General features: G+C 54.0%; 1 protein-coding gene across 1 annotated transcript; it reads right to left on the bottom strand.

Annotated features, from left to right (window-relative positions):
- Nucleotides 1-5949: 5949 nt before the first annotated feature.
- ADAMTS14 (ADAM metallopeptidase with thrombospondin type 1 motif 14) lies at nt 5950-42426 on the bottom strand. The gene is made up of 22 exons (XM_075154155.1): nt 42354-42426; nt 41561-41982; nt 34638-34794; nt 33193-33389; nt 25740-25823; nt 22819-22975; nt 17759-17864; nt 17474-17617; nt 15392-15524; nt 15151-15264; nt 13692-13840; nt 13294-13469; nt 12124-12257; nt 11786-11909; nt 11562-11645; nt 11239-11402; nt 9858-10023; nt 8389-8521; nt 8052-8259; nt 7561-7687; nt 7018-7128; nt 5950-6756 (listed from the first exon to the last, which is right to left on the bottom strand). Exons 1-22 carry the CDS (start codon nt 42424-42426, stop codon nt 6386-6388), a joined length of 3534 nt encoding a protein of 1177 aa, XP_075010256.1. The 3' UTR covers nt 5950-6385.
- Nucleotides 42427-56434: the final 14008 nt, after the last annotated feature.

Genomic DNA, 56434 nt, shown 5'->3' with positions numbered 1-56434 from the left:
TGCCCTGAGCCTGCCGGAGACGTCAACCCCAGCCGGTTCTCCAGCGTGGATCTCTCCTACATCACCCAGGGAGAAAGAGCCCTGCAGCGAGCGCTGAGCATCCTGCAGCAGCACACCAGCTGGCAGGCAGAAACGATGCTGGTAAAGCCCGGCCGCCTCTTGCTTTTACTGCTTCATGCCAGAAAAGCTCTCGGGAGGAGAAATGAGTCTGGGGAGGGGAGATTTGCTTCTCTTCTTCTTCCTCCTTCTCCGTGGGTGCAGGAGAAGTGCCATGCAAAAGCATGCACGGCAAAGAGGGTTTCCATGCAAGCACGTTCGCAAGCAAATCTGCAAAGTAAATAGACGGCAAGAAAAAGCTTGGAAGGGGAAAACTCAGATAATCGTGTTCCTGGGGAAAACCAGGAGCATTTCTGCAGAAAAACCCAACAGCTTGCGACTTTGTTATTATTTACGGTGATTGTTCATTAAGCTCTTTGCTGAATTGTTTCATTAGCTAGAAAGGAGCTTAAAATAAAAAAAAAAAGCAATCGGAGTGGCATGATTTAGATAGAATAGCTTTCTTAACCAAACAGTGATTAAAAAGAGGACTGGGAGGATTTATTAGCAAGGCATTTCAGCACGTAGCCAGTGCCTCTCGGGGTGTTTTTGGGCGAGGGGTTGATACAGGCTCTCTCCTCCCCTGGGCTGGCCAAGGTGGTCCTGGCCGTGCCGGTGGCACGGCTGCACCGGGAGCTGTTCGAGAAGATCGAGCAAATGCCCCAGTGGAACCCCACCCTCAGCTGGGTGAAGGTAAGGCGGGGAGGGATGTACCAGGCGGCGAGGGATGCCATGGCGGGCGGACGGTCCGAGACTTTGCATCGCCAGGGTCGCTAGCATCCAAAAAATCACATTTATCGAGGGTTTTAAGATCACGGAAGGATTAAAGCTAATTCTGCACTCCTGCAAGAGCAGGGTATCACCCCAGGGAGCGAAGATGTGCTTTACTGGCGTGACATTGAGAGGTGTGGCGTTTCCAAGCTCTCTTTTCCGCACGGTGCCCGTTCGCAGAGGTTTATCCGCGCTGGGGGACTCTGACGTTGCTCAGACTTTAATGTCAGGGGAGGAGCTGTTCAGGGGAATCAGCCAGCTCAAAAAAAGAGGCCAAATCCAATATACCACGCTGCGGGGGGCACCCCCAGGAAGCGTAAGTGTTGTCTCAGGCTCCTTTGGAGTATTTGCCTTCTTTCTCAGCTCCTAAATCACAGCATATCCCTAAGCAAGCCTCAGAAAGCCTCCCCCAGCCCACCCGGGCTGGCTCAGGTGCTACCCAGCCTCTGCTGATTTATGGCTACCACTTCCCTGTCCCTTCAGAAAAAGAAATAACGTAGAGAGAATCCCGTCCCAGATAAAAAAGGCTACAAAAATCACCTGCTTTCCCCCTTAATCGCCTGCGGGGGATTGGGATTTAATTATCCCCAGGTGCCAGCCCCAAGCCCCCGCCTTGCTACTGCTTCTGCTCATGCTGCCACCCCACGCTGCTGTCCCCAAGGTGGCTTAACGTCCCCTGGGCAGGAATAAGGGGGTGGCAGGGATGTCCCCTTGCATTAGGGGTGCATCAGGCACAGGCCCCCCTCCAAAGTGACCGTCACGGGGTAGCGTGTCCCTGCGGGGGGACACCACCGCTGCAGCCACGAACGTTTGCATGGCAAGGGAGGTCCGCCAAGAGCTACCTCCCTGCTGCGTTTGCTCTGGGATCTCCTTACCCCTGGTCTTTTCCCCCTTGGGGGGGGGGGGACCGTAACTGCCCGCTCCCTTGCCCACCGCAGGGCCGAGTCCCGGCTGAGCCCCCGCTGGCAGGGGGACCCCGGCCGTACCCGCTTCCCCTGGCTCCTCAGCATGGACCTGAAGGCAAGTGCCACCGTGTTCCTCGGGGTGGGACGGCAAGGGCTGCGCATCCTGGCGTGCAAATGCCCCTTCCGCCCCGGGATGGGCACCCCGACTCTCTTTAGAATCACAGAACCATTAAGGTTGGAAAAAAACTCTAAGATCATCGAGTCCAACCGTCCACCCAACACCCCCATGCCCACTACACCATGTCCCTAAGGGCCTCATCTACACGTCTTTCAAATACTTCCAGGGATGGGGACTCCACCACTTCCCTGGGCAGCCTTTGACCCAGCGGGACCAAATTCGGGGTGTTTTCTTTCCCCAAGGGCTGGATCCCCACATCTGTCATTAACCGCGTCCTGCCGCAGTCCCAAGCAGACTTCACCAGGCACCTCCGCCGGCACCTCCCTGCCGCCGCCTGCCCCCGAGCTGCGGGAGCACGAGGGACACGACACCCGCTCCCGTCCCCGGCCGAGGGGCCGAGGCGGTGCACCCCGAGCGTAGAGGACACCCAGCACCCTGCTTCTGCTTCTTGCAGCGAAGCATCTGCAAGCCGGGGTGACGGAGGCGGCACCGAGCCTTGCATTAGGGGATGCCTAAAAACACCTTGCCCGAACCTCGCCCATGAGCAGCCATGTTAGGCATCCTACCACGTTAGGCTGCTGGCGTTCGGCATCGCTCCTCCCCGCCGCGCACAGGGGAAGGGGGCGGCTGCGAGACGCACCCCGACGTTGGGCATCGCTGCCCGCGGTGCCGCTTGTTCTGCGGCTTCAGCCCTGCCCTGGTTTCATCGCTTTTTATTTATTACCTGCCCGTGGCATCGGTTGTCAGTGCAAGCTCAGGGCTCTTTTTGGCCTGAAGCGGTAACGCATCTTTATTTATTTTGGAATGGCTACGCTGTATATTTTTGTGGGTGTATATATGTATATAGATGCAGGTTTTTTTCTCCTGCCACGTCAACAGTAGCAGGCACAGCTGGAGCAGGCGTATGGCACTAAAGCCGTGTCCCGGGGGGTCAAAAATGTGCTTTTCACCATCAGTGGACTCGGGGTTCTGCACCGTGGCGAGGCAAGTGAGAAAGCAGCTAATGGAGACAGGGTCGGACTCAGCCCCGCGCCCCGAAACGCAGCATCGTGCCCTTGGCACCACGCATCCAGGGGAACTTGTCACTGCAGCCCTGCAGCACGATAAAACCCCGGTGGGTTTTGCCCTGGGAGGATCCCCAGGAGCTCCCCAGCTACCCCACGGCCCTTTGCAGCAGCAGGGGTGGCCGGTCCAGCGATCCCGGCATTATCCCGCACGCTGGGAACAAGCGCGTTGTGCCATAAAGCCGGAAAGAAGCCTTGCAGGAGCGAAGCCGAGCAGCGGGGCGGCATGAAATGTTATTACAGCCATCGCAGGGTGCTTGTAATTTATACGTCTGCGGGTTTTGCTGGGTCTTCATCTTATTTAAGAGGAGGGGGAGGAAAAAAATCATCTCAAAACAGCTATATGTGAAACTCTGGCTGATAAAGAGGAGTGGCTGGGTTGGAATAAAATAAAGAGGTGGTGGCTTTGCTGCGTGAAATCCATTTCAACAACCCCAAACTCGTATTTTGCCCCCCCACCCCACTATCCCCCAAATAAATCAACAGAAAGAGATTTTGAGGTGGATTTATTTTTTTTTTTTTACATTATGTTAGAGTTCAAAAAAAAAAAAAAAGAGAACCCAACAAAATTAATAAATATTAAAAGTTAAAAAGCTCTGAATCTCGTATGTACAAAACTTTATACATCATGGTAACACTGGACAAGGTTACATCACAGGAATGACTTGGTGCCTCCGCCCGGCCCAGGAGGATGCGGGGGACCGGACGCACCCTCTGCTCCCGGAGCCGGGGTCAAATCCCTGCTGGGATCCGGGACAGCGCAGCGCTACATCCCCACGCCGCAGCTTTCCGCGCACCGTGGCATCCGCACGGCGAGAAGCGACGGTTGGAATAAATACCCAGTGCTGGGTCCCGGCCCCTCGGCATCACCACCCCAGAGCACCCATATGGGGGGCGGGGGGGGTTGTTTATCGCACCCTGCTTTAAATAATCTCGCTCTCGGCTAAAGACGGGGGTTAGCACCGGCAGCGCAGCCCCCTCGCCCCGACACCCACCCCGGGGACCCCGGCGAAGGGCGCGAAGGGGGGTCGGCCAGTCCTGAGACACAGCTCTCCTCCGAGGTATCGCAAAGGAACCACTGCAAATATTCCTAATGCAATAAAGCACTACTGCCAGCACTGAAGGGAGGGGCGCAACCGAGAATTTGGGGGGGAAGGAGTGAGCACGCATGCACGCACATATACTGCGTCCTGGAGACGTTACAGCCCATTTTGGGAGGGGGGGAGGTTTTGTTTTAATTCAATCCCTCCGAGGCTACGGAGGGAACGCTGGAGAAAAGCCTTGCTTGGGGCAGGGAAAGGCAAAAGGGAGCTCAATCCTGCCCCGAGCCAGCCCGGGGCTGTCCCAGCAGCAGGAGAGGGCTGTGGCACTGGTGCCACCGGCGCCAGCCCTCCCGCCCCACGCCGCTGGGGAGAGATGCTCCTTGAAGAGTAAACGAAGCGTTATCTTTGGCACAATAAATAAACGCTGGCACTCCCGCGGTGCTGGCGGATGGGCTGGCAAAGGGCACGGCGGCGGTGGCGGCAGTCCGAGGGATGAATCCCACCCTGGTACACCCCCAGCATCTCGTCGAGCCAGTGGGTACCAATACCTGCACGGGCGTAGGCACCCCTCCGGCTGCCCGCTCCCGGCTTTCTCCCAGCTTCCCTGAATACCAAAGGGCAGCACCCAGGAGCCAGGGGACCTTCACCCTCAGGTCCTTTTAAGAGTAATTAGATAAATGCTCATCCAGCCTTGACTCGGAGGCGATCCGGGGACAGGAGGGTGCAACGGGCTGCGCTTTTAACATCTCTTCAGCCCCGCCCTCAAGTTTCTTGCAGCCACACGAGTGTTCTGCCCCTGCAGCGACAGCACCGACAGCACCAGGCTCGAAGAGCAGCGTGCCCTAAAACTCCCGAGCACCCCTGGCCGCCTCGCCGGCAAGCCGTGGACACCTGACGAGCTTCCCACCCACCCTGTCCTGCGCCTCGGACGACCAGGGAAGCAGCACCGTCAGGGCCAGCGGATGCACCCACGTGCTCCCGAGAGATCCCGCTTATGCAATACCAAACTGGTCTATCCGCCCAGCCTTGCCTTCCTCGGACTCCACCTCTCCAGCCCCAAAACCTTCTCCCTGCCAGCGCTCAGCCCCCACGGGAGCCCACCTTCCCCCCGCCGCCGCACCTGGGTGCCCTCAGCTGGGAGGCTGCACACCCCTAAGCACCGAAACCACGGCAGCCCCCGCGGGAACACCCCTCGGGGACACAGCAGGCCGCCTGACCCCGCTTTTGGGGAGCTTTTGAGGACCGTAACTCCCCCAGGCAGACCCTGTGCCTGCAGCTGCCCCGACACCAAGCAGCCCTAGGCTTCTAAAGTGCTGTGCATACGTTTAGTACTTGGCACGATACTTTTTTTAACGGCGTTAATCACCCCCTCCCACGCGACAAAAAAGACGCAGATGAATTTTCCTCTCTCCTTTCTTTGTAACTGCCCCTAAATTCCACTCTCGGCTTCCCAGTCATCCCCATTTTGATGCCCCACAGGCGCTGGGTGCAAGCAGGGATCAGGCTGGTGGTCCTGCGGAGGCTGGCCATCGGTATCAGCTCAAGGCTGGCCAAGGGCAGTATGGGTTAAAAAGTCACCTGCAGGTGACAAGCATTTTTTGACAGGTATTTTTGGTCTTTGACCTTGCTCTTATTGCTCACCTTCGAGTTGCCTGCACCATCTCCTGCCCATCCTGCGATGCAGGACAGAAGCTGGTCTACGGTTTCCACACTCCCTCTTCCCCCAGACATGTTCCCCAAACCCTCTACCCCAACAAGGGACATACCGTTTGGGTATTTCCCGACATTTCCCCCCACACACACACCTCACCACCTCCCTCCGCTGGCTTGCCCCCCCCTCCCCAGCTTCCCAGCACCCTCCCATTGCCACCCCCAAGCTCCAAGCACCGGGACTGAACCGACGAGCCGGGACCCTCCTCTCCAGCACATCTTGGGTGGCTGCTTGGAGCAAGGGGAAGGCAAAAGCAACATTAAAGCCCCCCCCTGCCCCCCCAAATCTTTTTAGCACCTTGGAAGGAAGCGGCCCATGGCGGGTTACCCGCAGCCAAGCCGCTGTTGCTTTTTTTTTTTTATGTTCCTTTTCACCTTTTTTCCATGGCGCTGTCAAAAAAAACCACGCCACAGCTGGGAGGGTGGGGGGATCGTGAGAAAAAAAGAGGTTTTCCCGGGAATTTCTGGATGAGCAGGGTCACTTCCAAACCCGGCAGTGCCACCCGTGAAAACCATTGCTGGAATTTGGAGGGGGGGGAGAGAGCAAAAGAGGGGGAGGAGGAGAGGGAGGGAGGCAAAAGACTTCCCCTGCCCCACGGCGAGGTGGTCCCGAGCGGGTTACCTGGCTGCCCGGCCCCTGCCCGGCTCGCTCGAGGCTGGCAGCCCCCCGGGGAAAGCACCGCTGCCGGGCATCCCTCCGCCGGGCATCCCTCCGCCGGCAGCTGGCCCGGCCTGAGGAGCCGGAGTGGGGTCCCCAGCGGGTCCCCCCCAGGCTGGGGTGGTGGGGCGGGGGGAGAGCGGCGGAGCGGGGCTGGGAGCGGCGGTTCCCGGGGGAGCGCTGGGGCCCACGGCGGGGGGCGAGCCGGTGGCGGAGGAGGCTTTCTTGCCACAGGATTCGCAGCAGAGCTTGTTGTAGCCGGGGATGGAGCAGTAGCGGGCCAGGACCTCCATCTGGCAGAAGATGGACTTGTCCCCGAGGCAAGGCTCCCCTGGAGAGGGACAGAGCAGGGAGCAGCATCAGAGAGCTCGAAGGCAGTGGAAACTGTAAGATCCCAGACTCCACGAGATGGCAACCGAGCAGCAGGTTTTGCAAGCAGAGGCGGCAGGGATGCAGCAGCGGAGGGTAAAACTCCCCAACATCCCTGCTGGGTGTGCATCCCCCTCCCAGCTGCCTGCGGTTCCCACCGGGAGCTGCAGAAGCCCTCGGGAGGGTTATCCCGGGAAGCCTCTTCCCCAGCAGGGACACTTACTGGAGGAGATCTTGCTAACGGGGTTTTTGGCCCTGTCCTGGGGCACCCGCTGCCCTTTGGGCGTGCCGTGGTCACCGGCGACGGTGCTGGCGGTGATGCCGGAGAGCTTCCCTGCGGAGAGAGCGCCACGATGCCCAGTCACCACGGGAGGTTGGGGGCACTCGAAATACCTTAGGAGGGTGTTTTGGTGGGGGATTTTTTTGTTGTTGTTTTAAGGGATCTCTTTAAAAACGAGGTCCCTGGGGGAGCAGCCAGTTGGCCCAGCACTTAAGCCACCCAAAAAACCCCAAGATGAACTCCAGGGTGCCCATCTCCATCGTACCCTCAGCTCATCGCATCCCCAAACTGCCAGAAAACCCCAAACCATCTACAGCAAATATCAAAAGCGCAATATTTTGGCTGGCCTTTAACCCAGGGATGTCCAACACGACCTGCTTTGCTGCCATCCCCCTGAAGCCGAGCCGGGCTGGAGGAGATGGAAGAGGCTTGGTCCCCATCAGCGTGCCCCCCTCCCCAAATGCCACCGTCTCCTCCTCCTCTCACCCGGGCAGAGGGCCACGTGGCAGCCCTGGACGGCCTCTGGCTTGTCGCCCTCGCAGCGCCCGCTGCTCTCGCTGCCTTTGCAAACCACCTGCCGCTGCTGGACGCCTTCCCCGCAGCTCGCCGAGCACTGTGCCCAGACAGACAGACGGACAGACGTCGGTGAGGGGGCGGGGGGGAGCCGGCACACCCCGACGGCCACCCCAGAGGAGTATTTGCAGATGACAATGCCTCAGGTGGATATTACTTTCTAAAAAGGGCTTTTTCTTCCCCCCGCCCCGCTCTCCGCCGGGATGCCCAGGGATGCCATTCCCTGTCTAATTTTGAGTTTCCCCACAAACCTCAATGAAAACCTCGCTGCCTCTTGTACCCTTATCTCCATCCCTACCAGACCAGCCTGCTCTATAAGCACCTGACCGTCACACCCAGCCCCTATACCCCTCCTCCAGACCCCGCCGTGCGGCCGGGGGGCTTCCCCCCCTGCCCCAGCTCACCTCCGACCAGGCGCCCGTCCTCCACTGTGCCGGGCAGGGCAGGCGGCTGCAGGGCCGGCGCGTCTCGGGCCGCTGGCCGGAGCAGTACTTGCTGTGCAGGGTGCGGTTGGTGCCATCCTGCAGGCGCTGCACGCACTGCACCGCCCGCGCCTGCACCCCCAGCTTGCCGCAAGACTTGCTGCAGGCACCCCACTCCTCAGCCACCCAGCTGCCGGGGTGGGGGGGGAAGACGGACACGGCGTTAGAGGGGATGCCCGCGCCGGCGCGCTCCAAATGCAGCCCCAGGTACCCCCATAGCGGGGATGAGAGCACCTCGGGCCGGCCGGGGAGGACTTACGCCGGCTGGGAGCATTCCTGGAGGTTACAGCGCCGTCGGATCGGCTTCGGCTTCTTGCCGTTGTCGCAGAAGTTCCTGTGCACCATCCGGTTGTCGCTCTTCCGCCGGCAGCCGTACTTGGTGTACTGGATGCCTGGGGCGGGGGGGCAGAGCATGGGGGGTGAGGCAATGGGTGCGGGGGTCCCACCGGCTCCCCGCCCGGTCCCTCTCCTGCATCCCTGCTCTCGGATGTCACCGCTCAGGTGGGACCCGAGCAGTGCTTCACCCAGGCTGGCAGAGGATGCTCGTGTGGGTGTCGGACCCCCCCCCAGCCTCCTGGGGTCACCCAGGCTGCCGTGGGGTGCACACACAGAGAGGGGCGAAGCAGACTCAGCCTTCCCCCCATCCCTCCCCCGAGCCGCTCTCCCAAAATCCCAGGTCAAGACATGAGTTTCCTGGGGGAGACACAGCCACGGGCACTTAGCGAGCCACAGATTTGGCTTTATTTCTCCAGATTGGGAGGAAAAAAAGCAGGATACCCCAAGCCCAGCCAAAGCGCTGCTATAACGTGCCAAATAAGCTGCGCTTGCTTGGGAGCGGGCCAGACCGGGGCTAAGCCAGGCTTAACCACGAGCTGCCTGCCACCCGGCTGGGAGCCCTGCTGCAGCGAGGACCGGGCAGCCAGCGAGGGCTCGCTTTCCATCCCTGCAAGTCCTAAAATCTTCCAGCCGCGAGCTGGACAGCGCAAGGTGGAAGCAGAAGGTCTTCTCCATCATTTGAGGTCAGGTAGGTTGGAGGTAACCTCTGGAGGTCTCTGATCCAGCACCTGCTGGGAGCAGGACCAGCTTCGAAATCAGATCCCACTGGCCATATCGAGGTGAGGCTTTCATCAGCAAACGCCCGGCGCCAGCACGCAGGCAGACGCGCTTCCTCCCAGAGGGAAAAATCCAGCAATCGCTCTGCCAGGAGCTCGCGTGTGCTACCTGCCCTCCAACACAGCGCTTCCTGGTGCGTCCACCCCTATCTCCATGCAAGCTTTAGCAGGAGTCATCTGCAAAATCACTGCTCCTTGGCTGAAATCGGGCTAAAAACAGCCAACGAGTTAAAAACTCATAGAAGGTACGTGGATAGGCAGACAAAGGCATGCACACATGATCACATAAGCCTGTTTTCCTAAGAAATCTGGCTGAAATGCTCACCTAACTGCTCTGCAATAATGGTTTTTAACACTCGTGTTCCCACGTGGTAGATCCCCCAAATCACAGAGGTGCAAAGAACACGGCTATGGGTGTGAAGCAGCAAGCCAGGCTTCCACGCACTACCAGGTCTAGGTCTAAAGCCTTGCGAATGTGTGGTCTTGGGGAGAAACGATTTCAAAGAGCATCTGCACATTTCCAAGCCAGAGATGCCCCAAAGGGCTCAGGCGCTGCCTAACGTACCCAAGCATCCTCCCAAGCCCGCGCTGTAGGCTGCCACGAAGGGAAAGCTACCTCCTCCGCACGCCTTGGAGCACTGAGACCAGCTCTTGAGGGCCCACTCGTAGGAATCCATCTCTTCAAGCAGGACGTTGTTGTTTCCGATCATGGGCAGCAAGTCTTCGTGGATGATGTACCGGTACATCAGGCTGCTCCTCGCCTCCTCCTCCTGAGGGATGACCTGCAGACAGAGAGAGGACAATCGGAGAGGGGGAAGGAGAGGAAGGAGCGATGCCATGGGAGAGGGGAGGGAAGAGGAGGCCACTGAAGAAAAAAGAAGCGAACAATGACCACATGGTATGGTACACACACGAGTAGGAGAAACAAACCCCGTTACTACCTCCAACATGCTTAGGTGGGCTCTGAACACAGAGGCTACCCTTCGGGAACATACCTCTCCAGTTGTGGAGAAAAGCACTGCCCAGACATCCCATGGCCTCTGGGAGAGTGCCCCTGGCCTCTCCTCTGACCTGCAGGACCTCAGTCTACACCCAAAGCCAGCGCCGGCCACGGGGATGGACGGGAGTGCAGACCTCCCCTTCCCTGGGTGCCCAGGGAACCCAATCCCTAACTCCCCCAAATACCAGTATAACTAAAGTGAGATATGGAGTCATAAGCAGTTGCTGCACAGAGCAACGTACAGTTGGACTCAAGCACCCGAGCAATGCGTCCTTATGCCATTCTGGCACGCAGCTCATTGCCCCTTGCTTTTGGCTAGCTCATCTCCCTGGTTTTAATCACAGAATCAGACAATCATAGAATCATAAAATCATTAAAGTTGGAAAAGACCTCTAAGATCATCGAGTCCAACCGTCAACCCAACACCCCCATGCCCACTACACCGTGTCCCTAACGTCTTTTAAATACCTCCAGGGATGGCGAGTCCACCACTTCCCTGGGCAGCCTGTTCCAAGGCCTGACCACTCTTTCAGTAAAGACATTTCTCCTAATGTCCAATCTAAACCTCCCTTGGCGCAACTTGAGGCCATTTCCTCTCGTCCTATCGCTGTTACTTGGGAAAAGAGACCGACCCCCACCTCGCTACAACCTCCTTTCAGGTAGCTGTAGAGCGCGATGAGGTCTCCCCTCAGCCTCCTCTTCTCCAGGCTAAACAGCCCCAGTTCCCTCAGCCGCTCCTCATCAGACTTGTGCTCCAGACCCTTCACCAGCTTCGTTGCCCTCCTCTGGACACGCTCCAGCACCTCCATGTCCTTCTTGTCGTGAGGGGCCCAAAACTGAACACAGGATTCGAGGTGCGGCCTCACCAGTGCCCAGTACAGGGGCAAATGACACGCCCTACATCCCTTCTCTACCAAAGTCCTTCCATCACCTCCTACATCCCATCTCAGACCACCCTCCCTCCCTGTACCACTGGGTGATGATCAGCCAGGCTTACCAAAACGCTGATGGCCTCGTGCAGAGGACCGCTGGTTTTCAGGCTCTCCTTCCCACGTTCCACGGTGTATTCCCACTCCAAGCCCATCTCAATAAACACTTGGCTTTTGGTTTCTTTGCCCTTGGCGTTAAGGATGAAGTTACCCGTGGCTTGATTCTTAACAGCTGGAGGAGAAAGGAGGTATTTCAACGTCATTTCCTCTGGTCACTGCCATTGAAGGACTGAAATGACCCAAGTAAGACCCTTTGGGGGGGGGAAATTGTCAGAATAAAGCTGAGAAAGAGGTAGCGGGTGAAGGGAGAGGTGATCTACGGCGTACTCACCAATGCTGTGGGGTGCCGGTTCCATCTCTTCTATCTGAAGGTGCCTCGCCCCAGCCGGAATCTCAAACATCTTCAAAACACCCGCTGAAAGGGAGGGAGGAAGGAAGGATGGAGGGAGAAGAGCGAGCAGGTTTGCTCCAACGGGACACGCACCCGCTCACCCCCACATGTGAATCCAGCTGACCTTGACCGAATCCGCTCCCAAACCCATCCGGCTCGCTCACCCGGCTGCTTGGGGGTCTTGGCCAGCGTGCCCTTCACCGTCCGGCAGTGGGAGTTGTCCCCCCCGCAGACCCCACACTTGTCATCCTGCTTCAGTGAGCCCACCTCCTTGTCACAGCCGACGTGCTGTCACCCGTGGGGAAGAGAAGACAAGCCCGGGGTTACATCCCTGCAGCCCATCCCATCGTTCCACCACCCTCGTAGCTCTTTGCTGCACCCAGGGTGGGTCCCCGGGCTAAAACACGCGTCCCCAAGGGGCAGTGGGTCAAGGGGATACACAAGCTCTCTCCTGGAGAGGCAAAGGACGGGGACAGTCGCGCAGCAGCCGCCAGCTCCTCACCACGCACTCGCCCCGGACGCAGATGCTGTAGGGGTCTCGGTAGCTGCAGCGGGTACCGTCGTGAACAACCTGATTCATGAAGACCACGTCCCCCGTTCCCTCGGACTGGCAGATCAGCTCACACTTCTGAGCATCTGCGGCAAAATAAAAAGTAAAGGGGAAAAAAGGGGGGGGGGAAAGGGTTGGTGGAAATACATTAGGGTGATTGAAGGTAGAACCCACCTCAGCTCGTACCCCTGAGCACAGCCAGATTTCAAAGCCCAGGCTATTCACGTGCCTTATTTTGCCACGTCTGTTTGCTGCTCAAGAGCCCACACTTTTGCCCAGCATACTCGGGAAATTAAGAGAAGGCAACGGGACGGGCCACGCTGCGTGACGCTGCAACGCGTGGCTGTGTGCATGAGGAACACCAAGCCGGGCAGGCGGAGCTGGCTCCCAGCCCAGCTCCCCACCGCGGCTCCGGGAGCGAGCGGGCAGCGCCGTCACCCCACCGTCTCCAAGGAAAACAAGTCCTCTTTGTGCCAAAACACACAGAAAGCGGGGATAAAACTTAAAAGTAGCGCAAACAGATTTATCTCTGGCTACCATTACGAGGGGCTCTTCTCTTACTAGCACAGGAGGAGCGGGGAGAGGTTTCAACGCAGGGTGATCTTCTCAGCCCAGCTCTGCTGCGCTTTGAGACAGCAGGAACCAGAGCAACGTCTGGGTTTCTCTACGTGACACCCGAGGGCAAGCACAAGAGATTGATTTTAAAGACCTGGCTGCTTGATGCTGGCTTAGAATCATAGAATCATACAGGTTGGAAAAGACCTCTAAGATCATCGCGTCCAACCGTCAACCCAACACCCCCATGCCCACTAAACCATGTCCCCAAGCGCCTCATCTACACGTCTTTTCAATACCTCCAGGGATGGTGACTCCACCACTTCCCTGGGCAGCCTGTTCCAAGGCCTGACCACTCTTTCAGTAAAGACATTTCTCCTCATGTCCAACTTATTGCACTCTAGTTTCCAGCTCAGGAGCTTTCCACAACCCAACCCTTTTCCACAACCCAACACCTGTGCAGCTGGCACAATCTCCATCCCGTGGTGACGGCCACCAGCGCGACCTCCTCTGGGTAGGAAGGCAATATTGACTACCGCTCCTTTGTGAGGACCCGCCGCCGCTCACCGTCGTGATGCTCGTAGGGAAGCCAGGCGTGCTTGCTGTTCTGGTGGGTGTAGTAGGAGTTGCGCTTGGAGCACTGCTGGGCACGGAAATCCTGGTAGGGCCCCGGGCACTCCTCGGCGTTGCACACTTGGTACTCGTAGGTGGCTCCTGGGCAGTGGCGCCCGCCGTACGCCGGGCTGGAAAATAAAGCGGGTGGGTTAAAAGAGCGTCGGAGGCGGAGGGGATGCTGTCCAGATGCGACGCAGCTCAGCGCCCAAACGCACGGCACAGCCCAGGCAGGAGCAGATGTCCTCATCCCTGCCGACCGAGCGCGCAAGGGGAAGAGCGAGGAGCCTGTCGCTCTCGGCCGCTTCTACTTTTACCCCCGCTGAAAGGAGGGAGGCGGAGGCCAAACGTACGGCGGGTTGTCGCAGCTCCGGCTGCGAGAGCGCACGCCTCCTCCGCAGGTCCTGGAGCACGAGCCGAACTTGGACCACGAGCTCCAGCTGCCGTCCTGGCTGTAAGGTTGCTCCGACGTCTTCCAGATGCAGTGACCCTTGAAACACCACTGGAAGGGAGGAGAAAGAGGGGTGAGCTCTACGCCCGCCTCTTCCAGAGAGGCACCGGTAAAGAGAGCCCTCCTACACCCACAGCACTACAAAAATAGCTCGCAGTTTGCAAAGCACGGGAGGAAGGTGCTCTTCATCACGCCCTCGGGCACGTCCCTCCCGTAGGAAGCAGGACCAGGAGCGGTCCCTGGGCATGCGACAGCAGGTCTGCCCTTGGGGATGAGCAAGCTGCATCATTTCACGACCGACCCAGGAGCACAAGCAGCCCGCGGCTTTGCTCTGAGAGCCCAGCACAGCTCCACGGCCGGGACTCGTAGCAGAAAATGCAGCGGAGGAGCAGGGATAAGCAGGGCAGGCTCCCAAGACGTCCATGCTTTCATCGGGTAAGAAGAGCCTGCAGCTGCATAAAGCTGCTCAAAAACTCCTGCAAAAAGCTGCTGAAGGCACAAGCCTGGGGCATAGAAAGATCCTTCTGCAAAACAAATCCCTTTGATTTTCTTTCCTTAACACCAGATTTTTGAGTTCCTGGACTGGTTTTCTCTCTCCAGTCAAACTGCCTCTCCCTGCCCATGCAGACCTCGGGCAGGCACTGAATTACACCTGGCTCTGGGACTGGGTCAGCCCTGGGGACATCTCCCCGCTGGCACGGGGGGGGATGAACCCAAACCTTTGCAAGGAGCGCAGCAGCAAGCTGCTGGGTATTTTGGTAAACGAAATCCAGAGCTCCGCACATCTTCCCAGGCACGCACGCAACGCCTGGCACGAAGCTACGGTGTCACCCCACGGGCACCCAGACCCGGGGTTGAACTCCAGCCTGTGCCCTGGGCCTCCCGGTCCAGATGTTGCAGTCCTCTGGAGCCACGTGCCAGCACGCCGTGTAACACATCTATACCCGATTCAAAAAGCCTCATTTGGGAAGCTTTCGGCAAAAGCACTCGAAGAGGCAGCATTTTCAGCGAGGTTTTATACAGAAACTTATCAAAAGTTGTTGGATACTTTACGCCCATCCCTTCTCCGGCAAAGAACCACCCAAAAACGATCAAGCTTTTCCAACGTATCCACGCTTTCATATTGTGCTAACGGGCACGCTAAGAGAACCTAAAGTAAAAGCCTGATGACATCATGAGGTTGGATGCGCAGTGACGTCATCGCTCTTTTGCCAGGTGACAAAACCGAGCTCTGCTTCTCTGCAGAAGCAGGCAGATCAGAAGAAAAACAAAGTCCTCATCTGAGCACAAACTGGGGAAAATAAAAGCTAAAAACCAGGCACCCCACGACTGCTGCCCTCGAGGGCGTCCCCGTCCCCTACCTTGCCTGGAGAGCACTCGGTCCCGTCCAAGGGTGGCCCCTTCTTGGTCTTGCAGAAGTAGGGGTTGTCCGGGTGGCTGCACCACAGCTGCTTGCAGGGGTCGAAGGTGCGGAACTGGGGAGCACAGAGGAGCTGGGCTGGGACGGCAGCGGGGCACCCCCTCCTCGCCCCCGCAGCGCCTGGCTGGGGGTCCCGGCGGGGGACAATACGGGCATGCAACCTGTTTTGGCTCCGTACTCACCGCCGTGCACGTTTTGTAGCCCACGCCGAAGTCGAAGCGGCACTGCTCGTCCATGGAGTAGTTAATGCCCGGCAGCTCGGGCAAGGTGGGCCACTGGTGCTCAAAGGGGTCATCCAAGAGGCAGTCGTAGGAGCTGCAGAGATGCAGGACAGAGGCAAAGCGGAGTCAGACACGGAGGATTTCCCTCCTTCACCCCTTCCCTCACCTCCAGTCCTCTCTCCAGATTCAGATACGGAGAAATCGGAATTCTCTTGGCGCTGACGCTAACTACCCACCGCTGGAAAACATGTTTTCAGCAAAAAACAACTGCGTGGATCTATTGGGTTTGCGTGGCAAGGTTTTGGTAGCAGGGGGCTACAGGGGTGGATTCTGAGAGAAGCTGCTAGAAGCTTCCCCTCTGTCCGATAGAGCCAAGGCCAGCCGGCTCCATGCCGGACCCGCCGCTGGCCAAGGCGGGTGGTAGCACCTCCAGGATAACATAGTTAAGAAGGGGTGGGGGGGGGAAAGCCCTGCGCGACTGCAGCCAGAGAGGAGTGAGAATATGTGAGAGAAACAGCCCTGCAGCCACCAAGGTCAGGGAAGGAGGGGAGGAGGTGCTCCAGGCGTTGGAGCAGAGATTCCCCTGCAGCCCGTGGGGAAGACCACGGTGAGGCAGGCTGTCCCCCTGCAGCCCGTGGAGGTCCACGGCGGAGCAGATGTCCCCCTGCAGCCCATGGAGGTCCACGGTGGAGCAGATATCCACCTGCAGCCCATGGAAGTCCACGGTGGAGCAGATGTCCCCCTGCAGCCCGTGGAAGTCCACGGTGGAGCAGATGTCCCCCTGCAGCCCATGGAAGTCCATGGTGGAGCAGATGTCCACCTGCAGCCCATGGAGGACCCCACGCCGGAGCAGGTGGATGCCCGCGCTGGAGCAGGCTCCTGGCAGGACCTGTGGACCCATGGGGAGAGGAGCCCAGGGTGGAGCAGGTTTGCTGGCAGGACTTGTGACCCCGTGGGGGACCCACGCTGGAGCAGTCTGTTCCTGAAGGACTGCACCCCGTGGAAGGGACCCACGCTGGAGCAGTTCATGAAGAACTACAGCCCGTGGGAAGGACTCACATTGGAGAAGTTCGTGGAGGACTGTCTCCCGTGGGAGGGACCCCACGCTGGAGCAGGGGAAGAGTGTGAGGAGCCCTCCTCATGAGGAGGAAGGAGCGGCAGAGCCAACGTGTGATGACCTGACCGCAGCCCCCATTCCCCGTCCCCCTGCGCCGCTCGGGGGGAGGAGGTGGAGAAAATTGGGAGTAAAGTTAAGCCTGGGAAGAAGGGAGGGGTGGGGGGAAGGTGTTTTAAGATTTGGTTTTTATTTCTCATTCTCCTACTCTGATTTGATTGGTAATAAATTAAACAAATTTTCCCCTGTGACAGTAATTGCTGAGCGATCCCCCTGCCCTTATCTCGACCCACGAGCCTTTTGTTATATATTCTCTCCCCTGTCCAGCTGAGGAGGGCAGCGATAGAGCGGCTTTGGTGGGCACCTGACGTCCAGCTGGGGTCAACCCACCACAGCAGAGTCCCCCAGAGACAAGCACCCCTCCCCTGCCCGCAGCTCCCCTGGGGACAGAGCACCTTGGCACGAGTGGGTACCACCACTGCCACCTCCTTGCCTGCTACTCTTCTTGGCCCCCACGCACAGAAAGCTGCTGGCCTGTTTCTACACCTTTTTTACACAACATTTTATAGCCTAAAGGACAAACCGCCCGGGCTGCCCAAAGCAAATGGCAAAAATATTTGAGATCTGGATCTGGGCTCCAGCGGCAGAGATCTTCTACAAACTATGGCTCTGGTGACATCTCCAGCTCTTATCAAGTTCCCATTCCCCTCCAGCCTCCGCAGCCCAAAACCAATTCAGACTCGTGCAAGGCGTAGAAGAAAAAGGGAAAATAACCTCCCAAGGACCTGTTTTTGCTATTCTTGCCAAAAGAAGCAATCCCACTGGGGACCTGCCCACCGCTTGCTTCACGCAGGAGCTGTTGGGTACAACCCGCAGGCGGTCACGCCACCCGAAGGGAGAACGTCTCCTCCTGGTTAAAATCCACTTACTGAATGTAGCGGTTGAGCTCCTGCTTGCTGCAGCGGGACCAGTGGTAGCGGTGGAAGGCGGCCTGGACCAGCGGTGCCATGATGCTCCCCATACTGGTCTCGTCAGCACAGCGGTTGCCCTGACCGTCGTGCTCCATGCCTAACCTGGTGGGAAAGGCCGGCGTAAAGTCGGGTTCCCGGGGGATTTACAGCAGCCCGTTGGTGCCGCGGTGGTACCTATGTCTGCACCAGCGGAAAGTCCCTTTTGGAAAGAAAAAGACAGCCAGCTCTGTCCCCGTGACTTACACGTGGCCGGTCTCGTGGGCGACGACGAACGCCGAGGAGAAGCCGTCTTCGTGGTTGAGGGTGCAGCTGCGGAGCGGGTGGCACATCCCCGTCACCGGCGCGTAGCCTGGGGCGAGAGAGAAGGGAAGGAGAGAGGAAGAGAGGAGAGAGAAAACTTTTGAGAGGGCGGGGGGAAATGAAAAATTAAAAAAAAAAAACAACCCGCAGCCTGGCTTCACTGCAACAGAAGGAGAAAATGAAGAGGAAGGCGCTGAAGAGGAGGAGCTGCCCAGGTCCCTTGGACGGCAGCCCAAGGACTTGCTCACCAGCGGGACCATCCCGGCTGCCAGTGCCAAAAGCAGGCTGAGGCTACGCTGAGGCTCGCCGGCACCTCTCTGCCCTCGTGCCGACACACTGGGCCGGCGAGAGGGCAACCAAGGGTGCTTTATCGGTGTCGGCGACCACCGCCTCCCAGCCCAGAAATGGCATCCCCCGCATTCTTTTTTATTAAAAAAAAAAAAGAAAGAAAGAAGAAAGGAAGAGAGAGAACAAAAGGCGTGAGGTGTCCCCCAGAGCCCTGCCAAAAACACCGCCTCGCTCACCGCAGGCCCCCTGCCATGCACCCGCACATGCACCCGCACCAGCCCCAGGCTCGGGGGCACCCCCCCGCCAGCCAGAGCCGGGGAGGACCATGCACCTCCCCGGCCCCCAGCCCTCGATCAAGTGCAGTGCAGTGGGGCAGCTGTGGGCAGGGAAGCCTTCCCCCCCCACCCATTCAGCAACGCGTCATCTCCATTTTGGTTTATTTTCCTTTTTTTTTTTTCCCCTCGCGTTATTCCTGCCCAATTCAATGAATTCCTTGGCACCTTCTAGAATTGACTTTCCAAATTTTTTTTATCTCTTTTTTTTTTTTTTTTTTAAAAAAGACTGACCCTTTTTGGCATCAAGGGAAAGGAAATTAGTGAAGGAAGGACTTACAGGTCCGAGAGGCAAAAGCAGGGCAGGCCCATGCTGGATAACTCTGCCCTGGGGATAGGGATGCTCCAAGAGGAAAGCTCAGCGAGCCAAGAGGGAGGCTGAGCTGCAGAAGGGTGCTGATGAGCTGAGGGTGGACGCACACCCCTCCGCCTGCCCTCCTGCACGCACCCCAGCCAAAATACGGGGTCCACCCAGCCCATGTGCCACCATCCTTGTGGGCCACTTGCTCCACACCAAGCCAGCGACTCATGATTAATTGCCCTGGAAGAGGGTGGAGAGGAAAAATGCGATTGCACTGAGCTTAATTCCCACGCTGAACGAGCGGGTGGGTCCCGGCACCAGGCAGCTGGTCAAGGACGAGAGATGAAAGCAAAAAATAAAAGGTTTCCTACAGCTCTGCCCTAAAGTCAACAGTATTTGACTTTGTGGCCACACTGGGAGGATGGGATGCTTGATGGGACAAGGGACATGTTGCTGCTGCACCGCTGGACGCCCAGAAGTTACCATCACCCCGGGCATAAGGCAAAAGCCAGGGGGTTTGGGGCGAGCATTTCCCTCGATATTTCTATTTATCAGCTGAGCAGAGATTTTCCAGGGTGTCCACCTGCTCCGGAACTTCTAAAGGAAACTTTTCTCATCATAATAATTTAATCTTTCAAAACAAGCCCAGACACAAAGCTTTGAAGGGCTCACTCACACGGTATTTCGTGGGAAGCGATGGATGCGTTTTTGCCTGCGCTCCAAATGAAGAAGTCAGGTGAATCCAAGTTGCTGAGCAACAAACCCAAGATTAAATAAATCCCCCGATTCTCATCACACGCAGAGCAAGTTCGCTTCTGCCTGCAAAGCACCACGTAACCTCAGAGAAACCCCCCAACCTCAAGGATCTCTTCAAAGCAGCCTGCTTCAATAACCGCACTCGGGAGTTTTATTTAACGGGGGAAGCGCTTCTTTTTCATCTTCCCCACATTCCGATGGGCAACGAGACTTACTCCGACGAAAAAATAAACTAAAACACCTCAAGAAAGAGAGGGGAGAAATGACGTGCTCAGTGGGCACCGCCGTCAGAAGGAAAGCAAAAGGTAACAGGTCAAACTAAGAGCTTGAGAGAGAATCAGATAATTGCGTTTAACCATACCGTAAATGAGTCAAATCCCGGAAAAAGAATTTTTAAAGAACCTTTTTTTTTTTTTCCCCATGAAACTTTTCACAAGAAAGAGTAAAGATGTGGAAAGTTTTTTGTAGGAGGGGAGAGCAAATATATTTTGTGTAGGATGAAAATGGGACAAATTCCCAACCAAAGAGGCTCGGGATGTCTGGACGGGAGATGGGACAAAGGAATATGAAAAGGTGGATGCTCAGGACGGCAAACACAGTCTCTCATAATTAAAACCCCAGTGAGAACTGGAAAAAGTATAAAGGATTCTCCACGGGAGAAGGATGGTGAGAAGTAACTACCTGGAAAATACTTTTAATTGGTAAAGACTAGATCAGCCTGCAAACGCTTACCAGACACACACATAGAAGCGGCATGTCCTCACCATCCCGGCAAGACACCAGCCAGTCTCTTGCTTCCACCAAATGCACTTTAGTCTTCTTTATGGACATTTCCTACCTGCTTTCAGCCTCTCTGACCTTCTACGTAGACCACCAGCCTGCTCAAAGGCCAACCGTGGGCGATTACAGGGCAACAAATTAAATCTAAGCAAAAGCATCCTTCAGCCCGGCCAGAAAGCCCTCCGTGCCCGCCCGCTGCAGAGGGCCACGGCACTTTCTTCTGGTTTAGACAGGGCTTCAGAAGCTGCAATTAATAATTTAGAAGCCATCTGTCCACCGCCGAGAGGCATTTCTCTTTGAAGGGCAGGGATTTATTTGCAGCCCACGTGCGAGGGCAGCGCAGCTCCGCTGGCCCTCCTGGCCCTTCACGCCTTCCCGCTTCCTTCCATTCCCAAAGCAACAATTGCATCAGCTTTCCAAAATTTCTCCACGTTGGCCATGACTGCTCCCATCACCATCAAGAGATGCCATGAGCAGGGCTGTTGCCAGCACCGAGAAGTTTTTGTAAACCTCCTTAGGGCTCGGCTTGGACCTGCAGCAGAGAAGAGCTACGCCGCAAGACCGCAACGCTTTGCAAGGACTTGCATCCAGCTTAACCAGTGCCGCGCCAGACCAGACACTGGTCTGGTTTACTGGCCAAGGGGAGGTGACACGATACAGGGGGAGATAGGAGCTGTGTCTGGTGGGGATGTGGTGATGGAGCTGGTTGGCTTGCCGGCATGGAAATAGCCTGGGCTAAGAGGACGCACGGGTTAACGAGTCAGATTCGGTCCAATCTCCATTGCTAATTGGGCACACAACTGTAAGGAGTGATGAGGCATCAAGCTGAGCACGGGCTTGACGTTTAGGCTCCATTCCCAGGTCCCTGTGACTTGGAGGACTTCATCCTCAAAGGCTGCCTTTCTCCTGGCTTGTTGATTTAGGCTATAGGGTCTCTGGGGCAGGACCACTCTGCCTTCAGCTCAGCTTCAGGGTACGTATGAGCAGGGCAGATGCTTCCCAACCGGCACCTACACCCTACAGCAGTGGCTAAAGAAGCCAGCAGGTATTTGCCATCACCTCAGCAAGCCGCTTAGATACCACCAGTGAACATACGCCAATAGGAGCAAGTATTGGAGGTGCCGCCGTCTGGTCCTTCATTGCATATAGCCCTGAGCTGAAAAGGGATGATATGGAGCTAAGAGGACATTGTTTTGAGGAAAAAAAGGGTAAGCAAAGTGTTACTATTCCAGCAGCCCAACAAGAGGGCAGTTCCCAATGGGTGAGGAGCACCCGCACCTTGTGCCATGCAACACAGCCAAGCAAGGACACGGCAGCCACGGGGACTTCTGCAGAAAGCAAACGTCCGTCCCGGAGACGTGTGGAAAGCAGGGAGCCAGATCCGCAGGAAAAAGGGGAAGGAGCTGGAACGAGCATCCCTAGAGCAGGGCTACTCCATCGACCTCACGACTCCTTCCCACCAAGGGGGAGTCCAGCCAGTCTCCCCCCTCTGCTGACATGCCAAAAAAGGTCCTCTCACCAATGCCTTTGGACACAGCCACTTTGCCAGGAAGAGTCTAGAAAAATGAAACAAAACCTGGTATTTCACCCACGCTGCCACGTGACTCCGGACAAGGTGCCCAAGGCCGGTCAACGGCTCAGCAGGGAGGCCGTTGGCACAACCCAAGCTCTGCTCTTTGATGGTCAACAGCATGTTCAAGAGGGCTTCCAGCTGGATGTCTCCTGTGGTTCATCCCCTGCTGCGGGGAGAACCTGTTCAGGGAGGTAATCAAGGTGAGGACAAGACTCCTTCCTCCCATGCGCACCAGAAGGACTCGTGCTACAAATCAGTGTGACATTACCAGCAGGTTCGTGGCATCAAAGGGAGCCTCCTGATGGGAAATTCAGACCTTGCGACCAGTATGGGAAGGAGGAGGTGGCAATTTGGAGGCAGCGGGCTCAGGAGAACTGGGAGAAGTCACTTCTCATGATGCCACCAAAGCATCTGCGTTTCCAATGGAGCCGTGAAATGCCAGAAGCTTCTCCTGCTTAGTGGTCTTTAACTTCTCGGACCCCATCAGCACAGCCTCTGCACCACGAGGGTGAGAGGACTATTGCCATCGCTCCTTCCGACCTCATCTGTGGCCCAGGGTTTACTCAATATTCCCATGTCCAGTCCTAAGGGGGCCAAGAAACCAACCCATGTAAAACCAGGTTTTAAAGGTCCTCCAGAGGACAGAAAGGACTGACCGGCCCCATGAAGCTCCCTGTGGTATTCCATCTTTTTTACGTTATTTTTAAACTGTTTAGGGCACTTTGGGACAAGGGGAGAATTGGGGCAAAGTAAGGGCAGAATGAATAAAGATGATTTTTTTTATCCGTTCAGGTTGATGCTCTGGATTAATTCTGTCTTTCTTCTACTTCACATTAAAAAAAAAATACCAATTTTTATAACCTTTTTCTGGACCTTGCTGGCCAAGAAACAGACTGTGTTTGCAAGAAATCCTCTCCCCTCGCTGGCTTTCCCCCGGCAAACTGCACATACCTGATCGAGATAAATACAGTACCTTGCATACCTGCGGGACCAAAATCTTGCCTGGTGAGGAATACAGCGTGGTCGTGGTACTCGGCGTGCTCCGGGTCGGAGCGCTGCTGCGAGTGAGCCCAGCGGCAGACCTGCTCCAAGCTCCGAGACGGGTTCCCTCGCTCTATCAGGCTGACTGACTGGGTAAAGAATTAAAAAACAAAAAAAAAAGAAAAAAGAAATTAAAAGATGGGTAAGTTAGGGGGGGAGAAGGAGCCTGCCAAGAGTTTTGGGGTCAGAAAGACTCCTAAGCAGAGCTTTTCCATCTTTAGAAGCAACATCTGCGCATCTGCAAAGCATCTTGCGCCTTTTTTTATTTAAAAACAGCAAGGAAATCATTCCCACAAATGGATGTGGTCTGGTACGGGAGGGTATATGACCCTCTTGGGTCACACAAGTGCTTGGGGCAGCAGCAGAGAAAAGAGGAGAGCGGCTGGGAAGCAAAGAGGATTCGGATTCCCAGCTCCTGCACAGGCTCCACGTTGAGACGTCGTGAGACGCTGATGCTCAGCAATGAGCAGAGCAATGCTCCTCTGTTAAAACCCACAGAGACCAAAACCCCGATAGGAAATAGGCGGAGGTGTCCAGGACTGTTCTATAGCAGTCAGTCACCTTGTCCTTCATCTTTTTTTTTTTAATTCAAGATGGGCATTTTGCAAAATTATGCTTTAAAAAATAAATGATGCTCTATAAAATAAATGATGCTCTATAAAATAAATGATGCTCTATAAAATAAATGATGCTCTATAAAATAAATGATGCTCTCAGGTAGGTACCTGCTGAGCTGCAATGGTGGGAAGAAAAGTAAGAAATATTGCCCTTCCCCTGGTCCCTAAGTGGAAGCCACGGAGGTTTTGTCCTACAAAGTGCAAGGTGGGAGACAAGAAGCCACAGGAGGACTCGCTCAGATCTAAATAGTGGTGAGGTGAGATCTCGCCTGGATTCAAACACCTGCTCATCCCGGGGTCTCTAGGAGGCATTGGGTTTCTGCCGGCCAAGCAGATTTCTGTAACGAGCAGGGTTTTTTTCCAAGATCTAATGGGGCTTATTTGTGGACCACACACACAGTCATCGCCGTGTTGAGTGATTAATACCCTTGCTAGAATGCTTCAGGTAGCATAGGGGCTTGCGGCAAAAAGTATAGCAAATCGCGTTGTTTTAAAGAAAATCTTTTGGCTGCCGCACTCAGACGAGCCTTAAAAAATAAATGCACCTAAGAAAGCACATGAAACCTTTCCATGCTTTTTCTGTCCGTGCCCAAGCCACCCGAGAGCTGCGGGAGAGCTGGTGAAGCCTTCCAGAGCTGCTGGGTCAAGGCTGGGATACAGGAGATCCTGGCCTCGGCTTCTCCTCACTAATACCCAGCTCCTACCGATTTGGGAAGTCACCTTTGTCCATCATCTACTGCCACCCTAGAGCTTCTGAGGAAGCCTCTCGTGGTTCTTCCCACATCCCAGAGCAAGCAGATAAAGGCTGATGCCAGCCCCCCGCCGTCTCCCCAGGGAGCTCTCTTTGCCCTGGGGCTGGATGGCTATGGGGTTTTCCAGACCTTCAGGCTCCAGATGAGGGTTCAAATTCAGCCCTGCTCAGCACAGTTGGGCTTTGATGGCTAACCTGAACGGCCACATTTTTCCAAGCCGGGGCTTAGAATCATAGAATTGTTACAGTTGGAAAAGACCTCTAAGATCACCAAGTCCAACCGTCAACCCAACACACCATGCCCACTACACCATGTCCCTAAGCGCCACATCTACACGTCTTTTAAATACCTCCAGGGATGGTGACTCCACCACTTCCCTGGGCAGCCTGTTCCAAGGCCTGACCGCTCTTTCAGTAACGACATTTCTCCTCATGTCCAGTCTAAACCTCCCTTGGCGCAACTTGAGGCCATTTCCTCTCGTCCTATCACTTGTTACTTGGCAGAAGAGACCAACCCCCACCTGGCTACAACCTCCTTTCAGGTAGTTGTAGAGTGCGATGAGGTCTCCCCTCAGCCTCCTCTTCTCCAGGCTGAACACCCCCAGTTCCCTCAGCCGCTCCTCATAAGACTTGTGCTCCAGGCCCTTCACCAGCTTCGTTGCCCTCCTCTGGACACGCTCCAGCACCTCCATGTCCTTCTTGTAGTGAGGGGCCCAAAACTGAACACAGGATTCGAGGTGCGGCCTCACCAGTGCCCAGTACAGGGGCACGATCACCTCCCTGCTCCTGCTGGCCACACTATTTCTGATACAGGCCAGGATGCCGTTGGCCTTCTTGGCCACCTGGGCACACTGCCGGCTCATGTTCAGCCGCTGTCGACCAGCACCCCCAGGTCCTTTTCCTCCGGGCAGCTTTCCAGCCGCTCTGCCCCAAGCCTGCAGCGTTGCCTGGGGTTGTTGTGGCCCAAGTGCAGGACCCGGCACTTGGCCTTGTTGAACCTCACACAGTTGGCCTCGGCCCATCGATCCAGCCTGTCCAGGTCCCTCTGCAGAGCCTTCCCACCCTCCAGCAGATCAACGCTCCCGCCCAACTTGGTGTCGTCTGCAAACTGACTGAGGGAGCACTCGATCCCCTCGTCCAGATCATTGATGAAGATATTGAACAGGACCGGCCCCAGCACTGAGCCCTGGGGAACACCGCTCGTGACCGGCCACCAACTGGATTTAACTCCGTTCACCACAACTCTCTGGGCTCGGCCGTCCAGCTTACCTAAGTTCTAAATATTATGGTGATGAGATGCTAAGCCATGGTGTTGCTGCACGCTTGCCACCCTCGGGAGAAGCGGCAGCTGCCTGCTGCGCCTATATTGTATTTCAGCGACCCTCCTTCCCTCACGGGGCAGGGCTCCAGCCGGGAAGGCGGCCGAAAAACAGGGGCCAGCCTGAGTAGCATCTCCTCCTCGCCACATCCGAGTGCTGTATTTACCTGGCGGTATCCCACCATGATCATCCTGACCAGCACGATGTTGATGTGAACGCCCAGGGACTCGTCGTGATAAATTTCATCCACCTGAAGAAGGGAGGGAAATAAAACAGAGACGAAGTTAAGATCATCCCAGCTCTCAAGCCCCTCCTGTCCTCCACGCTCCCACGTACAGCATCCCACCCCGCTTTCCGAGACCACACCAGACCAGGTGCAAAGATCTCATCTCCCTCCTCCCACCCCCAGCTTTTTTTTTTTTTTTTTCCCCTCCCCTGTGTAAAAACCATAAAGTCAAAAAGTCAAGCTGGAATAAGCCAAATTTCCCCAGGATGGGTGGCTCAGATGGTCAATGACATCACTCATCCCGTCAAGAGAGCGGAGGAGGGCTGCGTTTCCCACGGGGGCTGCCTCCACCGCCGAGCATCTCGCAATGAGCCATTGCCCCCTTCGGAATATCAATTCCTCAGGAAACGCTTCGGACTCCAGCATCCTTGCATTTGGTGGAAAGAAAAAAGGGCTTTTTGGGGAGAGGCGAGCGATCGTATCAAAGCAAGGGCATTACTCAGACATACCGGTGAGTCAAAGCTGACCTACCGCTTCAGAAACCCCAGGAGAAGACAATACAATGAAAAGAAGAGGGAGGGCTTGTGAGTCAATAAGATATCTATCAACGGTGGCTATTAAAAATGACTTTGCAAAGGAAATAATGAGCTATAACCTTTTCCTTCTGCGTTTCTAGGATGAATAAACAAATTCTACTCCTAAGCGCTACCAAGAGAAGAAGACATCCAGACGAGAAAGGTCCCTGCGAGCGGAGCGTGGTGACAGCCAGCCACCGAGAGAGGCACAAACCCACGCAAGCGCAGGAGATCCTGCACCAGCCTTCGCCCACCGGCACAGCACGTGTGAAAACACAGCTCAGACCAAAAAAATACTGATTTTTAAGAAAGGGACTTTCTTATTCCCCAAATGTCTCCAAAACGAACACTGCCACAAATGGGGGTTCAGTGCAGAAGCTGAGGAAGTCAAATTAAAACCATTTTCAATATTGACTAGAAGGAATGTTTAAATTAAAATATAGTTTTTCAACTTTGTCCAAGAGAGAAATAATTTACCTCGGTTCTATCATAGCTTTCCAGACTAGATGAATATTTTAAAGCCAGATTTATGGAGCTTTTCTCTTTTTTCCTTTTTTTTTTTTTTAGGCAGAGAGGTGATGCAGGTCCTCAGCCTGCCACATCTTGAACGCAGCAAAATTGATTAAAAAAAAAAAAAAAAAACCAATAAATAAACTGCCAGTCCATCCCCATTAATGCATCCCTTTGGATGCACAGGCTGTAAGTCCCGCGGGGTCATTGCTTCAGCAGCGTGGAAAGATAACGCCGTGCAACCCATCCTCAGCTCACCCCTGCTTATCGTGGTTGGGATGCTCCTTCACGCTGCACCAGTACCTTTTAAAGGCATTTCGTAAGAATAATGAGAATACGATGGATTTCTTCCAGTGTTAACTCTGGTTTTTGGGATGTCCGCAGATGGGAGGAAGGTCGTGCAGCGCTGCAGCTGGGCTCCCGCTTGCAAACATTACTCATACCTCCAATCCCACCAAAGCACGAAGCATCCATCCCGGCATGGAGCCGCAACACTCCAGGGGGGTCACGCTCAGTTTTGGGATGTAGGAGGCTTTGGCATCCCGGAGAAAACGTTAGCGGATCTGAGAAGTCCCACATCAGGAGTTTGACCCTTTACAAAAATATTCCAGCCTTAATGCGTGTCATATGCGAGGTGATATAAAAGGGCAAGAAATGGGGGGAGAGAGGGAGAAATGAAAAATACGCTGTGGCCCTGAAGAGCCGGACCTGGGGGACGGTTCAGGGGAACAAGGGGGAAAACATGCCCGTTTCCCTCACTTTCCAAGATCTTTACACACTTTCCTTCACCACCAGCGCTTATCGGGAGCCATCCACCGGCACTCTGCTGCTTGCTCCCCGCTCCCGAGGACCCCTCGATCCCTTGGGATGAACCGTGTTCCTGCCTTAGCCACCTCTCCGCCAGCCGGAGCTCCCGGCCAAGCCATTGCCCGACCTTGCCATGCCTCGGAGCATCCAAGGGAGCAGTGCAGACCTCTCCCTTCCCGGCTGCGCAGGATATTTTGGCAGGATGCTCGCAGACCCCCGCGGGCAGCGGGAAAGGATGCTCCGTGACAGCCTGCCGTGCGGCAGCCCCAGCCAGCGGGAGAAGAGGAGGGTCGCATCCAGGGGAGGAAGGAGCACGAGCCGAGGAGCTGTCGGAGCAAGAGCTTCGCTCCGTGCCGGCTGCCCTGCCACGCAGCCCTCCTCTTGGCTACGTCCCTTTCCTCCCAGTCGTGCCTGCAAACAGTCCCCGGGTCTGAGACGAGCACCCTGCCTCAAACCGTGCACCCCCAGACAACATTAGCTACCCTGGGAGAAAGCAAATCTCCTAAACTTGGGAACAGCAATACTTTTCCCAGGCATCGAGAGCTAAACTCTCCCGGCGCTGCGCATCCTTCCTCAGCCTTGCTAGAGAAGCGGCTCTGGACAGCAGCAGGACCACGAGCAGCTTAGAAACAGCTGATTAAGGGACTAAGACGCAAGAAGCTGCATTACTCCAAGATGGGATTTAATCCCCTAAATCTTCCTTTTAAAGCAGTGCTAAACCCCACTCTCCTCCAGCTAGCAGGGACTAGGTACCCCTCCAGCCTCTGAGGGTCAACCCTAAACCCCAGCTCCCGTTTTGTCTAGGGGAGGGCAGCGTTTAGGTGGGGATACCAGCTCGGCAACAACCTTTACGGTTAATTCAAAAAGCAGATGTGGAACCAGACTGCCCAAGGCTACGGACTTGCCTTAAGAGCCAGGTATAAATAATTGATCGAGCAAAAGAAAAAAAAAAAAAAAATCGAAAGGGCTCAGCGCTTGCTGCCCAGCAGCCCGCCCTGGAGCTGGTTCAAGCTGGCAGAGGGGATGGAAACGAGCCCGGAGAGCAGTTTGCGGGCTTGGCACAACTCCCCCTGCCCTCTGCGGATGCCATTAAGCGAGTCAACGTCTTCAAAGAAAATCCCTCCAGAAAATACCTGCTCAGCAAAGGGCTCCGCTAAAGGGACCTGCCTCCCTGAAGACAGATGGGGTAAAGATCTTCTTATCCCTCTCGCCCACGTGGTTAGATGCCCAGCCTGCATAATACTGTCACCTGGCAAGAAATGCTCTCCTTTTTCATTTCAAAGAGGATTTTTTTCCTGCTAGAAAAGACCAGCCCTTAAGGTTAGCTGTGTGTTAAAGGCAACACCAAGGGGACGATGCTAAGCTTTACAAAGAACGAAAGGAACATTAAAACCCTGTGCATCCTCTCTGAAATGCTCAATGAATTTGCAAAGTGGATGGCCCCCGCCCCCCCCAGATCCTTGCTGGTGCTGGGAGCGAGCAAGGCTGCCTACCTAAAATCCCTGCAAGTCTGGCCAGCCCCGGGTCTGCAACCCCAGACACGAGATCTCGACAGCAAACCGCACTGGCAACGTCTAGACCTTGCCGTTCTTCAGGGAAGGAAAACAAAAGAGAGAGACACGAGAAGAATTTGCCAAACCAGCAGAATAGCTGACATTTCAAAACCCCAGAGCGCTTACTCAGAACAGCCAAGTCATCTTTAAGCTCCTTTTCTTTTATTCCCTCGCTCAGTTTTCATGCCGGTGGATTCACCCCGAGCCCGTTTGCTGGGGCCGAGGGGGTAGGAACAGAGGCAACAGTCCTCCTGACCACATTATCGGGCTTGCTACAGGCACTTGCATCCCCTGCAGGCATGCACACCACCCTCTGCAAGGGCTGACCCGTGTCACCCACATTTTCAATACAGAGGAACGGAGGAAAGGGGAGGTTTGCTCTGCAGAGCAAGACTCTAGATTTTATCACAGCTCTCTACGCAACAGGCTGTGTTGTCCCAAAAACATAGCAACAAACACGTGAGCCTATATAGGGGGTGGGAAAAAGCGCATGCACGCGTCAGAGAGACATCGGAAGTATTTTTTGCTATTATCAGTTAGCAAGGAGATGGCTCATGAACCACCAAAAAAAACCCCATACACCAGAAGGACTATAACTCGTCCATTATTTTAGACTGGCCTCCCTCCTGAAACGGCACCAAGCTCGGCAAATCAGTGTCTCGAGCAATCCACGCTCTGGCGTGGCTTTTCCGACAATCCCAGGTTAAAATTAAAGCCGGAGGTTTGATTTTTTTTGTTTCCCTAACCCTCTCCTCCGCGGGGTCTCAGTAGCACTCTTTGTCGCTCAGCCCTTGGGAACAATAATTTGGCCGATGTGCCGGAGGGGAGCCGGGCAAGTCCCAGCCTGGAGAGGGCTCTGACTCACGGGGTTTCCCTAGTAACCCGAAACAATGGGAAAACACCAAGTACCTTTGCATCCTTAACCAAATCACGGGCGATATCCTACAAAAACCCCAGCAAACCGGTTGACACCAGGGCCAGGCTTAACTAAGCCCAGAGCTTGGCTTGTCTCCTCCCAGCAGGGCCACCCCTTGAGAGCATCAAGGGTGAGCGGTGGGAAGTCCAGAGGAGAAAACCAAACTGAATGACAAGAGGCTGAAAAGCAAAGCAGGACACAAAACATTTCCTCTCCTCTTCCCCTTTCGGGGTGCTGGATCCCCTCCTGGTTCCCAGCCTTTCTCCCACCCTTCAGCCCTCGCACACAGCCGTCGCCGATGCTTCGATAGCATCGCAATCCCTGCCCCGGGCAGCAAGCAAGGCTGGGGAACGGCTTCCCCCCGCCACCACATCACCAAATATCCACCCCAGGAGCCCAGCGCCAGGGAGGGGACCAGGTTTTGCTGGGGTGGACACGGCGACGCTCGGCTCGGGGTTATGAGATACGCCCAGATGCGCCTCCTGCGGCGTGGACAGCGAGCGATGGCAAAGGGTGCGTTTCCCGCTCCCTTCAACCTGAACTCAAAATCCTCGGGTAGCCTCCGAGCCAGGAAAGGAACGGCAGGCTGGGAATGCGGGCCAGGAGCTAGCGGAGAAGCTCTTAGGTGCACAAAAGGAGCAGTCATCCTCATGTCAGCTTCCCGGGATGGACACGGCCCCGTCTGACAGAAAGCCTGGCAACCACATTTTTGGCAATGAAATAAGGTGTTGGTTTTTTTTTAAAAAAAAAGAAAAAAAGAGTTCTCCATGACGAATCATTTATCACTGAGCTTCAGCGGACACCGGGTTCCTAATAAAAGGGTTTGTGTCTCGGGGAGAGCCCCAGGACTACAGCAGCGCCGTGTTAAGCCGAGCCCGTGCAGCACCGAGAAGGGGTACATGTCCCACCACCCCCCCGGCACCCAACGGGGACCCCAGAAAAAGCCACGAAAGTTTTTGATGAACTTCCAAGCTGGCTGCCCCCTTTCCTTGGGCCATATCTTGATAGGAAAACTCCTGGAGGCTTTCCCAGCTGGCTCCCATGCAACATCTCCCCGGCGTACTCCAGCCGGAGCTCCCAGCTCATTAAGTCCTTTCCTCGTTAGAGGGCTGGCCAAGCCTCTCCTCCTTCCCTTTGCCTCCAACTAATGGGATTAATGTTCAGTTGTGTGGTCCCAGCACGCTCCTCCCCGCCAAGCCCCGGCACCCTCCTCTCTCTCCCCTCTGCCATCCAGGCCAGAAAGCATTTTTTTTTTTTTTTTCCTGCTGAATCGGGTATTTTAAGGCAATCCGAGCCGGTAAGGAAACGAGGCGGCGCCAAGGGAAGAGGAGGCAGACGGAGGTCATGGCAAAGCTGGAAAGAAAACGCACTAAAAACCAGAAAGAAAGAAGGGGAAGGGGGTGGGGGAAGAATGTATAGAAGGCAATAATACTTGGGGGAAGTATTTGTTGCATGCGTTATCCTGGGGTTTTTTCCCCCCCGCTTTTATTGATGCTGCTTTTTTCCCCCCTTTATTTAATTCATTAAAGTCTCCAGCGCCGCCTTTATTTGAATAGACAGCGGTCCTCCCTTCTCCCAGCCCAGCATCCCACGCATTCACTCCCTGAAAAGTCCTGCCCGCGGGGTAGAAACCATGAAATGCGCCTGAACGCCAACCTTTTGATTAGAGCTGACAATCCCCAGGCGCTCAAACCGTCCGTCCCCCCCGGATCGGAAAGGAAAAATGACATCATCTCCGACCCCCGTAACGTGGGAAGAGCCCCGGGTCAGAAGGGGGAACCCTGCGGCTTCCCCCTCGCAGAAGGATTTAATAAATAAAGGGGAGAAACTTTCAGAGAGTGAATTTAAGCGATGCTGAGAGCATCCTCCCACGAGCATCGGGATAACGCACCGGAGAATAAAACGTTGCAATGAAGGCTTTTGGTTGTAAAAATTTGCTTTTTAAAACCAACATCTTCTCTATTTGGGATCGGCCACGCTACGCTTGGCCTCTAATCCCGCAAACCCTTACCCCTTATGTCAATAATTTCCCCTTCGTTACTGGCAATATGGCTCTGAGCCTGCCTGCCAGGGCAGAAATAATGCCCAAACAAGCAAACAACCAACCAAAAAGCAAAGGCATCTTCATAGCTCGGTTATTTTTGAGCTGGCTGCGCCTTTCAAACACTTTCCATCACCATGCAAAAGAGTACTTAAATAAAAATAAATAAATCGAGGCGAGGATAAAGCACGGAAAACAAAACAAAAATGGGAGAGCGCACGAAAGAGATCTTTGAACGCTGACCCGATTTGCAGACATTCAGGTGCCGGCGGAGCGAACCTCCCGCAAGATGACTAGCTGAATAAATATTGATCCTTCCACATCTCTCAGGACTTGGGGAATACATACATTTTTATCTTAAAAAGGAAAGAAAAGTGGTGTAGGCTGCCCTGTGCCACCGGGTGAGGAGAGGTGCAGAAGTTGGGCTGCTGTAAAGCTGCTATAATCTCCTTTTCAAACACATCTGGCTAATCCTCACGGTGCACAGGTTTTCCAAGGAACGTGAAAAAACTTCTGAAAATCTATAAATGTCTTCCCCCCCCATCAACAAATAATATTCAAAATAAATAATAAACATCATAATTACAGAATAAATAATAAATATCATCATTTCAAATTAAATAATAAATATCATCATTTCAAATTAAATAATTCTCTTTCCTAGCATTGGCTGAGATTTCAGCCACGAGGAGGAGATGGTCTTGGCCAGGAGAAACAGAAGATGCTCTTGGACTCGGGTGACAGACAGTGACGGCAATCAACACGCCTCCCCCTGCCATCGGCCAGGGGAACGTGACGGAGATGAACTTTGCTTTCCATCGCTCCAATTGCCACAGCTATGAAATGCTGTTCCAGAGAAGGAACAGCCCTTCCTGCAGCACTTTTCCCCCCCCAACCTGTTTTTTTTTCCAGGATAACGGATTTGCAGCATCGGAAGAGCAGTAAGCAAGGGAGGCGTGGGAGCCATCGGCCCCCCAAAGCCAAACCTTACTATGTTCATGAGGGTGAGGACGTAGTTCTGGACGTGCTCCTTCCCGTGGAAGCGTACAACCGAGTCGTCCACCGCCAACAAGACCTCGATGTTGTAGTCGTCCTTCCTGGCATGGCGTCTCTTGCGCTCCGCGTCCCTCAGCCGCTCCGTCATCAGCTCCAGGGAGTTGGGGAGATCGCCCACCCGCACGCCGGGCGCTGAGCGAGGCACGGGGGACAGAAAAAGAAACAGCCATTGAGGTGACCTGACACCGTGGTGACACGCCAAAAAATTATACATGAAGCAGGAAAAATAGATAGGATATTTAACTCCAACCAGGTGGCTGATCCAACTCGCTCGATGGTGGAGAACTGGCTCTGAATTGGGAGCACCAGCACTAAAAGACACAGCTCTGCGATGATGGTCCTACACTGTCCGTGGGGTGGTGGTGGGACCCCTGGGGAGGTGGTGGATAGCTGGGGAGGACGCGTGCCACGCTGGGGGCTGCTCTTTAAGAGCAGATAGCTGCAGCCAGAGCATCCTCCACCCCTCGTGGCATCCTCCACTCCATCACCCAGCAGTGCCTTCAAAGCTCGCAATTGCAATTCCGTTAGCGATCCTACAAAAGCAACGAGCACGCCCTGGAAAACTTTTAAACTTTTTTTTAAAAATCAGGGAGCTGATTACGTTGCCACAAGAGGTGAATAAACACCGGGGAAGGCTAATGCCTCTGCGTAAATATAAATAATAGGTTTATAGAGTGTTTTTGCACAACGTTGACCCCACGCTTGTAAACACTTCTGGGTGCGCTCGGCTTTGTGCGGGTGAGAGGGGAAGTCAGCAGGCGATTTATGCGCGCGGAGTGCAGCGCACGGCTAAGTGATGCTATTAAAAAAAAAGGAAAAAAGCACGTTTTTCTAGGCAAAGAACAAGGAAAAAAAAAGGACAAGGCACCAGAAAAGTAAAATGAATTATGAACGCTGGGAAAAAGAAGAGCTTCTAACAGCTGTTAAAAAGTCAAATAACGCCACATTTCACAATGTATAGGTGATTAAAACAAGACTGCGGCACCTACATCTCCTAGCCGTGGTTGGCAGCCAAGTCGGACCAAGTCCGGCTCCTCCTGACCCGTTTGCTCACGAGTCCCGACTCTGCTTCCCACCCCAAGCCCAACGTGATCATCCATGGGCCTGATCACACCCATCTAGGAGATTCCTCCTCTTTGAAGAAGAGGAAGGATAACTCACATATAAGTCATCCAATTTTAACCAAATTTGGAAGAATTCCAAAGTTCCCAGCATTTTCTTTCCTTTCTTCTCGCTGATGACCCAACTGGCAGTTAAAGCCAGCCTGAAGCCGTAGGGCGAGACGTACGAGCCAGAGGGCAAGAGGAAGGAGAAATCCTCCCCCCGCAAGAAATAGTTATTATCAATTGCTGGGAAAGACGAGATTGCAGCAGCCCTCACCTTCGGGGTGGAGGTCCTGGCGGGGCTCGGTGCCGTCCTGCCGGATGGCCGACCGGCGGTACACCACGTGGGCCCGCCCGTGCTCCTCCGTCTCCTGCTGCCCCCTCTCCAGGGGCTCGATGAAGAACTCGTTGCTGTCTGTCCGAATCAGGCCAGCCTGGACTCCACAAAGAAATAAAGAAAAGGGAAAAAAAAGGTGTGTTTTTATAGACGCGTACGTGTACGTACACACTCAATGTACTCATCAAAGATTGATGCAGAGCATGCATGAATGCAAGGGGAAAAAGCATCCCAATTAAACCGGTGTCTTGTCTCCATGACACTGGGATGGATCCATTACCATGCTCGTGTATGATGACCCTTAATTTCTCCTGAAGATGGGGAAAAAAAAAAAAAAAAAAAAAAGGGGGGGAAAAACCAACCAACTGAAAAAAAAGACTCGCCACGATTCAACTTATGTCTTTATACGGCTAGGAAACGCCGCTCCTTCTCATCAGCGAGCAGTTTTTCTGCCTAACCCTGCGCATCAGGGGATACAGGCTGCAGGGGCTCCCACGCCACCTCGCCTCCCTGCACCCTCCCCATCCTCATCCCCATCCCCATCCCCACGGTGCCGGGGAGGAAATCAGCCATTTCACCGACGCGACTAACTGCAGTCGCAGCGAGAAGGAAGGAAAAAGAAACCATCGCCCTTGCCCCGTGAAGTGCTTGGGAATTAACGCAGGGGAATCCCTTCAGAGGAGAAGCTGGAAAACGTTACGACTCCACCTCCCAAAGAAGAGGAAGATGAATGAGAGGGCAAACATCGCTGGAAATGTTGTCTTGGCTACCGACCTGCTCCTAATTAACCACCAAATCCCCCTTGACATCAGCCCGAGCACTCAGACCCCGCAGCGCCGGCCGGCTCGGACCTCGGGCAAGCAAACGGATCGCCAGGATTTGGCTTCCATCCCGCCGGCAGCCCCCCCCAGCCCGGCATTTTTCACAGCTCCCTCCGCCGCGCACGCGCGCGCTCCTTCCTCCGGCGCTGCCCGCTGCTGCCTGCTGTTGAATAGCTGCCTGGAAAGTGCAGGCAGAACATATGGATCTGTTCTTATAGCAAAGGCTTCGCCAGCATGTACCTACTGGAGTCCTCATCAGGGCTGGGGTATTGGAACTGTTTTCATCAAATCAAATAAAATAAAAATAAAATACATATATATATTTTGCGCAGAGCGGTACGAAGACGTGAGCTGGGCTCTGTAAACGGCCAGGCAAAGCTGGGGCTCTTCCAAGCCCGCCTGGGTCATTGGATCCCCTTCGCATTCACGTCCCGTTGCCTTCACCGTGGCATCAGCCAACCTGGCTCTGTTAGACTTCATCAAATTTCCTGCTCCACTTGGGTTTTATTAGCTGCTTAACTCCTCTGGAAAGCAGGTTTTTGGCTGGTTTTGTTTTACCTCCTTCCCGAGGAATCTAAGTACGGGCAGTCGTGCTAGGATCAACTTGCCTGACACACGTATCTCAGGTCCTTCCCGCAGGAGATGTTCAGGTCACCAGGGCAGGACCCTCTCACCAGGGCTTGTCCCACCACCCCCAGCCAAGGAGATGAAGGTCACAGCCAGGTTCAACCAAAAGCCTGGAGCACCAGGCAAGGCGGTGGTGATGAGGCAGAGATCAAGCCAGGGAGGCAACCCACAGGTCAGGTCCAGTGATGGTTGGGCAAGTCCATGATGATGGGGCAGGTCTGAGCCGTTGTCCTTTGTTATATGATACGAGAAGGTGGGCATCCATTGCTTAACACAAAAATGAGTAGCTACGAAGGGCAGAGCGCTGGGTACCTGACACAGGCATCACAAACACGCTTGGATTTTATACGCATGAATTACGCTGATGATTTCCCACCAACTAACGTGCACGCCGCTACAAATTTGGGCTGGAGTGGCACTCCTGCTACCCGAAAGCGCCCGGCGCGGTACCCCTGCCAGCATCCTATTTTAGCCCGGCGGCAGAAGAAGCAACCCCTGCCCCAGGAGGAGGTCTGCTGGGACCTTCTACCCCCTCGCAGCCCTGCCACGGGGCGTTTCACCCGGGACGAGGCACCCCAAAGCCGGTTTATGGGTTTACGGCGAAAGCGGGGACTTGCTGAGTCAGGTGGCCGGAGGAAAGCCGTGCCGCCGCAAGGCTGGATTAAAATATGAAAGAGCCTGGTCCCGAGCCACAGCCCACTTGGGTTTGCGTTGCTCTACAGCTGGTGACTAATTATCTACGGCTCAAGAAATAAAGCAGCCTAGACTTTCTCGCCCGTTCTTTCTCCCCAAGGCGGGATGCAACGCGCTGCTGACTCCAGCGGCAAAGCGGATCCCGCAAGGACTTGCGTGCACATCTGATCCGAGCAGCCTACTAAATGAAAACAGAAACCGCAGCAGTCACCTTGGCACTTACCAAAATAAAAAAAAAACCCAACCCAAAAACACCATTGCAAGAGGCATGCACGAACCTGCTCGGTCTTAAAAAGGAGCAGCTCGGGTTGTATTTCAGCATTTTGGGAAGGTTGTAACCATAGGGAGGCAGCAAGAGAGCCACCCAAATAAGCTCTCCTTGGGCTCTCGCCAAGAGATCGATCCCATCCTCAAGGATCGATTTGCCATGTGCTTCCCACCCCCAATTTTATTTGGTTTAATAATACCAAATCAAATGAAATCTGGCACGGTGGGACTACCGTTACTGATATTTCTAACATGAGACGTTGTCTGCAGTTCTCGGTGAAGGCAATTCCCAAACTAGAAAATGCCCCTTTGAAGACAATTCCGCTGGAAAGAGGGAAAATATACTTTTTTTTTTTTGTCTTTTCAGGAAAACACCAAACTCGCTTCTGCCAGCTCGCAGAGGGTGAAGTCTCTTTTCCAGCCCCCCTCTGTCTCCCCTCTATGGGAGAGAGGAACTGGCCCCGCTAAGGGGGACCCCCCCAGCACCCCTCCATCACCGCTGCATAAAAAGCTCCAACTCCCACAGGAATTCAGGAAATTCTGACACTTCAACACAGCTGAAATGTGGAAAAATTAATAAAGCCGCTCCGCTCAGCCAGAGAAGCAAACAGTGCCGAGGAGGGGGAAATCCAGCTGCGTGCACAGTATGTATTTTTCCTACGCGATTCACACTTAATTTGGACAAAAAGTCCCAGAAAGGCGGGCTGTGTGTGAACGCAGGCACCGTCGCTAGCCACCGCTCCCCTTTCATCCAGAGATTGCCCGGCGAGGGCATCGGGGGGATCTGCAGAGGAGTCCTGCCCCGCGCGGACCTGGACCACAGCTGGCAGCAGCACGGCGCGCGTGGCACCGGGGCACGGTCCAGAGGTGCTGCGTCGTTATTTTGGTACCTCTCAGGCTTTGTAACCCATCTAACACAACCCTCTGTGTTCCTTGACTGCTTTTCCCTGCTCTTCGTGCCAAGGCAGGAGATTTTTGGGATGTCTACAGCCAGGGAGCTGCTCCAGCTGGGCTTTGCCAGGTGACCCAAGCCAGGATTCAAACGTAGCTCCTGGTGGGGTGAGGGCACGGAGACACGCTCAGTGCTAACTGATTAATTCGGTTTTCAGCCCAAATAGGGCTTGGTTTTCATCTCATTGCCAAAAATTAGGGTTATCACATGGGAGAAAGTCTTCATACCCACGTCAAAACCAAACCAGCTGAGGACAGTGGGACCTATGTAACCAAAGGGACATCTCACCCTCCGGGCATTTAAACCGGCACCTTTTTTCTTCCCGAAATTAACCCTACAGTTCATAGGAGCTGCAAGGAAAATCCTGGAAGACAAATCCATACTTTTGGCACGGGGGCATCGTTACGGGGACTGTTTCTCCCTTCGTTCCCTATTAATTACTGTTCCTGAGGGCTTTTGTGCTCTGCTTATCTGCTGTCACCCAGCCGGAGCAGGCCAGGGCGACAGGGATGGAAAATGCTGGCTCTACAGTCTGCAGCACATTGGCCTTTGGTGCAAATAACCCCGGAGAGCAGCGGGGAAAAGTCAGCCAGGGAAAGCAAATACGGTGCCTACAGACGATAATTCTTCACCCATCTCTGCAACCAGCAAGGCACGAAGAAGCAAGGTCGACCACAGGCGTGGAAAGATGGGATGCCTTCGCTGCAGCGAGATGTGTCTGCCGGGGGGGAGATTTCTGACTAATGCTACTTTACCAGTTAGGAATTTGGTGGCTTGGATCAGCTTTGAAATTATGTTATGGACGACAGCATCTTCCCACCCTGGTATGAGACACCCTTGAAAAAAAAAAAAAAAAAAGGCCGGGTTTTCACGCGTGGATGCCCGCAGCAAGTAACTGATGTGGAAGGTGCCACGGGTTTGGCATCTGTGAAAAAAATCAGCTCACTTCCATGGCTAAATATGCATTTAGGAAAGACTTCATCTGTATTCTCTTTTTCAAGAACTGGGGCATTTTTTCCCTCATTATTTATAATCTCAGTCTCCGTTTACACACAGCGTCATCTCTTGTGTACACAGCCTTCGTCCGCAGCATCCCAGAACGCTTCCTCTGACCAGAAACGAGCTGCCAAGCGCGGTCCTGCGCCTCCCACGCACGCTATACTGGGAGGCAAAAGCCGCAATCTCCTTTTGAAGCTCCAGAAAAAGTCCACAGCAATTCCAGGGTACGTACATACCGAAGAGCAACCAAGCTACCTACAGCCGCTGCTCCCCACGTTAAGTCAGTCCCTACCTAGCACGATGTTAGCAACAGTCCCCGCCACGTACATCCCTCCCAGATGCTCTGCTGCTTCTCTGCTCTGTCCTCCTGACCTCTTCCCCCAGCCTGCAATCGCCACATGTGCTTCGCCGGATGATGGGAAATTGCTGCTTGAGGCCAGGGCATTTATTTGTTGGCCACGGAGCAATAAATACATTGCAGGAAGAAAAAAAAAAAAAAAAAAAAAGGATTTTTTTTTTTCCCTCCTTCCCTAGCGCTGCTGGAGCTCTACATGAAGAAATAAAACATCTGCGAGACAACCCATCAGCAACCACGATGCTAACACCGTGTCCCAGGATAGCTTCGGAAATGGGAGCGCACCAAAACCGCCCTGCAGAAGCCCTCGGCGTTTGCAAACCGCCGAAGCCGCGTGCATCAGCACAACGTGGCTCGGCTAATCCCACCCCGCACGGCCGCAGCAAAGCCCCCGCAGAGCTGCATCGGGGGTTAATGAAGGTAAAGAGGGATGAAGCAAGCGCCCTGAGCTGCTGATCCTGGGGGAAGAGCCACTTCTTCCTTGCCATGAGCTTAAAAGCGTGGCTTTGGGGGTACCACGGATGGCAAGACAGGTATGGCTGCGTAAATCCACATGCAAAAGCATCCTGCAGTACAAGCTACATCCTAAACCGGCATCGCTGCTACCACCTGCGGGCAAGGCATGGCTGGAACAAGGGCAAAAATAAGAACAACAACCTGAGAAGGTGTGCAAGGGGTTGAGATGGGAAAACTTGGGGCTAAAGCTTAGAAAAGCCTCAAAAAGTTAAACTAAAGCCTACTTGAGAGGGACCCTAAGAGCAGAGCAGCCTCCGGGGAAGAGAAACCCCCTACCATCATCCTCGCTGCTTCCCGGCTGCGGTGGGACACGGACTCAGCTTCCAGCATCCCTTTGCTGGTGATACCAGCGGGAATTATATCTGCAATGCGACCTGCACGCTTAAAAAATAGGTTTTCATTCCAGACACAGCACTACTAGTTGCTTGCTGGAGTTGTAGGAAATATCTTTAAAGCTTTCAAGCCTGCCCAAATTCGCCAGCCCCAACGCGATGCATGGCATGAAGAAATTTCTGCAAATTCACAGCTTCATCTGATTCCAAAGAAGATGCTTCAAAAGGTGTGGATTATGTGCTAAAATTGGTGGCAAAAAAAAATAAACTACTATATGTAGGCAAAATATGTATTTCTAGCTGTGCTGCTCTGTCATTTCTGCTTGTATAGTAACACCAGGCGCTATATAAAAAGAAAGGAATGCCAAATTGTTTGTGCTAGCAGCCAAAATTGGCTAAGGAACTCCCAGAATAAAACAACCAAAAAAGAAATATAAAAAAAAAAAAAAAGAAAAATAAGATGTTTACTCCAACCCAGGAGTAACGTAAGTAGTACCAGGAGAAAACAGCAAACGCTGCCACCTAAAACAAGAATTAAATTGGCTCAAAGGAAATCGGAAGGGCAATGGGCCAAAGGTATAATAAAAAAAAGAAGAAATTCCTGAAGTGTATCAAAGGTAGGAAACCCACGGGCAGACCTGACGCCGGGGATAAGGAGGTAACAGAGCCATTTAAGTAATTAAAGCGCTGCAGCAGTAAGTTACCGATGCTGAACTGTGCTCACCCTGCACACAGAAAGCCAAAAAGGCTCGGAGCACGTCAGCTATTATTAAAAAAAAAAAAAAGAGGTCCTTCCCAAAAAAGATGCTTAGCAGGAGCAAGACTGCATGCTAACAGTGATTTCAGGTGCTCGAGCTCACTCAGCCTCATTTAAGAGGTGGGAAATGCAGAGAAAAAGTTCCCAAAGCGGTCCCCAGGTAAAACACGAGTGAGCGGGGATGAAGCAGCATCACCGGCAGCGTGGGGACCCGTCCCGGCAGCAGGGCAGAGCCCGCAGGCGTAACGGCATCCGACATGGTCCACGTCTGCAGCTCAGGCGTGGGACAGGCAATTTTTTCAATAAATAACTATTGCTGCACATATAGCAGAAGGACGGAGCGCTCACACGTGTAGTACCCTGCCCTGCTTACGCCACAAGCCACGTGGGGAAAGGGAACCCGCAGCAGCCAGCCGGTAAAGGGCAGTGTACGGTGCAATCACCCAAAAATCAGGTTTCAGGACACCGCGATCCTCCTCTTAAGAGAAAACCACCCCAAAACACGGGCAGCGCACACGAACCACCCCGCCGGCCTCAAGCTCACCAGTCCGTCGCAGTTGCTGATGGCCACGGCGGCGCCGGGCATGCCGGAGATGTCACCGGTGAAAAGGCACCGCTGCTGGAGGGGTTCCCGGAAAAGCACCTCAAAATCCTCCTGCCATTCGGCCACGGCACCCGGTGGCACCAGCCGCCGGTTGGGCCTCAGCCGGAGGTGCAGCTCCTTCCCGAAAACCGTGACGTTGAAGTAGAGCAAGCGGCCGCCGGCCCCGCGACGCTGGGGGGACTCATCCAGGGGGCTGCGGGGGACGCGGTGGCGGGACGGGCGCGGGGCTGGGGGACAGGCGGCTTTGCCGATCCCCGCCACGGCGTCGCCAGACACCACGTGCGAGAGGAAGCGACCCCGGCAATCGGCGCTGAAGGGGACGATCACACCATACTCGCTGAGTTTGCCGGACAGGAGGAGCTCTGCGGAGACAAGACGGAGGGCAAGGGCTTGGCGACGGGCATGGAGCATCCCGGGATTTGGGTGGCCCACCCAACTTTGGCGAGCCCCTCCGGAGCTCGATAAGCCCAACAACTGCTTTTCCCTCTCAATGCTCCGGCTTTGTAGTTTTAACCGGGCGCATCAAACATAGCAGAATAAACTCGGGCTGACGTGCCCCTCGCACGCCAAGCACGCCAACTATTTCTCACCCAGCCTCCATCTCCCCCAAATTCCCACCGAAACCAACCTCCCCCCCCGCCCCGGCGGCAACCCTCTCCTTTCTCCCCTTCCTCCGGGGCGCAAGCCACCTGTCAAAGCACCCCCAAACCCCCCCCCGGGGCAGGGGCCGTACCTGGGGCGCTGCCGGCGGCCAGGCAGCCGTGCAGGGGGACGAGGCAGGAGAGAACCAGCCGCAGATAATCCATTTGGGGCCGGCGGCGAGGCGCGGCGGGATGCGGGGCGGGCGGGATGCGGGGCGGGCCGGCGCCCGGTACCCGCCTCCCCCCGCCGCCGCCGCCGGGGCCGGGGCCGGGGCCGGGGCCGCTCCCGCCGCCGCCGCCGCCGCCGCCGCCTCCGGTGGGGGGGGGTGGGGGGGGGGCGGGCCGGGCGGTGGCGCGCTGCGCGGCCGCGGCCCCCGTGCGCGGCGTGGGGCGGGCCGGGGGCAGGGTCTGCGCGAAGGGGTGGGAGTTAGGGTGGTTGTTTTTTGTTGGGTTTTTTTTTAATTATTTTTCTTAAATTTTTTAATTTTTTTTTTTAATTTTTCAATTTTTTTTTTCCCCCTTTACTTTTTCTTATTAAAAATAAAAAGTTCTCGGGCTGGCGTTTGGATGGTTCTTTTCTCGGAGATTAAAAAAAAAAAAAAAAAAAAGCCTTTTCGGGCAGCCCGCTCCCTCCCTCCTTCCCTCCCCCGCCCCGCGGCCGCTCGGCTCCAGCCCTGCCCGAACAAAGGCGAGGCGCGGCGGGAGCCGCAGGGGCAGCCGGACCCCCCCCCCCATCCCCTCCCTGCCCTGGGCTTCTCCCCAAAAACCAACCCTGGCCCCACGCTGGAGCGCAGAAGGAGCTCCCATAGGGAAAGCCAAATCGTCTCCCAGCACTTAAACCGCAGCCGCCTCATGAGGTGTGGGTAAACATCCTGTGCAGAAACATCGGGGATGATCTTCGTTTTACCCTTCCTCTCTGTTTTTCGGAAGAGATTTGATGGGAGAAGGCGCTTGCCTTCTGTTTCTGGATGCCGTGGTTGCCGGCTTTCCAAGGATGACCACCAAAGAGCATCGCCAAAGCTTTGCGGCTGGGAGCCGCACAATTCGGAACGTGCTGCGCTTCGGCAGGCGCCTCGCTACCACCCTTACGAGGGGCAAATAAATTAGGTAAAAAAATAAACAGAATTGCAAAAAATCCAACGCCACGCTTATTTTCGGTGCAGAAGAGACCCACCACGTGAATGCTTAAAGCCCAGGGCAGAGGACGGGCGGCCACCAAAGCCCTCTAGAGCAGGGCCTCTCAGCATCTCTTGCCCAAACCTCGCCTGCGTCCACACAAAGGACCGTGCCTTCTGGTACCATTTGCATTTGCTGGGTCCAGCTATTTTTTTTCTTCTGAACCTCATTCTGGACGGGACTTTAAGGCCAGCTCCAGGGAGGGGGCTGTGCTGCGGCACCAGTAATACCAGTTGTGCTGGTTGTGCATGGATTATACTTACCTGGGGCCTCAGGGGCAGTTTGGGTTACGCTCAGCGAGGCAAAGCCTGGCCTAAGAGGTAATCCCTGCCTTGAAGACCTTGTCATCTAAGCCACCACAGGAGCCAGAGCGCAATGGGGAAGGCGAGCAGGGAGAAACAACATGCCAGGCTGCAAACTTGACATCAGCTCTACCATTAGGATTATTATTTTGGATCCCCTTGGTAGGACCTCCGTTGGAGCTTTGCTCGCAGCCCAGCAGCCCATTGATGCCAGGAGTGGCAGGAGAGGACGAGCGTTTGAGAAAAGCCACCCTTGGAAAGCCCCGCTTACGTCCGCTGTGGGTGTGGGTGGGTGGTGGGGCTGTTGGGTGCTGGAGGAAGGACCCAGAGGTGGGGACGCAGAACCCCTTGGAGATGGTCCTGCTGCGGCCGTTTCTGGTGAAGCGCTGAGGGAAGCGGTACTTCAGCGTTCTCCGGGCGTGTTATGCAGAATGGATGCTGCCAAAGCATCGCTCTGGAGCTGCAGAGGAGGGTGAAGAGTCTTGCTTTCTAGCTGGGTGGTTGGGTTGGGTTTTGGGGAGAGGAGGGGAGAGTGAGGTCTCGGGGATCAAAATCCAACCAAAAAAACCCCGGTAGGTAAAGCCACAAGATACCTCCGGAAAAAGAGATGAGTAAGCTTACTTCAACTAGAGAAAGAGAATTGCAAGTTGGAAGAACAGATTTTATTTCCCGAATTAAATCTTCGTGTGCTTCTGTTGCAAAGTGCAATACATAATTAAACACAAGAAGTGATATGTAAGAGATTCTTTGCATTTAAGATAGAAAAAGAATTTGTGCTCCAAGCATTTTAGGTGATTTAGGCAGATACGCACCCGTTAGAGCATTGAAGCTGGAACAAGCCCTAATTATGACTAAATAGATTTATGCCGAAACACATAATAAAGAGCATATTTTACTTGTGAAGAATGGCTCCACAAAACATCATTTAATTACTTTTTTGCAGAGTTTTGCAGAAACTATTTCTTCATCCATGAACTCATCTAGCCCCTCTAGACCATTAATGCTTCCTCAACGTTACCAAACCGTCGGATTCGGCAGTGTAAATCTGGCTGAACGATGATGGCCGTGCAACTCCCCCCACGTGCGGACCTACTAAAGGTAATAAAGAAAAGGTATAGATCTTCTAATCTGCTATGCGTGGTGGGAACAAGACCCTTAAGTGCATCTCATGAGCTCCAAGATATTAATTTGTCACCCTTGCAGTGGCATCAGCCCTACAGTTTCAGGTTAGGTTAGGTTAGGTTAGGTTATATTTTGTTATGTTATGTTATGTTATGTTATGTTATGTTATGTTATGTTATGTTATGTTATATTAATTATAGGTCTTCAGCCCTATATCAGGTCTCACCTGCCTGAAATATTAAAATGATATAAATCCACTGCAAGCGGATTTTTGTGTTATCTCTACCAATACACCATCATTTAAAAACAAAAAGTTGCTCTTCTTTCCAGCCTCCTTCCTCCCAATTCCCAGCATAAAGAGAGGATGGGAAGAGTGAAAAAGCAAGGCAAATATGGGCTATTTCTTGCTAGGAAAGCTAAATCAAGCTCTGCAACAATTTAATTTTTTTATAAGAAATGAATAACAGAGAGGAGAGACAGTGACTGCGTCGTAGCTTCGCCCCAAGCTGGGCAGGAGACCCCGGGTGTCTCTCACACCCCAGGGGGACTCGGCCAAGGCGGCAGAGCAGGCACCCAGACATCCCAACTTCTTTTCCCCACCAACGCATCCCCTCTTGCCCCCCCAAAAGCCCCGCAACGCCCCGTTTCAGCTGCAGCTGAGGAGCAGCGACCCCCGCAGCAACCCCCGGCCTCTCTGTGCCCCCAGTTTTGTCCTTTTCTTTCCTTTCCCTCCCGTCCTTCCCCTTTGCTTTGGCCCCTCTGTTCTCCTCTTTGTCTCCTAGCTTCACCTTTCCCCTCCCGGCCTTTAACTCTGCCCCGACCCTTCTCCTTGACGTTAGGCTTAACCTTTTCCTTTCTGTTTTTGAGTTGAAATGCAGCCTTTTCCTGTTTTCCCCTCCTCGAATGCTATTTTATCTCCTCCATCGATAATACGCTTGGTAATTCTGCTTTCTGATTCAACAGGCGCTCTTCCCTTCAGCCCGGCGATTTGCCAGCGACATCTTTTCGGGGACTTTCCCATTTACTAGGTGACCTCGAGGTCTGGGGAGGAGCAGTTTTTCTTTCCAGCCTCCAGAAAAGAAAGCTGCCAACAGCTGCTGCTTTTAAAACCCCAAACCAGATTGTTTTCCCTCCGGGAGACTCCAAAGTATTCCCAAAGCCTGATTTTTATCTGGCGGTACCCAAGCTCTGCCCATCCCGGCTGGGTACCACTCGGAGCCCGAGCCCAGGCGACGTGCCCCAAACCTCCGCGCGGGGTGGTCTCTCCCTGCCGGCAGTAGATGTGGCTATAGGCCTCCAAGTGCAATTAATCCTGAATTTGAGAGCTGGGCAAACCTTCACGCCAGGCTGGAAAGATTTCTTAAAAAAAAAAAAATACTTAATTGGGTCTATTTTTTGTGTTAAGGGCACCCGACGTTTTGCTCAGCCATGCAAGCCTCCTGGAGGGGAGGGCATTAGGTCTAATAAAATCATAGCAATCTCCACCAATTACCTAAACTGGCTTTTCTACCCATAATATCGTGAGTTTAGGAGCCAGGAGTTCGGGATCTACTGAATCGAGAAGCGAGGGCTGTATTTCCAGCCATCGGTCACCACATTTCTTCTTCCCAGAGATTTAAAGCCTCACCACCGGCTGATTTCCTGCAAGAAGTGGTAAAAGTGGGAGAAGGAAAAAAAAAAAAAGAAAAGAAAGAAGAAGGAAAAAAGCATTTCTCCAGCCGGTTGGTTTGTGTTTTTAAAAGCAGCTGCAAGAAGCAAGGAGGAGCCCTGGGAGAGATGGATTAACATCCCAGGAGGGATGGACTAGCATCCCGGGAGAGATGGACTAGCATCCCAGAGAGATGGACTAGCATCCCAGAGAGATGGACTAGCATCCTGGGAGAGATGGACTAGCATCCGGGAGAGATGGACTAGCATTCCAGGAAAGGTGGACTAGCATTCCGGAGAGATGGACTAGCATCCCGGGAGGGATGGACTAGCATCCGGGAGAGATGGACTAGCATCCCGGGAGGGATGGACTAGCATTCCGGAGAGATGGACTAGCATCCCGGGAGGGATGGACTAGCATCCTGGAGAGATGGACTAGCATCCCGGGAGGGATGGACTAGCATCCCGGAGAGATGGACTAGCATCCCGGGAGAGATGGACTAGCACCCCGGAGAGATGGACTAGCATCCCGGGCACAGGTAAGACGGGCGGGGGGTGCAGCCAGGGTTTTTACCCGCTGCCTGTGCCCATCCCGGGTGCCACACACATCCGTGCCCAGAGAAGGGCGAAGCTCTGCGCCCGTGCTTGGTGGTGAGGGAGACCTCCAAAGCCCCACCGTGCAGGGACCCAGAGCCCCTGCGGGGAGTGCGATCCCACCCCCCGGCTCCCCAAACGAGAGGGACCGCGGGGCAAGCGCCAGCAGGCTGTGGGTGAGCGAGCATGACCTCATCCCTCAGACACGCAGAGCCGCCGCGAGATTAAACCCGAAAATAGTTCCTGCTCCAGCGCCGGTGGCAGAAGGGGAGAGAAAAGCCCCCTGAGCATCTTCCCCTCCCTCTCTAAAGCACCCCCCGGCCGAAGCAGGGAAAGACATCCCTTTCCCAGGATTTCAGCTCTTTCCGGGGGGATTTTTAGGAGCGCTGCTAGAAGACCACCAAGGAGGGTCACAAAGACATCCAGGAGAAGAGGAGGAGAAGCACAAGCCCTGCTCTTGGAGGCAGAGAGCTGACAGGCACATCATCTGGTCTCCGGCTGCCCCGAGGCAGGATCATTCCTGGCAGATCTCTCCCTAATCCGCGCTTTAAGACCTCCAAAGATGGAGGGAGCCTCCACGAGCCCTCAGGACTTTTTATTTTTTTTTTTTGCTGTCTCTTGCTTTCCTTGTCTTGGGAAGTTTTTCCTCCTGTTTAATCTTAATGTAACCGAAGATACCTGCCGTGCCCCTCCACAGCCTCCTCTGATCTCCTCTGACCTCTCCCTATTCAGGCCAGCGCTTTCCCGAGCTGTGATGCCGAGCTCGTGGTGCACACCCTGAATCAAATCCAATTAGCCGCCCTAATCCACCACAAAGGTCCGAGGATACGACTTAAAGGCTTTGGGGCTTTTCCTCCAGAAATGCAAAAATAAAGCCATGCCCTTCGGCCTTGCGCACCCCTTGGGTCCCTTGCGCACCCCTTGGGTCCCTTGCGCACCCCTTGGGTCCCTTGCGCACCAGCACCTGCAACACCCATGCACCAACTCACAGCCGCAAGCTTTGCTCAGGGAAAACACTCATGCAAATAAAGGCGTCCGATACATCCCGCCACCAAATTCCTCCTGCTAACGTACCAAAGATGACGGACGCTATTACGAACCAAGGGGCGACGGCAGCGACCGGCAGTGTTCTTCCCCGAGGCCCCAACCACGCTGGCGTCATCGCGGTTTTTTAAGGTGAGACTTGGCTGCAAGTGGAAAACCAACTTCTTTGTATGGATGTAGCAGCTAGGAAGCAGGTAGCACGTGATGCTGTGGATTTCTAGGAGGAATGATGCCCTTTTCCAAGACCCAGAAGGGAGAACCGGGTCTCCGGATCGGCTGGGCCAGCCAGGCTGGGAAACCGCAGTGAAGTCCTGCGGTGCAAGGTCCTACCCCCTTCCCATCACCGGCCGCTCCGCAGCGCACGTCCCCAAAGCCTGCCGGCCTCTTTGCTTCCTCGGCGAGGCCAGCGTCCCCCGAGCACGTAGCATCAGGCCGTTCCCCTGCCGTCAACGAGCCCTGGAAGCAGCTGGCCAGCGAACACGCCATCAAGTTATCGCAGGAGGGTGGGAATAATGCATGAAGGACGACAGCAAGAACCCTCCGGAGAGCCACGAATTCCCACACAGATGCACACCCTGCGCCAAGATGGGGATGGAACCCAAACCCTCCCGGGGCACGCGTCCTCCTGATGGCACCCAGGCAGCGTTTGCTGGGATCAGAGCCCTGCACCGAGCCCGATCTGAAGGGAAGCATCTCCCGTTATTCCCACCTAACCGCATCGCACCGCACCTCCGAGCGTCGCTTCTCCCGCTCATCCCTAAAGCCTTGCAGAGCACGCACTGACGGCTGCATCTCCAAATTGCTGCAAGATATTTGCCTTGGCAACCTCGCAGGGACAAACCCGGGAGGTTTTTAGGGGCCAGGAGTCCCCCCCCGCAAGCCCCTGCCCACCCAGGGATGAACAGACAAGCTTGGGAAACGAAACCGTCAAGCTGAAAAAGGAAGAAACGAGCCAGAAAGTGGAAGTCGACGCCAGCCCCGGCTGATGGGAGACGCTGAACTGTGAGTGAAGGGATGGTGAAACAAGGTCAGCGAGATTTATACCGACAGCCTTGGATGGCTTCCAGCCCCTACCGTCAGCGGCGAAGGCTTGGAAAAGAGGAGGGAAAAAGTTGCTCTCCTTCTAGGAACGGCGCTGCAAGGTTTGCAGAGAAAGCTCCGCCGGCGCGGCCGGGTCCCGCCGATGGGAAAGCGAAAAATAACCCCCCAAAAAAACCTTCTTTTCCAATTGTAATGCAACACGGAGCCCAGCTGCGGCAGATGTTGAACCCCGGGTCAGCGGGACCGCAGAGGAGTTCAGGCGTTCGGCAGCACCTCGGTTTAAATAAGCCAGCTGCCCGGCCAGCCCAGACGCCTGGGTGAGGGGCTCCCCACCGTGACGGGCGGAAATCTATTTAACCGCTCCTTCCCAAAAACACAGTGCCTACAGAGAGGCTTAAAGCCGCCTGATCGCTGCGGCATCCAAGAGAAATACAGACACCGCAGCCTCGGGACCCAGACGGCTGTTAAAGCCGCGAGCGGCCGCGGCTCGGACCACCCGGGGCGGGCAGGATGCTGACCCCGCATCCCACCAGCATCGCTTCGTCTCTGGGGAGACGAGCTGTCCCCTGCCAAAATATGCACCCGCGCGGTGGGGCTGGCTGGTGGGAGACATCCATATCCCTCCCCGCTCTCTTGGCATCCCCTTCCCTTTATTTACAGCAACCTTTTTCCCCGTCGAGGCCCGACACAAACTAGGTTAGCCTTGCCCAGCCCCCCCTCCAGATGTGCCTTCGCCTCTCGTCGTCTTAATTTTTAATCATCCTCCTGCTAAAATTAAGCTTACTGGAGCGTAAAACTCAAATCTTTTTTTTTTTCTTTTGCCTCTTTAAGCTAGCCCTGGAGCATTTCCCCAGTCCCCCGGGGCCTCGCTCGTCCCCGCGGCCGACGGTTATCATTCCGGCACGACGCCCGCCAGCCGGCGAGCGCTTTCGAGGGAATCTCATCGAGCCCCGTCTCCTCTTTCAGCGCTTTCAGCTCGAGCTGGAGAAAATTAATTTTTCACTTGCCTGGGGCCAGAAGCACCCTGAGGTGGTAGAGGGCCAGAAAACAGCTTCTTTTTTTTTTTCCCCTGAAATATTCATGGGTCAAACGTGAGAAAAAGAGGAGGAAAGTCATTTCAAGCCTGGGGTCCATGGTTTGTACACGCTTTGCTGCAAGAAAAGAGCCGACCCTGACGCTTTGCGTGATGCCCCCGATTTTTAAGGCTTGGGAAAACCTCCCCTTGCTGCCCGCAGGGCTGCGTTCCCCTCTCCGCAGGACGGCGTTTGCATTGCTCCTCTGGATTTAGCCAAAAATCCCCCTTCTCTGCAGCATCCCCGTCAACCCGGGAGTTATTCCTGCCTGCGCAGCACACCCCGGACCTGCCGCTCCGCTCCCCAAAACAACGGGGCAGGGGGGGCTTGGCCCCGAAACGAGTCGTGCTCGGGGGTCTGACGGGGCTGGGAGGGCGAGAACAGGGGGGGAAAGGAAAGTTTCTGGTGCTCGGAGGTCTGGTATTGCGCCTATACGGCTTTTATTTTTAGTTTTCCAAACCCTGGCTCTGCAAAAGGATCTTAATTACTATTCTTCAGCTATAAAATGAAACGCAGATGCGCTCTCTTTGCAGAGGTCCAACGGTTTCGTCGGGGGGTTCTGCTAGAGAGGTACATCATAGAAAGAAAAACATGGAAATTATTATTATTATTGTTATTGTTATTGTTATTATTGATTATTATTAGTTATTATTATTGTTGTTATTATTTTACATCCTGTTATGTCAGAGCTATTTGCGGTGGCCCCGCGCCAGCACATGCCTCCCCAGCATCACTTTTGCCCACCGACAGCTCCCCTGCTTCAGTAAATAGAAATTGTACCACCCCCCGCCCCAAAACACACTTTATTTTCACCGACGGTTAGAGAATACTCCCAAGTTGGTACTTAGAAAGCTGATGTCCATAGGACTTGGGTGCATCTGACATTTTCTATTAAGCAGAATATAATTTTTATACTAAGCAGAATATATATTTTCTCCACAGCCGGGTGGAAAAAATAGGAAAAAAGGGGTTTTTTTTCAAAAAAACCCACAGCCCTGAAGCCCCCGATAGCTGCGGTGATTATCTGGGGCTGCGGCAGGTTTCCCCTCTCAGTCCCACGTGCCAGTGGAATATTGGCTCCTCGGCATATTTTCCCCTCTCGATGTACGAAAAAAACATAAAGACACGGCGAAGTTAAGCTTCCAAGGATTTCTACTCACCCAGAAGGGGGGTGGGGGGGGGAAGAAAACCCTGGCTGAGGTAAGAGGAGCCCCGTTCCTTTTACCTCTGGTAAGCCCAACCAGGGGTCCCTTTGCCAGGGCCCCCGGCTGACGGAGAGATGCAGAAAAGGAGAAATCTGGCCGGGAACAGCTGTATTTCTGCATCTTTTTGAGTCCAAAAAATCAGCTTATCGGATAATCTTAAGAAAATAGAGGGGGTCCCACAGACTGGCTTTTTCAGGGGGAGTTTTGCAGGGGGGGGTGAGGGAGCTGGGATGTCGTCCTTGGCCACCTTTTCACCCCCCACGCAGCGAATTTATGTATTTATTTATTGTACATCTTTATTCTATGTATTATTATTCGGCCAGAAGATCATTTTGGGCAGAAAGCTTGGCTTTCTATAGAGGGAGGCAGCTGATCTATGGGTACGCGTGGATGAACACGGTGCAGCTCTCCGCTCAAATATCGCTCACGAGAAACAAGCTCCATCCAAATGCGCAGGCTAAGCGGTGAGAAAACACGTCTGTCCCCGTCGCGTGGCACCTGCGAGGAATCGGGGGGTACCTCCGTGCAAGGAATCGGGGGGTACCTCCGCTTACGAGGCAGCTTTCGACCCCGAACTTCCCACAGATCAAGATACAGGGTTTTTATTCAGTTCCAAAAAGGTTTTCCTCTTTTTTTTTTTTTTAATAAGTGTTTTAAATTAAAATAGGTTTGAATAGGGATTTAAAGGACAGCTTTTATCCCTGGATGGACGGCGAATACCGTTTAGCACTGCCACCGGTTACAGGTTCATCACGTCTCATGATATCTAGGTGGGTTTTTTAATTATACTCTTATTTGCTATGAGAAAGAAGCACATTTACCGCAGAGACAAACCTGGAAATGGTACATCAGTGTACACCAAACCCTCAGGGACGGGAAGGCAAATAGAAGAATTAATAAGTACAAGCTTAGCCATTTAAAAAATAATCTCATTAAGCCAGTAGCAGAGCACGGCTACAAAAGCTGCCGTTGCCACGTTACCCCACGCTGCAGCCAGAAAGAAGGGAAAAAGAAGTAATAAAACCACTCACTGCTTTTACGACAACGGAGCCGGACTCCCAAACTGGCCAAAAAAAAACCCTCTTTGATGATGAGCCAGTGTATTTTGGCGTGCAGGAGCAAGCGTCCCTCCTTCGCCCTCTGCTCAAGGCTTCCAGAGCAGCGCGGGGAGAAATGCAAACATCGCCGCTCCGCAAGCAGAAATTGGGGGGGGGTTCTGGTGCCGAACCCCAGCTTTGGTTGCAGCTCCCCGGGGAGGGGGGTGTAAGGCAGGTCCCACCTGGGGACGAGGTGGCCTCCCGCAGCACGGGTGCCCCTAAGGCTGCGGGTGCCCCTAGGGCTGCGGGGAGGGAGGCACCCGTGGGGGTGCAGCGCCCTGATTTCCCTGGGAAAATGATGCGGTCCAGCCTGGGCAAGGTTCTGGTGGCGCGGCAGCCTTTAAATTCCCTCCTATGGCAATATGTATATATAAAAATATATATTAAAAATACCTATATTTTCTCTGGCACAGGCAAAAGGCTCGCTAGCACTATTTATTAAGGCACTATTTTCAAAATACTCCAGCCTCGCATCTCATCTCTTTCAGGCTCCATCAGGGCCGTTGCCACAAAGAACGTTTTCAATGCCACGAATAACTTTTTCCACAGGCAGAATAAAAGGCGGGTATTTTTTTTTTTTACACAATATTAAGAGTTTCCGTGACCCAGCCCAACCTCTGCGTACAAACGTGGGTGCAATGGCAGGATGCCGGGTGATTTTGGGGAGGTGGTGGCTTCTCCCCTTGCCTCGCCGTACCACGGAGCCCACAGCTCCGCATCCTTAGGCAGCCCAGACGTCGCATCCCTAAAGCCGGCGCGGCTGCCATGGCTGCAGAGCCGGTTCTCTGCCGTTTTCCCAGGGGCCTGCGGGTTTGGGAAAAAGGGGCTTGTAAATAAAACAAAGCTAAAAAAAAAGGGGCGATGATCCCCAGAGAACGTGTCCCCCCATGGATGCAGACCCGGGATGAACACTGAGATGTTATACCATCTGCTATATGCATGGATGCTATACCATCGGGCCGGTAGAGCAGAAAACCAGCCAGAGATCCACGTTTCCTGCTGCGAAATCAATCCCTTAGGACTGCCGGCTGGGATTTAAATATTTACTTATCTGCCCGAAAGTAACCTCGGCTCCCCTCGGCTGTATTCCCGCGCTCCAAGTCCTGAACCAGAAGATGGGGAGAGCAGAGAAACAGGAGTATAACGCCTTTAACGGAGGGTCAGAAACCTGCAGAAAACCAGTTTTGGTGAAAAATCAATGAAATCAATCAACGAGCGCTCCTTCCACGGGCTTTCCTCAGCCGAGCAAAGCTGGCTCGGAAAAACCAGGGTAAATAGGAGTAATAAACAAATAAAGGCTCGTTTCGCTCCCTGAACCTCATGTTAAGTGATTTGCAGTGAAAAGACCCAGCCGATGGAAAACAGCATTTTTTTTTAAATACCAAAACACCCTTTAAGTTTCTTTTTGGTGAGTATTTCTGTCTGCAGACCCCCTCGCTGATGCCTCCCTGGGTTGAAATGCTGCTCCTGGCAGGGAATCCACCCCAATGAGGCTGGAGGGCAGCTCACGAACCTCATCTTTCTGACAGCTGCTTTTTTAATAGACCTTTATATTTGTATTTTATATATTATATAGAATATATATGTGTGTACTATTATGTAGAATATCTATGATACGTTATATTATACAGAAAAATTATAGAATGTGTATTTTATAGTATTGTGTGTATATAATATATATTATATATATTATTATATCATATCTATGTAATAAAAATCTATACATAATATATATACAATATACACATAATAGATATATACAACAGCTGACATATACCATGTATGATATACAGTATATATAATAATACATAACAGACATTCTATAATTATTCTATATCCTCTCTCTCTCTATAGAATATATAGATTCTAGATACCCCCGTTTGCTTTCTCTCGGGCTGAACGCTTTCAGAATTGCCGATCTTTTCCCGGGAGCGGCGGTTTCAGCAGGCCGGGCTGAGCGGCGGCGCCGGCACCCCCGTGACCCCAGCAGCCTTTTGCTGCCCGGCGGGCAGGCGCTGAGCCCAGGGAGGGTGCTGCGGGTCAGGATGGAGATGCCCGGCCAAGTATCTCAGCAGACCTCGATGGTGTGTGCAACCGCGGCCGGTCGGAACGATGGGAAGAAGTGAGATCATGACCTGAAAAATCAATTTACTGAAATATTTTTTTTTGTCGAAAATCGATTTACCGCAGCGATCAGGATGGGTGAATTGATGGGGACCAGGTCACCCAGCGCCCTCGAGGGTGCTGTGCCCCGTCTGCCGCCATTCCCCCCACATCGGGACCCCTCCGGGCTCCTCCCTGCCTTGCAATGAGATCTTCAGCCAAAAAAAAAACCCCAAAACCCACTCCGAGCTGGGTTTAACGTATTATCTGGGCGAGGGAGCTAGGCTTCTGCCTTCCCCCCCTGGGGAAAAGAAGAAATAAATACAGCAGGCTTGATTTTTCACGTTCAAACACATTCCCAACCCCAGGGCTTTTTTTTTTCCGGGCAATTGCTTTTGCCCCGTGTTGGAAATCGCTTGTTAGGAAGGTGGGAAAGCGGAAAGAAGCCTTTGAGCCCCCCGGTCCAGGTGATGCAAAGCTCCAGCCTTCATTACCAAGATTAAAAGAGGCTGGGATTTCCTAAGTAATTAAAAACCCTGCCTAATTAAGGCAGGGCAGGACTTCCAAGGGGTTGCTGCCGGGGGCAGAAGGGGATGGCTCTGCAGCCTGGCTGAAATCAAAGGAGCCCACAGGTAATTCGTTTAGGAAGGCAGAATAAATGGAGATGTACTGTACTGCGAAGATGGAGAGCATGCGCTCCATTAAAAAGAGAAAAAAAAAAAGAAAAAAATAGCTATTTGCAAGAGGCTGTTGATGCTAAGTCAACTGTCCTACTGCATCAGCAGCAAATTATCCAAACGCTGAAATACGCGGCGAGGGACAAAATATTCAGGCAGGTGTTTCTGCATTAAAAAAAGAAAAGCAAAGCCAAAATGCGTGGTTAAGTCAAAAAGAACGAGGGGCCCCGTGGGAACGGGGGCTCTCACAGCCGCAGCAGGAACCATCCCGACGTTCAAGAAAAAGCATCCCTTGCTAATTTAAAACCGATATTTTTCTTTCCACCCTCCACTTTTGCAATTCTACCGCCTGTGCCTCCCGCCACTGGCAGCAGATGAAAGCCCCTGCCGGGAGAGACGGAGCGTCTGCTCCCGCTTTTGTGCTCCCCATCCTATTTTATCATCCCTCCGTCCGGGCTCCCGCCCGGACCAGCGCCTTCCCCGTCGCCCCCTCGGCCGCCACGCTCCTCTGCCCCCGCTGCCAGGGAAGGGGGGGGGCATCGGAGCCCTCGTTTGCATCTGGTTTTAATTAACTTGATTTTTCACTCTTCCCTCTTTCTTATAACAAAAAAAAAAAAATCCCTACATTAATTATGCTTTTAAGTCTACTCTTTGCCGAGCTGCTAACCCTCCCCCAGCATCGCTGAAAAGGCAGGTCTGGGGGGGGGGCAGCGGGGACCCCCAAACCTGGCGCCGTGGCTGCTTTTCCCCCAGCCGCATCCGCAACTAAAAAACTTGGGAAGAACCAACAAAGATGCCCGAACCTTAAAAATACCCAGATCTGCAGTGACGGGGATTTCTGCGAGTCCTAATCCAGGCTACAAGTGTTTATGGCTCCAGGTATACATACACGGAGCCATAAATATATATCTCTGTGTATCTATATATTTTTAATATATATATGCATATATATACATATGTATGTATATTTATGTATCTACGCATATATATACACTTATGGTGTATAGAAATCTATCCATGTTTGTCTGTGTATGCTGCACCGCTTTAGGGAGACAGCGAGGATGGTCTCGAAAAAGCCGGCACCGTTCCGTG

This window comes from Calonectris borealis, chromosome 7 (assembly GCF_964195595.1).
Source record: "Calonectris borealis chromosome 7, bCalBor7.hap1.2, whole genome shotgun sequence".
Taxonomy (NCBI): Eukaryota; Metazoa; Chordata; class Aves; order Procellariiformes; family Procellariidae; genus Calonectris; species Calonectris borealis.
Note: the sequence above shows the minus strand (reverse complement) of the source record. Positions and strands in the feature narration are given on the sequence as shown.

Bases quoted from the DNA above. Each gene is read 5' to 3' on its own strand.
- ADAMTS14 (XM_075154155.1), bottom strand. From the start codon at position 42,426: ATGGATTATCTGCGGCTGGTTCTCTCCTGCCTCGTCCCCCTGCACGGC. The intron at 17,865-22,818 runs GTACTGTATTTA...CTCTCGCCCCAG, and splicing joins TGGTCCCGCAGGTATGCAAG to GCTACGCGCCGGTGACGGGG. The intron at 13,841-15,150 runs GTAGGGGACGGG...CCTCCCTTCCAG, and splicing joins CCGAGTGCTCTCCAGGCAAG to TGGTGTTTCAAGGGTCACTG.